The sequence below is a fragment of the Cornus florida genome, unplaced genomic scaffold (assembly GCF_030987335.1).
Source record: "Cornus florida cultivar Cherokee Brave unplaced genomic scaffold, ASM3098733v1 CherokeeBrave_3.0.0_Hap2_Chr10, whole genome shotgun sequence".
NCBI classification, from domain to species: Eukaryota; Viridiplantae; Streptophyta; class Magnoliopsida; order Cornales; family Cornaceae; genus Cornus; species Cornus florida.
In genome coordinates, this window is record NW_026775580.1 from 107,305,498 (window position 1) to 107,375,968 (window position 70,471).

Consider the following 70,471-nt stretch of genomic DNA (forward strand, 5'->3'; position numbering starts at 1 on the left):
TGTGGAAATCAGGGAAAGAATGAGGAGATCAAATTTTTATATTGATTTTATAATTGCTTTGGTGCACCTTGGAGCAATGACCAATGGAGCTTGCGGAGCACCACGTCGAGGATTGCTCTCTTGGTTTGCTTCAAAATTTTGGTTTTGTTTTAAGTTTTAACTGCGTTTTTTTGTCCATGATGTTGAGGAACAGATGCAAAAATTAACCTGGTAATATACTTTTGAATATCAAGGAGAATATCACATTGAAAACAAAATCTCCTATGTGCAGGAATTGTGCTTGCTGAATTCTATTTCTGTTTAAGGAAATGGCTAGCTCTTCCCGCACAATATATGTTGGCAACCTGCCGTTAGATGTTAAAGATTGGGAAATTGAAGATCTCTTCTACAAGGTTTGAGTAATTTGATCCAGTGAATATCTTTTCTTTTTTGGCCATTAACATAGACTAAATACGCGTGTGTGGAGTTGTTCCAGTAACATCATAGTAGTGAAAAAGAATTAAAATAGTCATAGCTCATGAAATCTATTATTATTTATTTTTTTATTTTATTTTTATTTTAATTTTTGATAAGTAGCTCAAGAAATCTATTATTATTATTATTATTTTTTCACTGCCCCACTATTTTCTGTGTGTAATAGAACTTATGCTGCGCATGTAAGAGAAGAACAAAAATTACATGATTTTTGTGCTTTTTCGGGTTAGCTGAGCTCAAAATTATGCAATTCCTTCTTTGAACTTTTTGTGGAGTTGTCTTCGGCCTCAAAAGTCATCTTTTATCATGGGCAATTTTCTCAAACTGTTCTGCATAAAGGGCTTCGTGTTCAGATTTCATGTATCATAGTGGTTAAGTGCTAACATTGTATCTGAAAGAGAAGTCTAGGGTTAAGGGTTTGATTCTTATTGTTGATTGAAAAAATATATTAATCTTCGACAATGAGCTGGTTCTCTGAAGAATCCTCTCCATTCTTTTAAGTCATATTTAACAGTTCTGTTCTTTTGCTATAGTAACACCTGTACCCACTCACAGAGGCACGATGAATCAGAAGTAACACTGAACTGATGTTGCTTGTAACACTCAACGGATGTAACATCCACACCTGCACATGCTCACTTAATCATAAGGCAAGATTATTAATTGTTTAACCATGTATAGAAATGAGATCTAATTTTTTGTTGGTTGTAGTATGGCCGAATTCTGGATATCGAGTTGAAGCTTCCACCTCGTCCTCCTGGTTATTGCTTTGTGGAGGTATTGTATCTTGTGTATAATAATATTTGAATACATATGGTGAACAATATGTTGATTACACGTGTGGTTGCTGTATCTTACCTATGATTTTCTGCAGTTTGACGATGCTTGGGCGGCAGAAGATGCAATTAGGGGTCGAGATGGCTATAATTTTGATGGTTCTCGCTTAAGGGTATCAGGCTTTGAAACTAAATCTTTATTGTGGGCATTTTTTTCTAGTGATAGTTTCTTATTTGGCTATTGATGTAGGTTGAACTTGGTCATGGTGGTCGCAGGCAATCATCTTCAATTGATCGACGGGGTGCTTATGGTGGTGGGGGAGGAGGACGATTTGGTGTTTCTCGTCGTTCGGAATATCGAGGTGCACTTTTTATTCTTTTATCTTGTTTTGAAGATTTTCATCTCGTTTGTTGTGTGTTAAGTTCTTTATCTCTTTTAAACTCTCACCATACCATTATTTGTGGAACTTCGGTTCTGGGTCCAATTTAGGCTTACTTGTTTAGCCAAAATTGATTTATTTCTTTCTTGCTATATAGTTGTTGTTCGTGGACTGCCTTCCTCAGCATCATGGCAAGATTTGAAGGTGGGGAGTATTTCCAACTTTTTTCATAGAAGCTTGCTTCTTCTTTTTTTTAATTTATTATTATTATTATCATTTTTAATTTGCTACCTGAATAATCTTACTAGTTACCACATGTGAATTATTTTCAGGATCACATGCGGAAGGCTGGAGAAGTGTGTTTTGCTCAAGTTTTTCGCGATGGTGAAGGTAGTAGGTGTTTGTAGTATTACACAGTTGCTAAATTCTGTGGGAGGTTGTAGCCTCCAACTCGTGTTCTAGTCTCAACCTAAGATTAAAACACCTTTCTCCATACCTTGCCCATTGATAACAGCATGTGCACATAGTTTTTGTTTGTTTTTTATTAATTCATTAAGATTGGAGAATATGCATTTTATTTGTAGTTTCTAGTGAATTGGAATGATTTTATTACGTCTAAAATTCTATGATCCTTTTAATTAATAAGGTTGCATTTTATCATGTCATTTTTTGGCTTGACATTCTAGACCTGGAGTTAACTCATTGATAGCGTAGCTCTTGATTTACAAGGGACTAATTGTCGTTCAAAACTTCTCTTGAGAACTCATTGCTCCCAATCTTGGACCACATCAAATTACAACCTAGAGGCACAAAACAACCTAAGGATCAAAAGAAAGAATAACTAAAAGGACAATAACCAGGCAAGACATACATGAGGACAACATATGAAGGAATCATAAAAAGGTGAATGTGAGTGCTGATTAAGAGATGTAATGGCTTTTGTGGGTGCTAATATGGAATTCTCACTGCTTCTCTATGCATTGTTAGTAATGGAGAGACTGCTAAGTGGGTGAAATTTAGTTGCTGAAGTCAAACGGGTGTGGTACAAAGGAATCATGCAAAGACATCGTATATAATAGCATAGATAAAGTGTAGCTATTTGTCTAAAATCATGAGGAACTATTGGAAGAGGTCACAATGGTAAGATTTTCATTGTAGTAGCCATCAATTTAGCAAATATTTGGACAAGCATGGAAATGAAAAACTCCAGTTTTTTGTCCATAATATTGATCCTTTCTTCACAACTTAAGTTCTCTACTTTTATTATGTTTTCCAGAATTAGTAAAATTCTTTCTGAGATGAGCTTGAACAAAATTAGTCAATTTTCTTCCTTGTCACTTATTATTACATTTATCAAATCTCCTTGTGTTTTCTTGCTTAGTAAAATTCTTTCTGAGTTCCACATACTGGTGTAACATAAATCTCCTTGTATTTACTTGCTTTGCACTTCGTTGTTGGAAAGAAATGTGGAATTGTTCACTTTCCTCCCCCCCCCCCAACAAAAGCACCATTCATCTTAAATGTCATTATTACCCACAGAACTCATTCATCATTTTATCTCCTTTTCTATTTACAAATACAAGTTTCTCCTTAATTTACCCTAGAATCCATTCCATGTTCTGTTTTTGACCCTGTATCGCTAAGCTTGCTTTGAGGTTTCTGTGTTTCTATTTACATAGCTTATGGACTGCCTTCTTTTATCTGTTTTCTCTTTATTGAACTACTAGTCTTTTTCAGGAGCCATGGGTATTGTTGACTACACTAACTATGAGGACATGAAATATGCTGTAAGTTATTAGGAGATCGTACAAATAATTTTGAAATGTTTGTAATCACGTTCTTCTATTATTTGCCTCTTTCCGACTGTTGACTTCTTCTGGCATACAGATCCAAAGACTGGATGGTACTGAATTTCGAAATCCCTGGACAAAGTCTTATATTCAGGTAATGCTTAATTGCTGCCTTTGTAACTGGGCTTTTTCCCATACTTTATTGTCAAATGGTCACTTTCAGCCATGGTTTGCCGAACGGGACGGTTCGCAACTGGTTTTGACCCAACCGAGACCAATACTCACTGATATATCAGTGGGTACTTCGATTCACAAGTGAACCAGTTGAATTTTTTTTTTTTAATAATAAAAACAGGTGTTTCTGTTAGAATTGAGTTGCCCCACCTAATGGGATTTTTTATTTAATTTAAGATTCTAAATAAAAAATTTTATTTTCAAACACAACAAATATAGTTATTAATTATACTCCTTCCGTCTAGGACTGCAAATGAACCGAGCCGAGTTGAGCCTTGGGTTGTTCAGGCTCGGTTTGTCACTTCCAAAGAGGTTCTCGGGCTCGGTAAACTTTCTACAAGCTCGGGCTTGGCTCAGGTTGGACTCGATTACACCACCATTGCTCACAAAATCAAGAAACGCCTGATCTCTTTGATAAAATCCAATCTCCATCTCCCACAAGAACGAAAAAGAAGAAATACAGAATATAATTTCAAAATGAACTCAAACTTGCAAGATTTATCTACTCCATTTCAGATATCTTACACACTTGCACTGCTTGACCACCTTACTCTGCCATTCTCTTACAACAAAATAGGGTTTTGTATATATCTTTAACTTTACCAAACCAACGGTTCAGATGGATAAAAGTTAAGGGCTGAGATGAATTTTTAATTTTTTTTAATTTTATGACGTGCTAACAATTTTCTCCTTGGGCCTTATTTTATGGTGGGTCCACATGAGGTGATTGCTTATATAATTTCAAGGCAAGGAGGGAAATTAGGAATATTATAAAAATAGTACATTGGGATTTTTAATTGGGACAATTATTTTTGGACAGCCAAAAATGGAAAGGTGGACTTTTTTATGGGACGGAGGGAGTATTAACTAAATTATTCAAGAAAAAATTTATATTAATTAAATAATTGCATATAAACATTATATAATATATATGTTATGCCTCTAAAGTCACAGGGACTAAATGATTGGTTAATGTAAACATTATATAATATATATGTTATGCCTTGGATGCTCAGAAACACGAGGGCATAAAGCAAGAGGTGATTGTTGACATTGTTGATCAATGTCAGTCTCACCAAAACCATGTTGCGATACTCGTAAACAATACCGCAAATGAGGAGCTTCTATGCAAGAAATTTGCGTTGAATGATAACTTGCGGCGTGTTCTTTGCCATCACGTTAAAATTGCAAAAAGAAATCCGAGTGTGGAAGTTGGAATGGTAGAGAATCATGAGGATCATGAGTCAAGAGATGCTTTTGTTATTGGCTTGTCTAGAACTAGTATAGGACACGTTTTTTTATTCCGAAAAGTTAAGCAACTGACATTAAAATTATAAGGTTACAAATCGGGCCTTTGGCCAAAACCAGAAAGAGTCACAAGGATTGAACTAAAGCCCCACAAGAGCAAAGAAAGACATGCAAGCCTGGCCCAATGGACCCATTAGAAATCCAACCCAATAATCAAAACAGATAACCACCATTAACAACCCAAAACCATTGTAAGCCATTAATGGTGGGAGTCTGTGCATCGTTCCGGTAGTAAGCCCTAGATGAATTTGCAGCAAGAAAATAAATCTGGCGGGCGCAGATGTGGATTGCAGCAAGATGGCAAGAGGTTCCAGTTCATTAGTAGGCTTCTGGCCTTTGAATCGTTTTTTTAGAAATGGCACATTTCCTCTCGTGTTCTAAGATTTCTGATGTTGTCTACGTTGCCAATCCATTTTCCAAGACGACGTCTGACTTCATGGGTTGCACAACACAGTTGCTTCTGCTCGAGATGTGAAGTTTTCGAGTTATTTTTGGCACAAATTATGAAAGTTGCTGAATATAAGACTGAAATTTTCTTGTTCTTTTCACCCACAAACTGATGGCCAAATCGAGGTTTTTAATCGCAGCTTGGGTGACTTGCTTTGCTGCCTTATTGGTAACCGTATTACTAGTTGGGACAATATTCTTCCTATGGCTGAATATGCATACAACATTTCTGTAAAAAGGACCACTGGGCACAACCCCTATGAAATTGTGGCAGGTTTACGTCCTAGGAAGCCAATTGATTTAGTTCCTTTACTAATTCAGGCACCCTAGTGCTGAAGCTGATGCTTTTAGTAAGCGTATCCAGGATATTCATGTTGAAGTTCAAAGGAAGACTGCAACAGCAATGAGAGTCACAAGACACAAGCTGATTTTCAGAGTGGTTTTCAGAAGTTACTTGTTACATGGAGGGGCCGCCCAATTTTTTATTGTACTTGGATTGCTGATAGCGAGTTCCAATATCTAGCTCCCGACCTTTATGAGCAATTTTATCCCTTTAACTCGTCGTAATCAAGTTTTTCCAAGCCGGAGAGAATTGATGGAAATCAATGGCAGAAATCTTTAAAGGTGTATAAAAGGCCCCAAAAGGAGGATTTTAAGATTCAAGCTAGCATAGGCTAGATAATGTGGGTCCACATGGAGTTTTGAATAATTGGAGATTTGGTCAACTTTTAATTACTTTAATTATGCTATTTGGTAAGTATTGATTACCTTAATTACGGGGTAATTCTAAAGTCAAATGTTGATTACCTCAATTATGTGGTTATTACTTTTATTATGCTATACAATCAACTTTTGGTTTACGTCAATTATTGGGTAATCTCAGGGTCATAAGTTGCTTTAAGAAGGGCGTGATGTAAGCTTGGTGAGGAGTGAATCAATGGATAAAAATAACTTTGAGATTTCTTTGTGAGTGATTCACAAATTCTGAGGGTCTAAGGCCTCCTCTAGGTGTAAGGCCTCCTCTAGGTGTGATACCTAGCCCTGTTGGAATGATTCTAATAGATTTTTATTATTCCAAATTCTCTCTCTCTACTAACACTTCGTGAACTACAATTCTGTTTATTAGAATTCAGCCAATAAACTCCTTTTGATTTCAACTATTTCAGGCTACCCTTGTCGTACATCATATTGTTCATTAATTTAGTAAAAATATAATTAGGACTGTGACTAAAAAATTATAAATAGCTTTAAATGATCTTTAAAAAATTAATAAAAATCACTAAAATTTACAAAAAAAAAAAAATCATATTTATCCGATTATTTTGTAAAAAATTGTGTAGCAGTGCATTTTAGACCGTATGTGCGGAATTGAAAAAAAATCTCACGACTGCGATAACTGATTTCGTTACGTAACACCAATATGGACCCGATTCTGTTACATTGCATCTGCGTCTGTAGCTGCGACCACGAACCTTTGCTTTCAGCACTAATTCTAGTTTAAATTCCACTTTAACAAATTTGAGTAAAGATTTATTGTCAACAATAATTACAAACTTATTTACTTAATCCTATCTGCAACTGCTTGCCGTATTTATAAGCCCTTTAGGTCCCCGGGAATGTAATCCAATTTATGGATGCGAAGATACTGGTTTGATACTGAAAGATGATAGCCTTCCTCTCCTTGGAACCTTGTATTGGCAGGTGAAGTGTTATGAAGGAAGTCCATATAAGAGCCTGAGCCATAGTAGAAGTCGGAGCAGAAGCAGAAGTCCTAGGAGGAGTTTGAGGTATACCTGTTAATTATGATTGATTTTCCCTTCCTGCCTTAGAAATCTCACCCCCACCCCCCCCCCCCCCCCCCCCCCCCCACCACCAACCAATGCATTGGTTCTTTTCATGGTGCTCATGCTTCCTTGTGCAGCAAATCTGTGAGACGATCCATATCTGTGTCAAAATCTAGATCTCCACCAAGATCCAAATCTGCATCCCCTGGTAGACTGTCCAGGTATATGATGCTAATTGTTACTTTGAAATTATTATGTGCTTTATTGGATTTATCATATGCTATTTCTTTACTTCATTTAAAAAATACAAAAAGTAAAATAAAATAATAATAATAATGAAGGTATATTGTGCTTTATTATTTTATTGTATTCTATTTCTTGAGTTCTTTTTAATTTAAAAAAAAAAAAAATCAAATGTGCAGATCAAGGTCGAGGTCCAGCTTGCCATGCTAGGTAAGTCCTCAACTTACAAATATTTACACATTTAATATAATACATGTATTGCATATTTACAGCTTTGTACAACATAATACTGTGGATTGGTGGGGATAAAAAAGAATTTATCAATTGAGGATATTTCTATGTTTGGAATGCATGACAACCTGAACCAGAGCTTGATACTAATTCTACCATTACCTTATTAATTTAGCAAAATAAATATTCCTTTTGTTACATTTTAAATGTAAACCACGTCTTCAGTTAAGCATGAGAACTTCTGATACAGCTTCCATGCTGAGCTTGAATCTTGTTATTTTATTGAATGGCTACTAAATACAAACTCTACCTGGACCCATTCTAATTTTGATAGTTCCAGATACTTCCATGCCAACTCACTAACTCTATATTAATTTTTTCCTGAACTTTCAATTAGTGGGCGTAAAATTCTTTTGGAACATCTTATCGACAGTAAATATGACTATGCTCATTGGTTGTGCTGAACTAAAAATTTGGACAAGGTTGAGGATACAGGTTTGAGTTTCTGAGCCTCCCACCTAAGCTGGACCAACTTTATCAATGGGCTTTAATATATTGTGAGCAGTTAGTATATAATAGTGCTATTATAGCATCTTATGAGTCACAATCATGTATTAGTGATTAAATAACTGTTTTCATGAATTATTATTAAAGATAAACTGATGCAATTATTATATTTATAAAGGAAGTAGTGCACTGATTTGTGTTAATGACTGCCAGTGCTCCTGACAACTTTGAGTCTGTTTAGTGTACCTGCATTTGCAACTTGATCGAATCAAATCGAGACCTGAATTAATTCAAGCCTCCATCCTGTGAATTTGGTTCACTTCTCAGGGATTTATTGCTGTATGGTAGTGGTAGGTAGAAAACAGGATTGGTTCACTTTTGATTTTATGTTCTGGATATAATTGATTGCTGGCTGCATAGTGGTAGGTTGAAACCAAGGTTGGTTCACTTCTGATTTTATGTTTTGGATAAGTTTATATACCATTGTATGGTGGGTTCTTTTTGTTATATATGGATGCTTGAATATCATGCAACCAATCAACCTTTTCTCTGTTGTTACTGTAGGCTTCTTAGTGTTGGCTTAAAGTTTGGTAACTTATGGAGCTTTACATTTTTTTGGTTCTTTCATTCTTTCTGTTTTGATACAGGTAGCGCCTGATTTCTGGAAGTCCCATTGGTAGCTAGTTTTGCAGACGATGCTGTTTCGGAAGTCATGCCTATTAGTCGAATTGCATTGCATTTTGATATGTTAAACTTAAGTCCTCAATGCTATGTGCATGGTTTGGGTATCTTGCGGACCAAGTATTGTTAAATTACAGGCGTTAGTAGGGTACATACTAACCGTGCAGATATACGTTGGCACTGAATTTATAATTCAGTTGACCTACCCAACTGTAATATAGTTTGATGACTTAATTTCTAGTGGACCTCTTTATTCATGGTTCTTTCTTAATTTTTGTTTAATTGTCTTTGGTTCAGAAAGTAATTAATATTAATATATGGGTAAGTGGACAACGGCATGGTATACACAAAATTATTTATTTATTTTAGCTGCTGCTTAGCTCTCGGGGCTTGTTTGGGCAACACCTAGAGTTTGTATGGCCTGATTTTGTTGTATCTTGACTCGAACTTTTTGAGAAAAAGAAATTTCCATGCAAGAGGGAGTCCATTGAGGATGTGTTTTGGCACCATGAGTTGAGGGTATTGGATTCGGAATTGGGAGCTCCAATTCTAATTCATTTGAATCCATAAAACAACTTTTTGTCTGGAGTTGCGTTATGAAAGGCAAGGTGATGATCTTGCCATGAACAGTGATTGATACAGTTCAATTTACGACTGAAGTGGGTTGCGTATATCTATATTTCTCCAAAATTTGAAAGCTTTCTCGGGCTTCTATATCGACCATTTGTTTGATGCAAGAGCGCAATGTATGCATAAAATTCGATTTTTGTTATGATTGTTACACCAGCATGAATGTGAGATGAAATTGATTCTCAAAGAACCTATTTCACCAATGCACAATGCATGACCACCAGTTTTTCCAAACAACCTACTCTTTGATAAGTGAGACACTGTGCAGGTTTTGAGTGTCACAAGTTTAATTTTCTAGGGAAAAAAATTGAATTCCAATCCAATGCAAACACATGCTGAAAAAAAAAAAAAAGAAGGTTGGATAAATAATAAGTTCGCAAGAAATCTCTCAGATGCTGTGTGGTCATGTGGTCGTGTACCCTATTAAGATTGGAGATTGGATTACTTGTGAAATTTACATATAAATAGTGTAAATAGTCCACTCTTATTATTTGATAATTTAATATTTATGTAGAGTACTTAGGCTACGCTTGTTTGAACCTAAAATATTTACGAACAAAAAAAATATTAAAATTTAACAAAAATAATTTATTCGAAAATTTTCGGCAAGTAATTTTATACGCCCTGCCCGATAGACTCAACCTCGACGTAACCTTTTACCAAATATCGACAAAATAAAAATAAAAAAAATATTTTATCTAAAAAAAAAATTATATTTTTTTAAAAAAATATTTTATTGAAACAAACGAACCTTAATCTCCAATTCTCGTGGAGGATGCTCTCCAACACTGGAGACTATCCAAACCAAGTCCTCGTCTACCATATGACTAGCCGTAAAGTTAGGCCCGTGAATCTCAAACACTCGACAGAGAGAAAAAAAAAAAAAAAAAAAAAAAAAAAAAAATTGTTCCCATTTTTCTTACACGGCGTCGCAGCTCCATCTCCGGCCCTTTCATTCTAGTGGGCCTGGGCCCCCATATTAAACCCAAGAAAATTTCATGTCTCTCGACCCTTTAAAAGCCTTTCACCCCAAACATCCGAGAAAACCCTAATCAAAGATTGCAGGTTGCGGCGTAGCCAGTAGCATTATCATTTTCAGATCTTCACTTCCTCAGGTATAATTTTTGCCTTCTCTAAGCCCCGTTGACCGGTAATCGTTTCTCTCTTTGCTTTAAATTCTTATCGGTTAATCAAAGTGTTTTATCTTCTTCCTTTATTTTCGATTCGTTTTGAGTTTTTCAATAACCCTAATTTTGTGTTTTTGATCTTTACAGAGAGACAAAAACTAACGATGTCTTCCAGTGAGCTTGCCTGCACTTACGCTTGTTTGATCCTCCACGACGACGGCATTCCCGTCACCGTATGCTTTCCCAACTTATTCCCTTTTTTCTCTCTCTACTTTTTAGGGTTATGTATGTCCGTATATCTTTATATATGTTGGTGTATATTGGTTGTCCTTGATTTTGTAATAACAGGCGGAGAAGATTGCTGCACTGGTGAAGGCAGCGAATCTTACCGTTGAATCTTACTGGTTCAGCTTGTTTGCTAAGCTCGCCGAGAAGAGAAACCTGGAGGAGCTCATCATGAATGTTGGGTCCGGTGGCGGTGGCGGTGCTGTTGCCGTTTCTGCCCCAGCCGCCGCCGGCGGTGCTGCTGCCGCAGCTCCTCCTCCCGAGGAAAAGAAGGTAAAGAAAAATTGTCCATTCTTTGTTCCAATAAATAAATAAATGGATTTAATTAAAAAACAGATTCTGATTAATATGTTCTTTTTGTTCTGGTGATGATTTAACAGGAAGAGCCAAAGGAGGAGAGTGATGACGATATGGGATTTAGCTTGTTCGATTAGGAGCTCCTTTCAGTATGTTTTGGTCCTTCTATGGAATACTTTGTTTACCTTGCTTGTAGTTCCTTATTGAATTTTATATATGTAGCCATCTTGGGAGAGGTCTCTAGAAGTTTGGGATTGTGAACCTTTAAACACTTCTCTGTTCTTTCTTAATTTAAGTGTCGGATTTTTATGTCTTAATTTCTTGAATTAGAGGTGGTCTATATTTGTCATGCATTGATTCATATATAAGCTTGAATGAATTGGTCTCTATCCATTTGAATAATTGTATTGATGTCTTGAATTACCTGCTAGTCCAGCATTTATTTAGATTTCGAACTTTCACTTGAAGCCTGGTTTATGATGCATTAGTTTTAAGTTCAAAACAGGAATAAATAAAACTATTGAAACAGTTTTATAGTCTCTGCTTGAATTTCTATGTGACTTTCGTTGTTGTGGTTTGTATAATTGTGTAAAATCTTGTGACTTGGGATCCTCTATATCTAGTTTATACTTATTCTTTGTAAGCTTGAAGTACTCCACCATAGATTCGTTTTTTTTTTATCATCTCCATACACTGACTAATCTGTTACCGTTGATGTTTGGTTATGCCTGTTGTTTGACTTGGTTGTCAGCAGCTTCTTTCAAAGTACACAGTCATTTGATATCTATTCTGATTTGGTTATCAAAATTGTGCTTTCGACTTTGCCTACTCATTTCTGTTAAAAGTACCGTGTTTGGGTTGTGGATCCATACCACATGTTTTGTGCAACCCCTTTACTTGCTTGTTCATGTTCATTTGCTGGAATTTGTGTTTACTTAATAGAATTCCCAGTACTTGGTACACGGCAGGTCTGACCTGACAAGTGGAGTGAGATGAATATGCTTTATGTTTTTGATGAAGAAGAAGTCTTGATTTGTCCTACTCCTTTGGTTGAATTACTAGCCATAGCTTTGTATTTCCGAAATGTACTGTCTAGAGTTGATAATGAGAAGTAAAGTAACACCGGTTAGGTTGATGTGCAAATGAGAGAGGGGTTTTATGATTGTTGATTGGAGCACAGAGCAATAGGCTTTGTCCTAACTGAGTAATTGATCGCCTAGCTAGTCCCATACGGCTTGTAGCAGAAGTGCTCACTGGATATATTACACACAAACAGTAGATATAGTTGGTCAAACAGGATATATATTATGCGATTTGACCCAAAAATTTAAGTTGTTAGATATTGTAAATCTCCAAGTCATATATACTCATTTCTCATTTGGATCCGATGTGAGACAAGGCTTCTTTTTTAGCATTCTTTCCCACCCAAACTTGGAAGACACCGAATCAATGATGGGAGTCTGGTTTTGATACCAATGGTAACACGGGTCGTGGCGTGGCGTGATAGTGGTGGTAACACTTAATCAATTTATAACCATTTCACGATACTATACTTGTAATAGCGTGCATTTATTATCCATATATATGTATGCGTCTATATGTTAAATGTGTATTAATTTTCACCCCCGATCTCCTATCTCAACAATTTCTTGACATCTAAAGGCATACCACTGACACCATACGAGAGATGATGAGTGGCTTAGTTCAAATCTGAACTCGTTAGGGAGAGGAAGGGAGCAAGCGGGTGAGTTTGAGAACTCACCTCGGATTGGTTGCCGCTTGGATAAGCTTCATTGTTTCTGTGGAGTGATTGGGGTGCCTAGGTTTGAGGAAGAATAAGATAGTTGTTAAGGTAGTGTTAGACAGAATATTGGTGGGCTTGAACGTTGGGCTTAGCCTATTGGGTCTTTTGAGTTGGGTTGAGCTTAATTAATAAGTCAAAATGATTAAATATATGTTGGGTGTAACAAAAAAGTAAAAACGAAATAGCGACTAAATCTATATATATATATATATATATTTAAAATATTCAAAAGCTCAGTTTAAGATTGTTTGCACTTTGCATGCATGTTGGTGAACAAACAAGCCGAGCATAGGTATGTTTGAACTCGGCTTATCTAATAAATGAACTTAGGTTGGGATAAAAGCGTATGAACTGAGTCCAACTAAAGCCAAGGCCTAGTAGTTCTCCAATGGCTTTGTTGGTTTGCAGCCTAGATGCAACTCAAAGCCTAGAAGTCAGAAATAAGAAATGGCTTTATCCCATATGTTACTTATTTGTGGTCCTGTTGGGACCATTTATTAATTTTTTTAGGGCATTCTTCTTTCCTTTTGTTAAAGATCACCCAGTTCAAGACATCAATGATCTTAGTTTATTCACTTTGACAAAAATATCATGTTTCAAAATATATTTGTTAAAAAATGAAAAAAGTTATATGTACTTGTGTAAGAAGAAAAAAACGCACACAAAGTTATACGAGAATTACTATACGAAAGAATGATGGAAAGAAATAAAAGAAATCAACGTTAAAGGGTAAGAAGGAAAACATTGAATGCTACCACGCTTAGGGGTGCACAAGAGAACCGGAACCGTGGAACCGGAATCGTTTTTTCCGGTTCTCATGGTTCCGGTTCTGAATTTAAGAACCGTGGACATACGGTTCCGGTTCCGGTTCCAGCCCGTGGGAACCGGTAAGAACCGGAACCGTATATATAACATACGGTTCCGGTTCCGGTTCCGGTTCCAGCCCGTGGGAACCGGTAAGAACCGGAACCGTATATATATATATATATGTACTATATATATAATTTTATACTAAAAAAATGAAGTAAAAACTAAAGAAAAGTCGTTGGACCTGAAAAAAAACATGTTCCTTTTAGTTTGTTTGCTAGTTTGTTTGCCCTAAATGTCTCTCTCTCTCAGTCCTCGTCAGTCGCCTCCTCTGAGTACTCTGAAATTCTCAATCTCTCATGATCTCATCTTAGGGTTTGACGAAGTGACGAATGCCCAAGCTAATCTGCTCTCGGTGGTTCCGTGACTTCCGCCTCTGTTTGCCGAGAGTTAACCGACGCCGACATGTTGGTCATTTTAGGACATCATTATTGACGCTCCTAATCTCCCCGACTACATCTCCAACCTTCCCGATGAGTGCTTAGCTTGCATATTCCAGTTGCTTGGCTCCGGTGATCAGAAACGATGCTCTCTCGTCTATCGCCGGTGGTTTCAAATTGAGGGACAGAGACGTCACCGTCTCTCTTTCAACGCCCAAGCCGATCCGCTCTCGGTGGTTCCGTCTCTGTTTTCGAGGTTTGATGCGGTGACTAAACTCACTATAATCTGAAATGCGATCGCAGATTTGCGAGCATCGGCGACGAAGCTCTCAAGCTCATCTCTTTCCGATGCTGAAACCTAACCCGTCGTCCCGTCTGAAGCTCCGTGCTTGACTGCTTACCGAGAGTTAAAGGTTCCATGGGAACCGAACCGGAACCGTAGAGTTTCTACGGTTCGGTTCTATATTATACGGTTCCGGTTCCGGTCCCGGTTCCATTTTTAAGGAGCCGTTGTGAACGGTTACGGCCGGAATCGTGAGAACCGGAACCGTGTGCACCCCTAACCACGCTGACGGGAATGTGCATGATGGTATTTCCTAAATATATTTATAATTTAAAATATGATTTTATGTCGGATACATATTCATTACTTCTCACTTAAGACATATATTTTATACTTTCAAAATGAACACATATTTAAACAAGTCTTAAATATTAAAATATAATTTTTTTCAAGTAAGGTATCATAATATAATTATTAAGAAAATTTTAATATTTCTTCAACAACGAGGTATTAAAATATATTTAACAACTAATTTATTCAAAATTTATTCATATAATCAGTTTAATTGTCATAATTTCTTTATAAGTTAATTTTGTAACATGATAAATAATTATTGTAACATGATAAATAATTATTAGTTAAATTTATTCATATATATATACACACACTCTATAAACTTTAATACATATTTATTTTAATGTAGTGTATATCAACATATCCTTTTTGTTCGTTTTCATGTCTTATTTTTCAATAATTTGTCTAGGAAGTAAAGGTTCTTCTATTAGCTTAGTTTGATTAGCATAAATCAATTAAAAATGAAAAGAAAAGATAAAAAACTAAATTCTTTTAAGAATTCGGTTAGATGAAAAGCAAATTTTTTTTTTATGAAGAGACGAGAGTGACATTCTCTCTTGCGTTAATTTTTTCATAGAAATTTTCACTTTCCCGCAAAAAATTGTGCCTTTACATCTTAGTTTTCTAACATGACAACAATTGTAACAATCCAACAATCTCTACATACTAATTATGGAAGTACTTTAGTTCCCAACTAATTGCATCTTCTTTTGACGCATAAATAAATGTACCCGTGCCAAGTGTAAAAGTTTTATAGCAAAGGCAGTGACAATCCAAGTCTAGGTATGTATTTAATTTCTGAAAGCATCAAAACCCCCCTTCCTAAATTTATAAAACATTATTTTAATATAAACAAATTGAATAATATAAATAATTTATATTATATTTTTAATAATTTATCATTTTATCATTTTTTTTTGCTAAAAATGAATATAAATAATTGGATATAAAGAGTATTCATCTAACACAAATTTATTTATTATTATTATTCTTTTTAGTATTTGAAATCATAAGATTAACTTTGGTAAGTAGATTTTTTTTTCCCCGATCCAAATTAATAAAATAATAATTTTTCACATGAAAAAAAATTCCTAACAACCAAATGCATAATAGAAATTTGATTTTTCTTTCTTTTATTTCACTTTCCATCATAATTTTCTATATAACCAAACAAACCTTTAGAGTGCAGTGATAGTTTCAGATATGAAAATTAAATATTTTATTTCTTGTTGTATACCGTAAGAATACGTTTAGGACACTTTCATAATACGATGGAATAATTTTTAAAAGAATGAGATTCAATGGAATTTAATATATATTATGGGTTATTTATAAAAATAATATAAATTTAAAATAACGAATATCTAGCTTTAAGTTTTAAATTAGTTATTTTATTCATAATTATATAGATAAAATGATAAATTATATATTATTATTTTTTGACGTGTCTTTTTCTTTTCTTTTCTTTTTTTGAATGTAATACAATGAAAAATAAATAAAAAAGAAGTGAACGAAAAATATTTTCTTTTAAAAAGGTAGTAATAGAGTAAAAAACGAAGAAACAGGATGTAAAAAGTGAACAAAAAAGTATTAACATTTAAAAGGGCCCAACCGGGTTCGAACCGGTGACCTCTTGATCTGCAGTCAAATGCTCTACCACTGAGCTATGGACCCTTGTCCGTATCAAGTTGTTTTGTCTTTTCATAATATAATTTATATATTTGACTAGTGTTGCACATACAACTATTTAGAAAAAAAGGATGAGACACGAATTATGAGATAAAGGCACAATTATTTTGAGTTGAGGGAGTACCCCTTAGTATATAAATTAAATTAATTAAAGTTTTATAATTAATTTATACATTATAAAATTTTATATTTATATATACATCAATGTATCTGTATTTTGTAGTCTTCATATTTGTGTCAAATGGTACTAATTTTTACAAAATTGTATTTTGAAAAAGTAAAAATTAAGTTAGATAAGTTTGATTTGTGTGTGTGTTTGTATTTTCTTTTCCAAGAGTTCTTAGAATTTTGTTCTAATTATAATTGAACCAATTACTAACTTCTCAGATTTAGAGAATAGTAGAACTAATAAAACATATGTGTCACCACGAAAGATTTGGTTAAATGATAGAATGACAATAGTTAGATGGGAAGCACATGGGCTAGAGTGCAACCTGAGTGGGTCAATTCGAACCCGACCCAAGCTTTAACGAAATTTTTTTTACGAACTTAAACAACTTATTTTTACAATTGAATTTGGGTTCAGTTTTAAAAAATCTCAATCCAAATTTCATTATAATTTGACTTGGGTTGAGGTGTTAAGAACCCAAGCTTAACCCTAACCCAAACTCAAATTCTAATTTATTTTTAGGTAATTTTTAGTTTTAAATATACTAAATAATTTTTATTTTATTTTATTTTATTTTTTTAAATCTTAGTTGATTGTTTTTTAATTCTTTGATAATTAATTTTCTAATAATTTTTTTGTCATAGTTTAAAATTTTACACTAAGGTTATTATTATTATTTATACTTTAGGAGTAATCTGTTAAAATTTGGGATGCGAAAATAAGAAATGCAAATAGGAAAAGGGAAGGACACATGCATATACATGGTTTGACACTAAGGCCTACATCCATGGACAAAGAGCCACTGAGGGCCACATTTTTATTATTCAGATATGTTTATTGCTTGAGTACAAGGAGCCAATATATAGGCATGATAAAGATAAGAATATATGGAAGGTGTATAGTCAAAGGAGGCACTATGATTGGTGGAGGATTTTGCTCCACTGGTATATAAAAATATTTATAATTAGAAAGAAATTGACCGAATCACCATGATTGGTGGAGAATTTTGCTCCACAATTATATATAAATATTTATATTTTTCAATACTCCCCCTCAAGTTAGAGCATGAATATAATGAATGCCCAACTTGCTAAAGAAAAACCTTGAAAGATGATGATGTTGGGGAAAATGACCAGATCTTACCAGGAAAATAAACTGGAACTCGCCAGGGAAAATGGCCAAAACTAAACCGGGAAAAAGCCGGAAGTACGCCGAGAAAATAATGTGAAGACATAGAGAATATGCTCCATGATAATAATTACAATACTCCCCCTCAAATTCTAAATGGGATTACAAGAGCAACTTGGCTCTGATTCAATTCAAAAATATACGTTTCATCCGATACATCATAGAAGGTTCTAGATACCGTTTCCCATATCTCCTTAGCTGTGGGAAGAAGAATAAATCGCTGCATCAATGATGGGATCATCGAGTCAATGAGCCAACTCTTGACTTGATGATTTTCAGTTATCCATGCCTCTAATTTCGGATCTCTAAGTGCGGGTTTTTTCGCTTCTTCGGTGAGATACCTAACCTTGTTACGAGCGCCGATCCATATCTCCATGAGTTGAAACCATAATGAGTAGTTAGTCTCATCCAGTATAATTCTAGTTGGAAATGCATAATTTTCTTGCTGAACTATGACCTGCAGTGCCGAAGGCGGGATTGGTACGGTAGTTGCACTTGAAGTAATCTCCATTTAAACTAACAACAGAAATAAAATTCGAATACAGAATACGAAGGAGAAGAAGGGAAAAAAAAAATTTATTAGAGTTGATCTGATACCATGTTAAAATTTGGGATGTGGAAATAAGAAATGCAAATAGGAAAATGGAAGAGAATAAACACATGCATATACATGGTTTGACACTAAAGCTTACATTAATGGACAAAAAGCCGTTAAGGGCTACATTTTTATTATTCAGATCTGTTTATTGCTTGAGTATAAGGAGTTTATGTATAGGCATGGTCAAGATAAGAATATATAGAAGGTGTGCAATAATCAAATGAGGCATCATGATTGGTGAAAGATTTTACTTTACTGTTATATAGAAATATTTATAATTGGAAAGAAATTGACCGGATCACCATGATTGGTGGAGGATTTTGCTCCACAATTATATAAAAATATTTATATATTTCAATACTAACTCAAAACTAATACAAGATTAACTGTATTTTTAGTTTGATTTTCTTTAACCTGAGCTCAACTCAAATTTAAAATTTGAACATGAGTTAGAGAATGAAAGTTAGATTTGACTTGAATTGTATAAACTCGGTTGTACTGAGTTGAACCCTGAAGTTGCACCCCTATTCAAAGGTATTATTGATCTTATGCATGTCGTTTTTGTGTGTATAATATTGAGTTTTTGTATTCCTTGGCTCCTTCAGTCTCTCTCTCTCTATCTAGTTCTCTCCCTCGTGAGAGTTTTCCCTTTCTTGCGAACCCTAGCTGTTGTCGCCATCACCATCATCCCACACATCAGAGGGTTTAATCTTATGTTTGGGTTGTTCCTCGTAACGTCCAGGTTCTTTGTTTTATCTGTTTATCAGATATGGAGTTGATTCCATGGATGTTTATATGTGTGTTGGCTTCCACACTTCCTTTTGTTCGCCGTTCTTATGTTTTTTTTGCCGGAGGGGATCTGGTAAGCAGTTTGTGGTCTAATTAAGTGCTTTGACTGTTGGACGGCATATTGGCTTATCCTTGTCGCTTTTTCCCTTTGATCCAGGTATTTTTACAGTTTTATTGGTTGCCTTTTGTGTACTAAATTTCTATATGTGATGTTTTGTTTCTTGATCTCTTTGTTAGCGAAGGGTCTCTCTGGACACCGACGTTTCCGATTCTGTTGGATCAGCGACGCTTTCTTTGTTTTCTCCGGTATGTGGGTTTTATGGTCAGGTTAGTTATGCCTCTCCTCTGGCTGCCATCGCCTATGGGCGGTGGCTGGAACAAGAGGGCAAGATTGATATCGCAATACTCAGCGATGTTTCTCGACAACGCTCATCCACCTCAAGCTTGTGACGGCAATGTTGCTGATTCCTCTGATCTGGAGTTTAACAGCCCATATTCTGGTTGTTCTTGGCCATGATGTTTTCACTATTGGAAGTCATCTGAATAATTCATTCATGGAAACCCAGGCTCTTCTATGGATTTCGTATGGCCATACTTTTAATTGTAAAGTCCCTTTGCTGGACAATTATTCATTGTTGCCGTCTTGGTCGCGGGGGCTGGAATATCGATCTCACGGTGTCCTCCGTTTATGGTGTTTTTCGGTGACGGTGATTTCCTTTGGTGTCATGCTGATGTTGCTCCTTTGGCGTATGGATCAGGCTGGGTGTACAGATGTGGGTCCGGGAGAAGTTTCTGGTTATTGTGGGTGGGCCTCCTATCCTATGGATTTGTTTTACTGGCCTTAGGTCCAATCTCTGTTCATGCTTTTGAGGGCTTTATGTCTCTATTGGGCCACTCTTGTTTGCCTGTGCCCAATGTTATGTCTGGATGTTTATACTCTTACTTTTACGTATATATAATTTCTCGTGTTTGCTAGGAAAAAAAAATCTCTCTCTCTCTCTCTATATATATATATATATATATATATATATATATATATATATATGTATATATATATAATTGTACTTGTGTGCAACAGTCCAATGCCTTCTATATATATAAAATTTGAACAGTTGTAAAAATCAATCCAATTTGATTTGAATAAATAACAACTCAACTCGATTGACTTTGGACTCTCTTCCCTTGAAAAAAAACCTTAAATACTCTCTGTTATTCATTAATACATAATGATATGATACATTTAGGAGTAATGATGATATATTTGGGCAGCAGAATTATTTTACGGAATGCATATGGTTACATCGATCAATTAAGAGCACTTGATTAAAGAATTCTATCCGACTCTTGGACTTTAAATTTATTTTTCTTAAAATAAATGTTTTCTTATTTATCTGTTAATTATGTGAAGGTGTGTGTTTGGTTTAACCCAAACTGAACTAGGGATTGGTTTAGGGTTTACTTGTCCAAATCCTTATGAGTTGCATACTTGCAAGCTAAATACCACACACAAAAAGACATTTAGGCCCCGTTTGGGAAGTGTAGTGTGATGTAGTGTACTGCTCTAACCTAGAACAGAACAAGTGTTTTGTAGTGTGATGTTCTGGAATGAGAACAAAACATGTTTGGTGTTCCAAGTTTGCTCTACCGAATCATGGAACAAAAATATGGTAGAACATGTTTGGTAATGTATCTTGTTCTAAGAAATATGAGAACAAAACATGTTTGGTGTTCCAAAGTGTAACCAAAATTAATTTGATAAATAAAATAATTAAATATGTTGGATTAAAAATGTTTTGAATTAATATTTTCTTCAATACATTTTTTCTAATATAAAGTTACAGAAAATGATTGTATTACGCCGAACATATTTTTCCTCCATTTATATTAATTTATTATAATAACCATATAAATAAATAAATAAAATCCAAATATGGAACTGAAATAAAGTTTCAAAAGATCATAGTTTCATAAATTTTAATATATTACATACATGAGTATAAATAATATTACAACATTCGCCAACAACATTTCTCAACAGCGACAATAATAAACAACAACAACATGAGCAAAAACAACAAGAATATAGTTATAGTAAGACAATAACAACATCCATAGATAATGTAGTTTTGCCGCTTTTGTTGAGCTTGCATAACAGTAACTACATCCTCCAATTCTTCCTGCACACGACCGCCCACTTGAGAGCCATGGTGCATGTCATCCAACCATATAAATGCACGATCATGTGACTAAATTAGAAAAAAGAGTTGTACATTATTAGATTGCAACTGTAACACTAAGATGTATTTAAAATATTCTTATTAATGCTTAAAATAAAATTGTATACCTCCCAAGCTGGACATCTATAGAATGATCGTCCATAATTCTTAGATGTTCCAGCCGTATAAAGATTCATGCGACCCCTCCCACATGCACAAGGTGGCCCGTCACCCTGTATCTTATACATGACTACATATGCAAACTATAAGACTGATCCAAAGAAGTTAATAAAAAAGATAAAGTTAATCAAAATAGTTATTACAGTTATCCTGATCGTAAAAGAGAAAAACAATAAAGTAGTTGTTACAGTTATGCAAATACTAACAAATGGAACAAGTATGTAGTAATTATTACAGTTATCCAAACATAGTAAACATGTAAATCATATGTCAAGAGTGATGACTTGCATTCCATATACTATCGGCAATATAATCGCGTACAATATCCATTGGTCGCGAGCGAGACTGCGACACATTAGGTTGAACATCAACTTCATCATCTCCAAAACTTTCATCCATCATTGCCTCCACAGTTGCATCATTAAATATTGGATCCACATGCACCTCCTTTCTTATAAAGTTATGAAGTGTGCAGCAAGTTAAAACAATAGCAACTTGAGCTTCAAACTTATAAGGGGGCATGTGCTTCAAGATGGGGAATCTCATCTTAAGCATCCCAAAACAACGCTCAATTATATTTCGTAATGACGAGTGCCTGTGATTATAAATTTCCTCTCTACCTTATGGTTGCCGATGAGCTCTACGGTACTTTTGGAAGTGGTATCGTTGGCCCCTGTAGGGAGCCAAAAAACCCGGTTGATTGGCATACCCAGAGTCAACCAAATAATATTTCCCTGCCATTTTACAAACTATAAGGCACGTTTGGGAACCATGATATTTAAAATAAGTATTGCAAAATTATTAGATAAATGACATTTACCTTCTGGAGGCATTGGGAAATGCAAATCCTCATTATTAATTGTCTCGTTCAGTATCTTAGAATCATTAGCAGACCCCTCCCATCCAGCTACGACGTATGTGAACATCATATCAAAATCACAAACAGCCATTACATTTTGTGTGGTATCCCCCTTCCTACCACGAAATGGTATTTGCTGGTCCACAGGCACGTTCGCATGGACATGAGTTCCATCAATTGCCCCAATGCAACCCTTAAAAAAAGGGTGGTATTTTTTTGATTTCCTTATATGGTTAGGAACTTTGGTAGAATCTGGGGCGACAATTATCTGTTTCCCTAAATCACAGATTTTTTGTAAAACCGCATGAAAGTATTTTGAAATTGTATACGTAGAGTGTTGAAATCTTTCTGCGACCACACGATTCCTTTCATTATGAGCTAAAGTAAGCAACAATATGCCAACTTGTTCATAAACACTTACACCTGTTGAGTCTTTCAACCCTAATGACTTAAGCTCCCCACACAACTTCAAAAAAACAGGAGTGGACATCCTGAAATTTTCAAAACATCTATTTTCATGTCCATGCAATATCTCCATTATATATGCTTCCCCGGTTAAAAGTGAATCCCTACAAGATCGTTTCTCGTAATGTTTATTATAATAGTCCAACATGCATGCCATTATGATGACACACTTATTCTCCTCATCACCATCATCATACAAGTCAATTATTGTCCTAATATCCATCTATATAGTACAACATTTAACAAACATTATAAATTACATCAATGTTTCATTTTGTTAAACAAAATAAAAATTATTAGGGCAAGGTAACAACTAAAATCAGAACAAGCGAAATATTCATATTGTCATTACACTGAAACTAAATAACATATCAACGAGTGTACTTAATATTACAATCACCCAAAGTCATAGCAAAAGATAATAACAAATAAAAGCGACGCACAGAAAGTCATAATATGTAGTAATACAGTCATCCAAATTCATAATAAAACCAACACGCCAAGTCATACTCTATTGATCCAACCAACCCTCTTCTCATCCGGAAGGTCATTAAGAAAGAAATCCCTCCAAAGTTCATCATTACGTAACATCTGGGTGACCTTAGCATATTGTTTCATATCAACGCTCTCCAACTTATTTAGAATGTAACAACATAATTTAAAATCACCCTTTGTCTTATTTGGAGAATTTACTTCAACCTGCCCGCTTCCTACCCTATTTTCATATTAGATGATGAAGAAGCGACTATGGCCCTTTCAATTCGCTCTATTTTCTCTCTACTAACCTCACTCATTTTCTCCATGACACGATCCATTGTGGAGGCAAAACTCTCTCTCCTTACTTTCTTACCACGAGGGTCAGGAGAAGGACTGAACTCATGACCGCCTAACTCAGCAAAATCATCATTAAGGTCAAATGACGATTGTGTGCCTTCATGGTGTGCAGGGGTTTGGTTGAGAATGGGTGGACTGTAGGAAGTATGGACATGTGCACCTGTAGTGTGTGTGCCTCCAAATACAGTTGTGAGCTTATCAAAATGATTGCATAGCTTCTTTCGATACTTACCATATTGGGAATTCACCTACAAATTATTAAATTACTATTAATATGAATTGAAGTATAATTCTTTGTAAAATCAACATAATTTATTTAAAAAACTAACCTTGATCAATCTAGTCCATCTTTCATTTTTAACTACAACCATGCCCGTCTCAGCATTATATCCCACGCTTGTTTCTCCTAACAAACTCATAAAGGCTTTGTAGTCTACCCTCAGGTGGTTGAATTTGCTCTTAAGTTGTTTCAGTTCATAGTTCTTGCCTGTACACCTACTCATGCTTTTCCGTATATTCTTCCAACCATTTGGTGTAAAAGTTGTGTTATTCCGATTACCGCCATAGACTTCTTCCTCCATACAGATGATGAAAGCTTCAAGATGGGAATCATCCCATACTAGTTTTCCATCATCGGTATTCTCTGTAAGGTCCTCTATTTTTGAGTCCACCACATTGTCAGCATTGATATCCATCTAATTTTAATAAAAATGTGTTAAAAGGGTCATTAACAACTGTAATCTTAGGCAATAACATCGTCTTAACTACACAATTATCATCACGCCATTAAATGATCAAAAAATTTGAGTTGTCATACTAACTTAGTCCGATAATTAGACACAACTTAAGAGACTCACTTTTCTTTCATATTTATCTCAACATTAAAGCAAACATATATGCCTTTTTGTCTAGGCCGAGACTCGAACCTCAAGTTATACAACTACTCCAAAAGCAAAAAAAAAATAATTGATCTTTCATTGTTAAAGTGTATAAGATAGAATCCAAAAACATTATACAAGGGGTTGGATCTACGAATCATGTTTTTCATAATCCTTATTTCAGTTCATTCCTTATTTTTAATTAAGAATGTCTTTTTCCCCAGGTCGTCTATAGTTTTCTCTTTATGACCTCGTGAAAAAGTTTTACAATCATTAATCATATGTGTTATGTCCACTAATTAAGAATGGTAATATTTTTTTATTTTTGCAAGGTTGGTCCATGATAACATCTCATCTTTCATTGTCGGTCAGTAAATTCTTCTTACTAAAATAATGACACAATTGAACACACTCATTAGTCATTTCACACTTGTTTTGTTAGTATCTATATAGATATATAGATATACAGAGAGAGAGAGGAATATCACTGGAAGACAACAATTTTTTTTGTGAAGTATTCAAGTAAATTCAAAACAGGTATGAATCTGTGTCTATAGAATCATTAATTATATAATATGCATTCCAGACAAAAATATGTTATCAGTCAAAGCAACCCATGAGTTGTCATATAGAGATGGTCCAACCGGTTTGAACGCATGATATTTCTCAGTCCTATGTTTACATATTCAGTCAAAGAAAAATCTCATGGATTGAAAAATAAATAAATAAATAGAGAAATTACAGAAAACAGATAAGATTTTTAGGATCTGTTCCTTCAACAAAAAAAGGAGAGGTGCATGCTAAGATTCAAAAAAAAAAAATGTGGATGAAGTGCCAGCCAGACTCAAAGCTCTCTACGGTTTCTATAGGGGAGAGATGCATGCTAAGATTTAACAAAAAGGAAGGGAAAAGAAAGTGGATGTGAACTGTGAAGTGCAGGTTTGTGCTAAGTTTTGGTTTGGTGAGGTAAAAATTGACATGCAAGTGTTCCAGCATGTTAGGTGTGGTAGTGTTTTCCTCTAAGCCCACAGTACACCATAAATATGCAAACAATTGCGAATTCCTCAACAAATCAGGCCTATGTTTAGAATCTGTTCCTTTAACAAAAAAGGGAGAGATGCATGCTAAGATTCAAAAAAAAAAAAAAAAAATTGTGGATGAAGTGCCAGCCAGACTCAAAGCTCTATACGGTTTCTATAGGGGAGAGATGCATGCTAAGATTTAACAAAAAGGAAGGGAAAAGAAAGTGGATGTGAACTGTGAAGTGCAGGCTTGTGCTAAGTTTTGGTTTGGTGAGGTAAAAATTGACACGCAAGTGTTCCAGCATGTTAGGTGTGGTAGTGTTTTCCTCTAAGCCCACAGTACACCATAAATATGCAAACAATTGCGAATTCCTCAACAACTCAGGCCTATGTTTACATATTCAGTCAAAGACAAATCTCATGGATTGAAAAAAAATTAAATAAATAAATAAATAGATAAATTACAGAAAACAACTCAAAGATTTTTAGAATCTGTTCCTTCAACAGTCCAGTGGCAATTTTTTGAACATTCCACCACAAAATCGTCAACAAATCAGGCAACAAGCATACAAAAAATAATCGCTGAAAAATACTTGTTTTTATATAATTAACAACATCCATATATATATATATCAACTCTTCCTGCACACAGGATCATTGACCACAAAGATGCATCAATTTAACAAAAAAATGCACACAGTGGCTATGCCTATATATAATTAATTATATATCTATATATATATATATATATATATATATGTATATATACAATGCACACAGGATCTAACAGTGTCACCGGGTTGCAATCAAAACCCTTGCCTGCAGTCCACTGTGAATTTTTTGAACATTCCACCACAAAATCCCCATTACTGAACATTTTAATTGACACACAAATTACAAAATCAAAGCGAGTTAGAAGCTTGATACCAGAGGGTTGGCAGTTTGATGGTCCGGCGAAGCCACAGTACAGTATAAATAGAGATACAAGAGAGCATTCCTCGACAAATCAGGCAACAAGGTCCTAACCATATAATTTTTTTTTTCAGGCAAACAATAAATTAACTCACCTGGTGTCGACGATGAAGGTAAATAGACCGAGAATCGCTTGTGAATCCGAGAGTGCAGAGAGCAGCGGCGAAGCTTGGTTCGCCGGAAAACACAGAGGTCACAAAGGGGAAGTTTATCTTCAGATCTGCATACACAGTGGAACACCGACAAGCCCGATCTTGATTATACATGTGAGTAAATTTAGACAGAACTTGCAGACTCGTTTCAATGAAGAAGATGCATGTTTGGAACTCACCGGTGAGAAGAAGTCGTTGTCGAGAAGCTTCGTATTTACATCAATGGTGTCGATTTCAACCCAAGATCTCGGAAAGCTTCAGTACCTCCCAAGGGTACACTGTGAATCGCCTCAGTCGTAGAGAGAACCCTAGAACAAGATGGACCGAACAAGTATATTGTGTTCTCCGTGTTCCAACCGGTTGGGCTATTGTTCTAAATAATACAGTGAAAAGTGGGCCTTGCACAATTTGGGAACACTTTGGAACATGATTTTTTTGTTCCGGAAGTTGGCCCAAGAACTGAATTTGTTCTACAACTGTTGGACACAATACAGCCCACACCAAATAACCAAGTTTGCTCAACAATGCCCATTTGTACTGTAAGAAAGGACATAGAACAAGATGAAACAATGCCCACACCAAAGTGTTTCAAAGAAGCCACTTCACCTCTCTCAGCAGTGAATAAAAACAGAAAGTGCATGTGACTGAAACTACAAGGTGTGGATTTGAGGGTACACTTGTAGTTGAGGTTGGGTGGCCTCCTTTTCATCAATCCAACAACAATCAAAGCTGCCAACGCTCTAGGCGGTCATTTCCACTCACTGTTCTCTCTCTCCTCTCCTTTTCTCTCTCGTTTTCTCCGCCCCTTCCTTTTCCCCCATCTTTTTTATTCCTCTCCCCCCTCCCATCTCTCTCTCTCGTCACTCCTCCGAGACCAGGAGACCAGAACTCGCACGCCTACATATACATACAGTAATAATACTATCGGACATCACCACCACAATGTCTTCTGCTTTCTCTGCAACCCGAATTATCCAACCCCTTCCTGTCACCACCACCACCACCACCAGATCTCCCGAGAAATCCATTTTTGATCCTACCAAAGCCGCCTCGACCACAACCACCTCCTCTTTCCTCGGATCAACCCGCAAACTCCGCCTCAATTCTCACATTTTAGCAAACCCAATTCGAACACGCTGCCGATCCGCCTCCGTTGTTGCTGTCTCCGATGTCGTCAAGGTAAAGAAGACCCAACCCAGTTCATCCACCTCCAATCTGGTAAAAATTTCGCTCATCACTACCCTAATTCTCAAATCTCAATTGTTTTCTTCCAAACCCACTAAAGAATTGATTTTGTGTTTGCTATATATATTTTTGTGTACCAGTTGATTACGAAAGAAGAAGGATTGGTTCTTTATGAGGATATGGTATTGGGTAGATCATTCGAAGACATGTGTGCCCAGATGTATTACAGGGGCAAAATGTTTGGATTCGTCCATCTATACAACGGTCAAGAGGCCGTCTCTACGGGTTTCATCAAGCTCTTGAAACAGGAAGACTCTGTTGTCAGCACATACCGCGATCACGTTCACGCACTGAGCAAAGGCGTCCCTGCTCGCGCCGTCATGAGCGAGCTCTTCGGCAAGGCCACTGGGTGTTGCCGAGGCCAGGGTGGCTCTATGCACATGTTCTCCAAAGAACACAACCTTCTTGGTGGCTTTGCCTTCATCGGAGAGGGAATTCCGGTCGCCACCGGAGCCGCATTCACCAGTAAGTACAAGAGGGAGGTCCTGAAGGATGCGGATTGCGATCACGTGACCCTTGCGTTTTTCGGGGATGGGACTTGCAACAACGGGCAGTTCTTTGAGTGCTTGAACATGGCTGCATTGTGGAAATTGCCAATTGTGTTTGTTGTTGAAAACAATTTGTGGGCAATTGGGATGTCCCATTTGAGGTCTACTTCGGATCCCGAAATTTATAAGAAGGGACCAGCGTTTGGGATGCCGGGGGTGCATGTTGATGGGATGGATGTGTTGAAGGTGAGGGAGGTGGCAATGGAGGCAATTGGGAGAGCTAGGAGAGGGGAAGGGCCAAGCTTGATCGAATGTGAGACTTACAGATTTAGGGGACACTCTTTGGCTGATCCTGATGAGCTTCGTGACCCTGGTGAGCATCTAAATTCAGTTGTCTCCTTATTTCATAGCTGTACCTCACACTTACTTGGTTCTACTTCAATTTGATGAGGTTTATAGATTATGATTATTTATATTGTGATTATGATTGTGCTTCATTATTATTATTATTATTTCATTTTCTATTTATGCTTATGTACTGTATCTTGTATTGTGATTGAACTCCGACCTCTGCATTTTTTATGATCAAATAAAAATTGTTACCCTGCTGATTTCATATATTCGTGCTTGTAAAATTTCATCATTATCCTAGAGTTGAATTGTTCTTTGCTGTGTGTTCTTGATTCCCTTGAAATATCTACTTTGGAGATTTAGCTAAATAATTTTTATGGTACTGAATGTTGGGCAACTAGGGAACAACATTTGCATAAAGTGAGTGTGGCATAAATGCGAATGTTGAGATGGATGTATGGTAGGACTAGAAAGGATAGAATTGAAATGATCACATTCAGGAGATGGCTGGAGTAGCACTAATGGGAGATAAAATGTGAAAAAATAGGTTAAGATGGTTTGGACACATGCAAAGAAGACCTTTTAAGTGTGCCGGTTAGGAAAAGTGATATAATCCACGTTGAGGGTAATAATAGGGGAAGAGGAACACCTAAGTTAATGTGGGTAGAGTTAGTAAAGAAAAATATAATAGCATGTGGATTGACTGAGTTTATGGGCTTAAATAGAGCGAAATTGAAACATACGATTCATGTAGCAAACCCCAAGTAATTGGGAAAAGGCTTGGTTGTTGTTGTTTTTAAGGAAGTGTAATTCAATTTAAAGAAATGCAAGGGGTATAGACTTATAGTAACTTTACGACAACTGAGAATTGGAGTTTTCCCATTCAAAGCAAGAACATGGAGTTTCTGGGTTCATTAACTCATTTGCTGATATACTTTAATTAGCAGTCGATGATGATATGATCCTACCTACCTTGCTAGGTTAGACCTTAGCCCCCTGCTTCATCATTTTTATGGGAACATGGATATGTTTTTGTTTTGGCATGAAAGTTCTTGTCTTACAGGAAAACAGAGTGTTCTGTTTAATGTATCCATTCTTGGTAATGAAATAATATCACCAATTGCTGCATTATACTACTTTTGTCAAGTGTGGACAATACCAAATTACACCAGCGCTTGATACCAGACTTTCCTGTAGCTGGCAAGTGGTTTGAGTTCGATGAGAGGCATCTTTGCATTTTCTCGCTGTTCTGGTTATTTATAGTTCCTGGTTTGTTGCGTTTTGGTGTTTAAAGATGACAAGATGTTATTGTAGTTAAGTAGCTTTCTACATCCGTTTGCATCTAGTTATTGAAAGTTTGTTGTCAGAGAAACAATGAAATGGATGGGGTGACCCAGGAGTTACTTCTATTTTATTTCAATTTGTTTATTTTTTGCAATTTATAATGGCCCTTTCTAGAGGCCATATATTTCTCCACCTTAATTTTTTTTTTTTCATTTAATTTCGGCAGCTGAGAAGGCTCACTATGCTACTAGAGATCCCATAACAGCCCTAAAGAAGTACATGTTTGAGAACAATCTGGTCAGTGAAGCAGAGTTGAAGGCTATAGATAAGAAGATAGATGACTTGGTTGAGGAGGCTGTTGAGTTTGCAGATGCAAGCCCTGCTCCACCTCGTAGCCAGCTACTGGAGAATGTATTTGCAGATCCGAAAGGCTTTGGAATCGGACCTGATGGGAGGTACAGATGTGAGGATCCCAAGTTCACTCAAGGCACTGCTCATGTCTAAATTCTGGAGGCTGGTCATCTGCGGATCTTCTGAAGCTGGCTTTAGTAGTTGCACGGTTATGTGTCATTTCTGATAGCAATCACTAGTTTACTTTTTATGGATGCATCTAGTTTTGGTTATAAAAGAAGGTTTGTTGCTCAAGGTTTTTTCTTATTTCAACATTGGTCTTGCTTGGGGGGGGGGGGGGGAGGAGGGGGAACTGTCTTGCTTGTCTTTTAGTTTTTGTTCTGTTTCATCCTGTTTCATCGGAGCTCTAATTGGCAACCCCAAAGGGATGTAACCTTGTTTTCCAGTTTTGCAATTATGCATACTGATGGCTTGTAATTGTGCAATTATCAGAATTTCTATTTGCAAAATAAGCCATCTATACTGGGATTCTCTTGTTTGATTGTTGCAATGTTAGAATGAGAGCAAAGCACACCTAACACATGATTTTTTTTGGTCTATCTAAGGTTAAGGCTGCTACAACTACAGTTTATAAAAGTCTTTTTAATATATATGTATATGTATATATAATATTTGGAACCGTGATACCTGTATAGAAACTCTCTTGCACCTGAAAAGCTTATTTTAAACCATGTAGCTGTTGCCTTCAAAAGGTGATTTAGACCAAACTGGATTCTTTGGTGCTCAATATGTAACCCTTGTTCTTTGTAGTTCAACCTCTTAACTGACTTTTGTTTTTGCAGTCTATGGACACTAATCTGGAAAACCATAAAAGCCTGTGTCATGCTTACACATTCAAAGCATAATCTGAAAACTTTAATCCACACAATGTTGGATTAAACTTGTCATTTATGGGCACCATTTTATAAAGTTGGGGTTGGACGTGAGTTAGAAAAGTATAATCAAATTTGATTTTTGACCTGATTGAGAATAGTATATAACTGAACCGAAACAGTCCAATCTAAATTTGCTAATCCAAAACCTAATAGGATGATGGCTATCATTTATTTCATAAGATTGTTCATTGTTGAACATTATGACTATGACGGAGTAAGGCGGTATGGTGTACAATTAACTCTCCAAACTCTGCAATGGGAGCAACTTTGGACGCAGGGTTTGCCCTTATTATGGCGAGTGCTGAAATAATGGTTTCATGAGATTCAGTATTTTACTACATAAACAAAATTCTATAAAAGAGAACGATAATTTTTGTTTAATTATTTTGAGAATAGTTTCTGATATTATATAGATGTTAATCTAGACGTCAAATCAAACTTAAGCGATTGAACTAGTGATGGAGTGAACTGTGGATTCAAGGTCGTGTCGGATTAAACTAGACCTCTAGGTGGAGTTTAAGCTAACTAACCCCTTGGCCTTAGCACGTCCAAATTGCAATGTTTTGTTGTTATCAATGTTGTCCGAGTCTTTTGCTACTCATCCAGCATTACTTGTGGGGCTAGTAATCTCGCAGTTACTGACACCTTTTAATCATTGTTATTGTCAAGACTATGATCGGCATGGGTATTAGTTTCTATAGCTAGCTTTAGTTTTTGATTGGTGTTAGTAGTTCTTGTATGAATGATGTTGTTTGTTCCTTGTCTGTAGACGTCATATGGCGCAAAAAAAAAAAAAAAAAAAGAACTGTCCCTTTGTTTAGACGTTTTCTGGAAAATGTCCTCGTTTTTTGTTTTGTTTTGTTTTTTTTATTTTTTTATTTTTTTTATGTTTGGCAACACAAAAGTTAAGTAAAATATTTTTTTTATGTCAAACGGTTTCCATCATTTTTACAAAGACAATTTACGGCCCTATGTAACCACAAATCAATTCAAATATTTTGAAATAAAGCGTTGCATTTTCAAAATAATATATGTATTGATGTACAACACAAAAGGAAAAATGTTATTTAGACCATTTGTCTGTGGAGGAGTGTAATAGAAATAATTTTTATTCATTTTTTTTTTATCTCATCCACATAATCAAATAAATAGAAACTCTTTAAGGCTACATTATCATACAAAAAGAGATGAGGGTAAGCAGTGATGGTATGGCGATCTTGTGGTGGTATGGCGATTTTGTGGGTTGGTAAAAGAGGTGTTGGCAAGCTATCACATTGGGCGAGTTAGCATAATTTCACATTGCCTCGGTGTGAAAAAAGAAAGTGTAACATATCATAATATTTGGTGGGGTGAGTCGTTACAAATAGTATCGTAGCCTGACTCAGTCGAAAGTGCAGCCAACAAGGATATTAGGCCCAAGGAGGGATGATTGTGGTAACCTTGTGGATGGGTGAACCATGGATGGGGTACAAGAGACACTGACAAGCGGCAAAGTACTATACATGTAAGTGTGTCACTGTAGTATGAGACATTTTTTGATAAAGTCTAAAAGCAAAATCATGCGGGTTCAAATTCAAAACTAACAATACCATATCATATGGTAGAGTAAATCATCGTATCTTTTGGATAGTTAAGGATTTTCAATTAAAAACACCTAAAAATTACAAAAAATATATACAAATAGTATCGTAGCCTGACTCAGTCGAAAGTGCAGCCAATGAGGACATTAGGTCCAAGGAGGGGTGATTGTGGTAACCTTGTGGATGGGTGAACCATGGATGGGGTACAAGAGACACTGACAAGCAGCAAAGTACTATACATGTAAGTGTGTCACTGTAGTATGAGACATTTTTTGATAAAGTCTAAAAGCAAAATCGTGCGGGTTCAAATTCAAAACTAACAATATCATATCATATGGTAGAGTAAATCATCGTATCTTTTGGATAGTTAAGGATTTTCAATTAAAAACACTTAAAAATTACAATATATATACATATATATATATATATATATATATATATATGTGTGGTAGAGTGAGTCGTTACAAATAGTATCGTAGCCTGACTCAGTCGAAAATGCAGCCAACGAGGACATTAGGCCCAAGGAGGGGTGATTGTGGCAACCTTGTGGATGGGTGAACCATGGATGGGGTACAAGAGACGCGGCAAAGTATTATACATGTAAGTGTGTCACTGTAGTATGAGACATTTTTTGATAAAATCTAAAAACAAAATCGTGCGGGTTCAAATTCAAAACTAACAATATCATATCATATGGTAGAGTAAATCATCGTATCTTTTGGATAGTTAAGGATTTTTAATTAAAAACACCTAAAAATTACTATATATATATATATATATATTTTACATCCAAACAAACAAAAAAAAATAGCATTACTCTTCAAACATTATAGCTAGTCCTATTATTGAACCACCGTTCATGAGCCCACACGTTGGGCTTAGGCCCGGGCTCGGCCTCATAATGTGGGGTCTGCATATACATAATCTAGAAGCTGCGGTCTGCGGCTAGCTTTGGTCTGAGCTAGGTTTGCGAGTCTCGGAATTCCCTGCGATGGCCACTACTTGCTTAACACCATGTCCCTGTTCATCATCTTCTCTGGCCTCCAAAACCATCTCAAGAACCAGAGTAATCCAACCCTTCTTGTCTTCTTCTATTCGCTTTCGCTACCCAAAGCTTTCGTGCTCCCTTGTCCCCCTGTTTATCCCCATTTCTCACTTCTCTCAACCATTTGCTTCTTCTTCTTATCTCTTCTGCCACACCACCCACAAGACTAGCCTCATCACTGTCTCAGCCCTAGTAGAAGAGGAACCACTCGCTGAGACTCTACCGGAAGACGAAGAAGCGAACGCCGACGATTTGGCACCCAAGAACCTAATTAGACCATGTGAGCTCTATGTTTGTAATCTTCCTAGAAGTTGCGACATTTCAGAGCTTCTTCATATCTTCAAACCTTATGGAACTGTTCAGTCAGTAGAGGTGTTTGTCCTTCTTATCCTCTTTTTTACCCTGTAATTTATTTATTTTTTAAAAAATAATTTTATGGGTTTTGTAGAATTTTATTGAATTGTTCTTTTCTTTTGTTTAAGGTTTCCAGGAATGCGGAAACGGGCATAAGTAGAGGATGTGGTTATGTCACAATGAGCTCAATGGATGAAGCAAAAACTGCAATATCTGCTTTGGATGGCTCTGTAAGTGTCAAGTTTAGGTGCCTTTTTTACTTTTCCTGCTTATATGTATGTGTATTCCTTTTTGGTACTTAGGCTGAAATTGTATGCTATTGTTAAGGATGTAGGTGGACGTGAAATGAGGGTTAGGTTTTCGGTTGATGTGAATAGTACTACGAGGAAGCTTGAGGCATTGAATTCAACACCCAAGAAGAATTTGATATTTGAAAGTCCTTATAAAATTTATGTTGGCAATCTTGCCTGGTCTGTCAAACCTGAGGATTTGAGAAATCATTTTAGCCAATTTGGAACAGTTGTTAGTGCAAGGGTGTTGTATGACCGTAAAGGGGGAAAGAGCCGCGTTTACGGCTTTCTTTCCTTTTCCTCGGATGCTGAATCTGAGGCTGCAATGTCTTTGAATGGAACAGTTGAGTCCACTCCTTACATTTTTGTTTGATTTTACTTTCAACTGTATTTTTTCTTGTTACTTAATTGAAATTTCTCTTGGACAGGACTTTCATGGCAGGACACTACTAGTCAGAGAAATTTTTAACAGGACTGAGTCTTGACTCAAGTTTCACATGCTTTTGATGTTCATCATAAACAATGCTCTTATAAATATTAGAAGAGTCTGAGCATAGGATGAGGAAAAGGTATCTCACTCACTCGCACATCATATTTTACCGTTCTTATATATTTTCAATTTTTTTTTATACATTCTAAAATATGATAGCTTCACATAGAAAAATATTAGATCAGATATATTTCTGCGGATAGTTTTCATTACAGTTCAAGTTTTTCCCCTCAGACGCTTTGAGTAGATATAAACACTATGTTGCAATATCCTAAAAATGACAATTCAGCTTCTAAATTTCCTTGACGTGTGGACTCATATAATCATCCATTATATGCGCCATTTACTTTGATCTGAAAAGATTATATGAAGATGTATAGCAAAGAGTGCATATGGTGATGAGTTGTTGAGCTGTCAAGGGAGGGGCTGAACGAGAGTGCAAGGGGAATGATATAAACAAAAATCTTGGGGTCTGCTTGGTTTGTAACTATGGAAACAGTTTTTTGTTCTCTAAGAATTGAAAATAGAAAACTGTACAAAAACTATGGCCATGTCATATAGGCCCGAGTCAGACATCCAATTGCTTCGATTTGAATTATCCGGAGGATGCCTTATATATATAAAAAAAGATGGTCAATCAAACCTATTCTTAATCCTACTTGGTTCAGTTTTTTGAAAACTGTTTTCTAAAAACTCAGTTATAAAAAGGCATGTTTTTAGAGAATTGTCTTTTATAGTTATCTAAAAACAGTTTTCTGTTCTCTGAATTCTTGAGAACTGTTTTCAGAGTTACAAGCTAAGCAGGCCCTTGGATATTATATAAAAGTGTCTAGTAGCTACATGTGCACATTACTTTACTTCCCCACTGTCTCCAACCCCCAAGTAAGTCAAATGCTCGTTGCTTTTGGTGGGAAAATAAGCAATTTCAGATTCTCATTCTCTCGAGGGCAGGAAGATATATACGTCCTTATTGAATGGGCAGTGGCTCAGATCTTGAACCTGCACCCAAGGCGATCCTTTGTGGAAGAACATCACTGTTGTTTTCAGCTCTTGGCTACATCAAGCATAGTGGAGAAGGAGGAGAGGGTTAGTGTATTATAAGTTAGTCTTGACTAATTGACATCAGTATCATGTTTCCTTTTCCCTTCCCACCCTAATTTTATAGTCAGAACTTATTGCCAGGTAATGATTTTGTGGTGCATGGTTTTTCTGAAATATCAAGGCCTAATAACAAAAAGAACTCATGAACATCAATGAAGTTAGAAAATGCAATTGTGGGTCAGTGGCTGTAAAGAATTTTCATGTGTTCATTTGGCAATCTTAATGTTTAATAGCACCCCAAGAGGAAACATGAGAGCTTTCAGTTGGGAAATTCTTGTTTCAGGATTGCCTTCAAGTTGAGTATTAGCCTTAGGGAAGGTTCTGAAGTTGACTGTAAGACCTAAGCTAAACTTCTTCTCGAGCTTAGACTTGAATTTAATAAAATTATATTTGAGAATAACCTTTTTCCAATAATAATTGGTAATCAAAGAGTAGACTTTAATGCATCAAAACTGATAGCTTATCAGGAATATAAATAAATAAATAAAAATAAAATATGCGGCTTCTCTCACATCCAAGCTCTTCTCCGAAACCTCTCTAATGTTGTACGTTTGTGGATGCAATGATGTGTTTCTAATGCCCTCAATTAAGGCATTCTAGTGTTACTTGAGCTGCTTATTCTTTGAAGGAGCAAAAATGGCAGATTTTACATTAGCAGTGCGGTTAATTTTGTTCCTCATATGGTTATGGTCCACTGCATGAAATTTCTGTCTAAATGCGTCTGTCTTAAAAGGAAAGGTTTAGAGAAATTTTGAAATGGTAATCATAGACTCTTTTATGCAATTGAGGAATGAAGACGTGGAAAAAAATATTATGTTCGTATTAAACAACTACTATATATGTGAATCCTTAACCTTTCTTTGTTGTGGCCGTCAAAAGTTATTGTTTAAGGGTCTGGGCAAGGGACACATACATGGTTTAAATGCAAGGCTTTTAAAGAATATTGAATTCCCACCTACACAAGTTAATTACCCACAAACATGGATGTATGGTTGATACTTAAGAGTTATACCAAGAACTGGTAAACTTAACGATTACCAATTTAAGCAGCTTTGTGTCAATCCATAATATAGAAATTCATAGCAGATGAAAAACACTTTTTTTACTGCATTAAATACGGAGAGAGTTTACAATTAGTGATTTTGTTTGCAAGGCCTAATATCCCAGCCTTTTACTTCTTCGAATATAGCTGATGGGCAGAAATCTCAAATTGTAATTAGGGTTGAGATTGAAATGCTGATTTTGAACTTCTTCTAAAATAATGTGTTTTTTTTTTTTTTCTTCTCTCCGATGAATTTTTTTATGGTACCGGACCCAAAATGTACATGTAAAATACCGACATTATTTTCCTAATATTGGTTGTACTTCTACCTTGATAGTGGTTGTGTTCATGAATCTGAAAATTGAACTAATTCACAATGATTGTTTTTTTCTAGAAAAAGGAATATGCTGAGTCCCTATCTTTTGTCTTTCAACTTTCAAGTACACAAGAAGATTAGAACAGTTATCTATGGAGTGGCTATCTGTTGCCTATCTTTTGGAGTTGGGTTTAGCTGTATTAAAGAGGAGAAACTACTCCGGATGCTCATCACTCTGTCTGACTGCCCATTGTGATTCTACCATTCACTGAAACCAGAGGTGCTGAAATCACAGTACTTGTCGCATAGCTGTGATGGTCACTTGGAATAATTTCTCACTGAGTTGTTTTATTTGCCATATGGATTGCGGATTGTATTTTTTTTTTTACAAGTACAGACGATATATTTGCTTTCAGCAGCTTCTAAATTGAGTAGTTTTTATAAAGCTTTGCGGTCATGCTCAGAAAGATTTAATTTTCCTCACGGTTACTCTCTTCTGTCATCTTTTGCTGTTGCAGATCCCTGTTTTCTTCTGAACTGAAGCGATGTTAAAAAATTCCAATGAGAATCAATGGTTCAGTCACCTTCCCCACTCAATTTTTATTATTTGCTAGAAAGAAAAGAATGCCTTTCTTGTTAATGGATGAAACCCCAAATGCTCATCTGTGTAACTGGATCCTTAATGAAGGTTTTGTTTTTTTCAAATGAAATTTCCTGTGCGCATGTATCTTTCTTTTTGCATGCGGGAATAAAAAAGGCCGCCTTATATATTACATGTTATTATACATGCACTGCTGGCATTGCTAGTGTAATGTGTCATGATTGTTGATTTTTTTTCTCTCTGTGTGGTATGATGATTCTTGACTTCATCCACGGATTAAAATGATTATGAGAACTTCCACCATATAACCATGACAAATGTAAAGGCACGTGAGCGTTATCTTGCAAAATATCCGAGTCAAAATCCCACTCTATACCAGAAATTGCAAAGCTCTCACGCTATACTTCGGCAAACCCCATTCCCTAAAAAGTAGAACTGCTCTCTCTTACCTACAAGAATTGTCTGTACTGTACTTGGAGGAGGCAGAGTAACCTTCCCAAATTAACTCGAATACCTAGCAATTGTAATTACACACTGCTGGCCACTTCATTTCTAGTTGCTTTCAGCAAAACATCTGGTGCCACCCAGAGCTTGAACCTTTATGTGAATTCTTATACAAACAAGAGAAATAACATTGCAACTGTATTTCATCGAATATCTCATGCTTTTAAATTAAGGTCATGCTTGACCAGGAAAAAAGAAAAAAACATATAAACACCATCTCAGGCATATGGGAAAGGAAGGCAACACCTGATGATGAAACCACCCATCTGCAGCTCTTTCGACTCCCGTGGGCATGTTGTTTGCAGCTCTAAGAGATTCCATGAGCATGATGAACATATTTTTTGGTAAATAATGAGTATGTAGAAGAGGAAGAGATTTTTGCTATTGCATATGATAGCTTCAATTTGCGGTGGCACCTCAAAGGAGATTAAGCAGTGAAACCACCTGAGACTAATGGCTCTCATTAGAACAGGACAGGTTAAGGAAAGCGCAATTCTATGAGCTAGATAAGCGCATCTTTAAGCAGTACTTGAGATATCAGCAAAGATCCAATATTCCACCCAGATTGGTGCTGCTTGGTTACCGGCAACTAGTTGATCTCCCCAGATCCAAAAACTTTTCTGGTTCAGTTAACCGGAAAAAGATTAGAAAATTTTTAGTGCCTACAATAAATATAGAGACCAAAATATTCACACATCTTCTGCATTTAGTCTCTTGCATCAGCCCCTTAGAACATTACCAATGGAAACATGAAAAGTATATTTTTATATTGATTTGTGCATTGTCATAATAATCGGTCTTTCCGAAGTTGTGAAATGAATTTAGTTAGAGCTGAAACAACTTAGCTGCAAATCGACCACTGCAATCCAGCATTCTGAAGGACTGCTGCAGTAAGTCGTAAAAATAAATATAAAGCTATTGGCCATATGTGGCTAAACTAACTGTGCCCTTCACATCCAGTGAACCAAAATTGCCTCCTACAGCCATATAAGTTGCAGTATCCCTGAGTTATATCGAATAACACTACCTGACTCCAGGCTGCATCATCTAGTACAATTTAGTAGCCTAATAAAACACTACACTATGCATTCTCTTAACCCGAACCTGTACAACATATATCCACCAAAAGGTGGCGAAACTCAAAGAACATCACAGTTTAAGAAATTTATGAACCAGAGAACAATGAACTTTCAAAATATTGCTTGCCATTCCAAGCCAACAACGTCAATAAATATCTAGATAAATAAGCATAAAAAATCATAGAAAACAATTCTATACATCACCGAACATCATAATTTATAAAACAATACAGACAATGACTCATTTTAGTTAAACCACTGAACCATAACAAGGGCAGCAAGTGATTATACTAAAAATATGAAAGAACTGCGGGTGATATGAACTCGTACCTGGAACCTCACAGCTTCTCATTACAAGGGGAGTAGCAGTGGATCATTAAACCTAACAACAAAGAACATTCAAGCCTTTCTCGATCTAGCTCGTGTCTTCCTGATCAAGTATTCCTCCAAACCAACCCCTGCTTCCATTAATCTCGTGTCAGGCCTTATCTCCACCTTCAAAATCTCTTGTAAAATATCCCTCATTTTAGTAATATCATCCACCTCACAAATCCTTGGTATAATTTCTTCCCAAGTACCCATATGTGGAGTCTCCCCATGCCTCAGCATTTCCTCCAACATTCCACAAGCATCCTCAATCCTACCAATGTTACAGAAGCCCGTAATTAAAGAATGAAACACAGAAAAATGGGGAGAAAACCCATTGGAAATCATTTCCTCCATATATTTCTTTGCTTCATCATACATACCCTTATCACATAACCCACCCACCAAGGTCCTATAAGACACCAAATTGGGCAAGCACCCATTGGGGGGCATATCCTCAAGAACCTTACAAGCATCAAGAGCGCGCCCTTCCCTACAGAATCCTAAGATAACCGTATTGTAATGAACAATATCAGGATTGCACCCCTTAACCTTCATCCTACACAGAAGCTTGTAAGCCTCCTTAAGCTTCCTCTTCCTACACAAACTATTCAACAATGTGGTGTAACACAGAGTATCCGGAACGAACCCTTTATTCAACATATCCTCCAACAAGTCAAAAGCCGTATTCACCTGACTCTTTCTACACAAGCCCTGCATTATAATCCGATAAGACTCAACATCGGGAACAACATCTCTCTTAAACATTTGGTTGAACAGTGAGTAGGCAATGCTGAGATCACCATTCAAACAGAAAGCACGCATCAGAATGTTGTAGGATTTGGTGTTGGGTGAGACTCCAAACCGTGGAGTGGACTTGAATAGATCAAAAGCGGGTCGGATGTAAATCCGGTGTGCGACGAGGACTTCAAGAATACGGTTCAATTGCCTGGGAAGAGGCATAATGTCGAATTCAAGCATCCTATAGAATGTTTTGAGAGCTTTTTCAGGCAAATTGGCGTCACCGTAGATTCGTATGATGTCGGAGAAGAGAGAAGGAGTGACGGGGTAGCGATCGGACTTGAGGCGAGAGAGGAGGTCCTCCATGAACGAGAAGTGGCGAGATCGGCCGAGCTTGAGGATGAGAGTGTGGAAGCAAGAGTAGGAATGACGAAAATTGGGTTGTCGAGAAGCTAAATCGAAGATTTCTTTTGCAAGGAGTGGGTCTGATTGGGAAGATATCAACTTTTGGATTCGAGCTGGGGACCCAATTGGGGAATTAGATTGAAAATCTTGTTTATGTTGATATTGTTGGTGTTGGGTTGTTGAGAAATGAAGAGCAAATGTAGAAGTTTTTAGGGGGAGAGGGGAGCTACTGATGACCATTATTACAGTTCTGGAGGAACGAAGATAGGATTGGTTCATTTTCGATTTGACACGATGAAGTTGGGAGTAGACGAAAGAACACCTGAACCTAACAATGCCGGACACTCGAACCTCGGCGTCTTGACTTGCGTTGTCATTGAGTCGTTGATCGTTAACTTTAGAGTGAGCTTATGGGCGTTCAATAATACTTGGGCCAGGACTGGTCCATGAGGCCTTGAATCCCATTGCAGATCTTTAGCCCTTCCATAAAGATCTCTAAAATGCACCCTTTTGTTAGAGCATCCCACTAGCCTTTTTTTGAATTTTGGCTCTCTAAAAATATCATTTCAGCTTATAAAAAAATCACGTTAGCATCTTTCGCTCTCCAAAAACAGACACTCCATTAGATTCTCCAAATTTTCGCTCTCAAAAAAATAATAATAATAATATTTTTTTTTTACTTTTTCCTAATGACTAAATTTCTAACCGCTACATTCCTAACAGTTATATTTGTAACGGCTATATTTCGTATACTAAATTTTTTATTATGTAATGGTTTTAAAATATTAAAAATAATAAAATTGTTTCTCAACGGTAATATTTTTCAATCAAACAATATCCTTGCAAATTATTTTAAAAGTTATGATTGATATTATAACTTTAAACAATACATTATCCATTATGGATTAAAAAAAATTAAACAAAACAATTAAAAATAACATAAACAATACAATATCTTGAATTGGAATAAGAAAATAAATAGACTAAGGATTACAAAATCCTATGGGAACTTTGAGGCAAACCGTGAAAGCATAGATTCCAATATCTCATGTTGTTGTGCAATAATTCAAGTTTTCCCGCTTCTGTTGGTGCCAAATTTGGATCAGTTAACCTAATCTCCTTCTCTTTAGCTCTTTTTTTCTCCTCAATCTCCATCTATCTGGCCAACTGTTTCTCTTGAATCTCCAACTGCCTCATCTTCACTTTCTTCATTTTTCTTACATCTCATGCCACTTGAGCATCCTTCATTTTTTCCTGACGACTCTCATAACAGCATTTGAGATCATTAAAATTGGTAACGAATGGATTTTGCAATTCAAATGCTGAATTATTTTTTGCTCGGCGTTGCTTCACCATTTTTCTTCCTGTTGGTCGTTATAGTTGTTGATATTCTTCCACACCAGGTGAATCATTTTTCCCTATGTGTGGTGATTCTTCAATTGAAGCTCCATCTATCGTGGCTGCATGACTTAACGGAGTAGATGGTAATGAGTGCCCAACAGACTCATTAACGTCATAGTCAAATCCACTACTCTTCTTCGGTTATTTTTTCTTTTTTTTCTTTTTCTACTTGTTCAACACAATGTGAATGTCATTTAGGCCATGTTTGGTGTGAGTGAATAGAATCAAATGAAGTTGGAATGGAATACTTTTGTTTCCATTCTCTTGTTTGGTGTGTCACATTAAAAGTGGAATGGCCATTCCAAGGCATTCCCAATGAATGGCCATTCCATCAAAAAGGTGGAATGCTCATTCCTCTTCTTAAGACGTGGAATGATCATTCCATTCCCACTAATAATAAAATAAAATAAAAAAATCAAAGACAAAAAATACCCTTTTGCTTCGTTTCAAGCAGATCTACCACCAATGTCTCTCTCTCTCTCTACGATACCAAAAATCCTTCTGGATTCTTGTTTCAGACAAATCTACCAACAAGGTTGCTCTCTCTCTACGACACCTCCGCTCTCTCTTTGTGACCGTACATTCTTTCTTTTCCTCTCTTTTCAACGCTAACCTAGATCTCTTTATCTTCATACATATAACGAATAATATATAAATATATATAATATGTATATATATAGACAATTTTCTCTCTCTAAATCTTTTATGTGTTGTGTTTATTTGGTTTGTGCTCTATCTCTATCCATACAGCTCGACCCGTGTGTGTATATGTGTGTATGTGTGTGTGTGTGTGTGTGTGTGTGTGTGGACAAACTGCTGAACAGGTACCACACACACGTATACACATGCATATTAGGGCTATTAGTCATCGTTTCTGTAACAAGTATCGCAGTAGAACAATTTTATTTTCAGATTATTGTTGGTTGATTTATCTTTTTTATCATGTTTTTCAACTTATAGAATAATTTTTTTCCTTATTTGAGAGAGATTTTGGATTTGACTTATTCTTTTACCTATTTAATAAGTTCGGCAGCTGTTTTGATAGTTTTGAATTTGTGTATCCTATTTTCTAGTTCCAGTGTTGTGTTGGTGGGCCTTCTCCTTTTCATTTTTAGAATGATGTTCATCCTTCTTTCTTGTGTTATTGCTGATTGATTTATCTTTCTTGGCATGTTTTCAACTCATAGAATAATTTTTCCCTTATTTGAGAGAGATTTTGGATTTGACTTATTTTTTTACATATTTAATAAGTTCGGCAACTGTTTTGGTAATTTTGAATTTGTGTATCCCATGGGTTTTTCTAGTTCCAGTGTTATGTTAATAGGCCTTCTCCTTTTCATTTTTGGAATGATGTTCATCCTTTTTTCTTATGTTATTTTCAGATTGTTACTGATTGATTTATCTTTCTTGGCATGCTTTTCAACTTATATAAGAAGTTCGGCAGCTGTTTTGGTAGTTTTGAATTTGCAATTGAATCATTTATCTTTTGTAATTGTTGTTGAATATTTCAACATGTAATTCATTTATCTTTTTGGCATGTTTTTCAATTTATTGAATTATCTTTTTTCCCCTTCTATAGTTATATTTTATTGTTCTTAAGATTGTTTGATAAGTTTGATAGGATAGGAGAATTATGTTAGGCGTTTTAAATTAGGGATGGAAAGTAAACCGGGTAAAAATAAAAGAAAGTGGACTGACGAAGAAGATATGAAACTTATTGGAGCTCTTCTTGATTTATATAACACTGAGAAGTACAATATTGATCGTGGTTTTAAACTCGGTCATTTTCAAGTTGTGGAAAAAATACTTGCAAACAATTTACCAAGTTCAGGCTTAAAGGCAGACCCATATATTAAATCAAGAATGAAAATTTTGAAAACTCATTTTGACGTTGTCCACGATATGTTAAATGTTAGTGGATTTGGTTATGACGAAATGAAACAGTGCGTGGTAGCTGAAAAAGCAGTATGGGATGCCTACTTACAGGTATTTGTTTATACATTACTTTATTTAGATAAATCCTTTTATATTATGATGTGCTCAATAATTATTTTTCTTTGTTAATATGCAGTCATAAGAATGTTGTAAAATTCAAAGATAAGTTGTTTCCACACTACAAGGAGTTGCGCAAAATATTTGAAAAGGATTGTACTAACGGTAAAGAAGCTGCAACACCAAATGATGTTTTAAAAGCACTAGAAGATGAAGAACTTGATAAGAAGAAATAGGTTGATAATGATGAAGTTGAAGACCCTTTAGATGAAATACTAATACCAATAATAGTTGGCAATACTAGTGAAACAAGTTCTAAAAAGAATAGAAAGAGAAGATGCCAAAATGTGAAGAAATGATATTAGAAGTGGTAAAAAATTCATCAAGTTTCATTGGCTCTAAGATGGATTCATTGAGTGAATGCATTAGTAGAGCAATTGAAGATGCATCATTGAAATATATGAAACTCAAACTAAATAAAAAATTGAAGAAATTATCCGGTTTTAACATGGTTAAGAGACATAGAGCAACTGCTAAACTTGCTCTTGATCATGACTTGCTAGATATTTTTTTTACAATTGAAGATGTGGAGAAGGAAGCTTGGGTTATGGAAGTAGTTCTTTAAATGCTACTTAAACTTTTGGATATGATTTTTTGATCATGACTTGCTATGGTTTTTGGATATTTATATAACTCTTATTAAGTTTAGACTTTTGAATATGATTTGGATGAACTATGTAGTTCTTTTTGGATATTTATATAACTCTTATAATATGGTTTGTGAATGATCAATCTGTTTTTGCAATTAACATCATAGATTTTATGCTTTCAGCTTGTTATACTTTATTGGGTCCTTTTAATGCTTCTATTATTTTAGGCCAAGTATGGTGTCTTGGTTTGACTATTTCTATTTTCTTGGCAAGCATGTGATGCAAATGTGTAAATTAAAGTATTCGCAATTCTTTTAAATTTATATTAGATCATTTTTAACAAATTACATCTTTGATACTATGGCAAGTAGGTGATACATTTGCTTGGCATTTTATAAGATAATTTTTTGAAAAAATATATATATAGATTACACATTATAAGATAATTGTATTTTTTTTTATTTTATAAAAATACATTAATTGGCATAAGCTAGTTTTATTATTTACTAAGAATATGTCACTTTGTTTTAATATAACTGATATATTACAAGTAAGGGTATTTTGGATAAACCAATTTATAAATCATTCTATTCCAGTTTTTTATTTGATCTAACCAAACATAGGAATGAGAATGATAATTTCATTCTCTGTTTGCATCCAAACAATGGAATGAGAATGCTCATTCCATTCCTAAATGATTCCCATTCCATTCCTACTTACATTCCATTTTTGCGTACCAAACATGGCCTTATTGTTATTCTTCAAGATATGCCAATAATTTTCTAGAGTAACGATGGTTACACTGAAGCCATGCATCGAATTGTTGAGCAAAATGATGTGACAGTTCAGCTGGCAAAAAATGTGATTTTTTACTAATTTGCTTATTCACGTTTACTGTTCACTATACGTAATTTTTAAAACCTCTCTGCCATCCCCAATTTATTGGAAAAAGTTTCTCTTCCGATTTGATGCGATCTGCAACAACTCTAAATGTTTTGATTATCTACAACAAGCATTTGACGATTTGTAACTTTTGACGATTTGTAGAGTACCTTTGCTAAATCATATATATATATATATCAATCTCCATGTATATGTATATATTGCTGCAAATTTTAGATGGAATTATTTGATCAGTACTAGTCGTCTGAATGAATCTCTATTTAATGGATTGACTTTTTGACATTACAGCAACATATACATATACAGGGAGATTGATATATATATATGATTTACTAAAGGTACTTAATAGCTCTAAATCGTCAAAAAGTCAAAACATTTGGAGTTGTTGCAGATCGTGTTGAATCGGAGGAAAAAAAATGCTACAAATTAGGGACGGCAAAGAGGTTTCTAAAATTAGGGATAGTGAACAGTAAACGTGAAAAAACAGATTAGTAAAAAATCACGTTTTCTGCCAGCTGAACTGCTACATCATTCTACCCAACAATTCGGTGCATGGCTTCGGTGTAACTATCATTACTCAATTTTTTAACTTAAATTCACCACCTGTTTATCTACGAAAAAGTTCTTTAGCTGCTATCATCTACACGAAAAAAAATCAACAAAAAATTAAAAGTCGAATGTTTAAAATATTTGTGGGAAATGGCAAAAACTCATTGTTTGATGAGTTGAATTGGGTGTTTTAGTAATATGAACGTCGATAATCCATGGAATCGGAATGAGTTTGAAAATAATAGCTAAGATTGAGAAAATAGAAAATAAAATAACTTGAATGGTAGATAATAGATATGGATTAGATGTGATGAATGGTGGTAGGAGTTGATGTATTTATAGAAGATAAATGATTTATTATTATTATTACTATTAAAAGTAAAAAAAAAAAAAAATTTGATTTTTGAAATTATAGCCGTGAAGGCACTGTTTGTGTCACAATGCCTTAACGGCCAAATGCACTGTTTGTGGCATAAATTTAAAATTTAAAGCAAAAAATGTTTTAAAAAAATCAAATTTTAAGGGAAAAAAATAAAAAGTAAAGGTTTTTAATTTATTTTTGGCCCAAATAAAAAAAAAAAATTGGACAAACCGTGCCGAAATAATATATTTTTTATTTAATGAATTTTATTTATTTATTTAAAAAAGAGAGCTCAAAATAGCCCATTTTTTGGTTTTTGTCAAAAAGAAAATTTGTAGCCAAACATTGCCTTATGGCACTGTTAATTGACCGTTGCTGGCTGATTTCAAAACAAAAGAAAAATGCTCCCCCAAAAAAGACACTGTTTTGGCAGCGAATAAGACAAAAATAAATAAATAAATAAATAGAGCAATCAGGCTTGGGCTCGCGAAATACCATGAGCCCTTGTGGGCCCGTTCATTTTTCGCTAGGCTGGTGGAGACTGGGCCATTTGGTTCGCGGCAGGGGCCTTCCCCGAGCCCGGTGTGGATGCTCTTGGGGGTGTAAATTAGGCGGGTTAGTACCGACCCAGTTCGATTTTCATGTGTTTGGACAATCATTTTTTCAACTAAATTTTGTCTTTAACCAAAAAATCTTAAACTAAACTTAATTTGGAGGTGTCAAAAATTTAAACCCAAATCGACCACTTATTCTCATTAAATTTTTTTTTTTTTGAATAAATTAGACATTTATAATTGTGATAAACCTTTTTATCTTTGTTTTTTTCTTTACTCAAAAATTATTAATTTATTGTATAATAATCATTTGGAAAAATAACATCTAAGAATATGTTTATAATTTTTTTTTATATATTTGCATTTAGTTTTCAGAATTCATACTTACTAGAAGTAACAAAATTTGAGACCAAACCCGAGATTCATTCAATTTTCTAATCCGAGCTCTACCTTATAGTTCAACAGCTTGAACAAAGGCCAGGCTTGAGTTAAATGTCTAATTAGATTAAACTTGGGTTGAAGGTTTTAAAAATTAACTAAAATTTAATTGGATTGCAGATTTTCAAAATCATTTCCACACTAATATTAAAAATAATAATAATAAAAAAAAAAATTGTTCAAGTCAGGTAAGGTAAGCTCCAAAAAGATTGGAATTAATCCCTCCAATTTTTCAAGTGCTTTAACAATTTAATTGGATTGTCCATCACCTCAAAAAAAGGTAAATTTTTTATTAAAAAAAAATTGTAACAAGATATCCACAATCACTTAGGGGTGTATATGGTCCAGTTTGGTCCGGTTTTGAGAATTTTTGGAACCAAACCGCTCCCAACGATTCCATAAAATTTGAAACTAAACTAGACCATTGAGTTATGGAATCAAACTAGCCCAAACTGTGAAAAAATAGTTTAGTTCGGTTCTACGGTTCTAGTTGAATTTTTTTTTCTCTTTGAATTGTATATAAAACAAAAATAACGATAAAAACATTCACATTCTTGAATCCAAGACGAAAATAGAGAAAGAGGGAAAATTTGGTGAAATAGACCCAAAATCTAAACCCTATAAATAAAAATAAGGTTAAATCATGCTGAAACTGAAAAGTATGACAAATCCGTAATTGAAAACTAAGAAACTTGATTTGTTGTCGTTGTTGGTTGTGCTTGAGGCGCAAATATGTTGTGAGATTTAGCGAACTGAAAGTGAGAGAGAAGGGAAAGAGTGTGATAAAGGATATCACCGACGGCATCAATAAAAGATTAATGGCAATGACCGAACTTCGAAGATTGCGTGAGAGAGATTGATCAACAATTGGATACCGCGACGGTGGCAACTAAGAAGTGAATGAGGCGGCATGAACAAAAATAAAAAAAATAAAAAAATAGTGGAGGAATGTTAGAATGTGCCCAAAGTCAAAACATTAAGAGAAATAAAATAAAATAAAATAATATCAGATGATGATGAATGTTGGCTCGTGTTTGATCATTGTGCCGAAATCCCTTGCAATGTTAAGAGTAGTACATAGGTATAACTATATATATATATATATATATATAATATAACACACACATATATATATACATATTATAACGGTTTAGTCTGGGCCGGTCTAATCCTGTAGGACCTTAATCTGGAATCGAACAAAAATTTACAGTTCTATTATTTTAGAACCGTGATCGGACCACTGATTCGGTCCGGTTTTGTTTGATTTTTGGGTTGACATTTTTTTGCACACCCCTACAATGACCCTTAAATTGTATAGCTAAAATGGTCCAATTAGAAAAAAAATATGAGTTTCAAGTGGCATAAGTTAAATTTATTTTTAAACTTTGTGTCTTTTGGAACCAACAAATAAGTTTTTCCGAAAAATAATAATAATAATAATAAAATTGGAGGGGCAATTCAAAATTCCTAATGAAATTTGGGGACTAAAAGTTAGATTTTTTTTGCAAATAGTAACTATTTTTAGTACCATAAATAAGAATTTTGAAAATATTTGAGGGGCCTCCGCTATTTGGTTGTGTATTGCGCCTCGGATACAAAGATGGTTCTGTCCTGCTTGTATGTCGTGTTTTGAGCAAGAAAATATATTTTAAGAGGTCAAGATCCACTATGGTCTGTCTGATACAGATAGCAATGGATCACAGCTATCTGAGCTAACTCATCAATGTTTTGACTCATGTTCCCATAATTTGCAGTTGTCCAATCACAGTCTACCTAATAATGGTCCTATTGAAAATTAAGTATATTTATTTAAAACGAATAATAACCTTCCAAAATTAAAAACTAAACAAGCAATTCTATAATTAAAAAATCTCTGTCATTAAACTTACAGGAATCTCCGATCAACTGTGGTAAAGACTAGCTGGATCACTTAGAGTATCTCTAATGATATGTTAAAATAATTTTTTGTATAAAATATACATAGTCATTTATAATGTATAAATTTTTTTCATCTCTAACAGTCTGTTAAGATATATTGTTACGTTATTAATGTGTAAAAAGTTGTGTAAAATTAACATATTTTTTTTTCATCTATCTTTCTCATTCTATTAAAGAATCGACCATATATTAAGTAAGTTTGTAAAAGTTATGTAGGTCCTGATATGACACATGATTAATTGTTATTGAGAAATATATTTTTACACAAAAAAGATAAAACAATTGTTGGAGTTAAAATTAAATAATTCAAATTTTTTGTGTAAATTCATCATGATACATCAAATTTACGTAAAAAAAAAAATATACACAATGGTTGAAGATGCTCTTAGTTGACACCCTACACTGTTGACTCAGCTGGCCCATCCTACAAATATTAAATATAAATTAGAATTCTAGATAAGAAAAGAAAAAATTAAGCTTACTTAATTTATCGCTCAAAAATAATTATTAAAAATTTTAAAAATAAAAATTTATTTTCAAATAATTATTTAACTGACCCGTGTCCATGTGTCTCTCTCGGTCCCTAGCCGAATTCGGCCACAAATAAATTTTACTTTTCAAATAGGGTTTTTGAATGGGAAAGGTTAAATTAGGGCTTTATTCTTTGTGGTTGATGTGTGGAGTAGATTGGTGCCTCGTTATCTCCAAACATTTAGCACGTTTTCTCGGTAAAGGACACCCTTCTTCTTCTTTAAACCAACACCACCGGATTTGGGTTATCTTCATGTCCATCTCATTGAGAGCCTGCTGGCTACAATTATGACACATGTTTGGCTCCTCTAAGGCACAAATCTACATGGAAAGATAAAAAAATACAAATAGTAACTCACATGCTCATCATCTTCTACACCATCCAAAATTTGAATGCCACTTGGGGTGTCCTATGCAGCCACGTCATTGCCATAAGCAAAATCAAGGTTGCCAACATCATTCACCAACCTTTTTTAGATTCAAAAACTGTAATTAGACCGTGGGAGCAAATTCAAGAATGAAAAATGTGAAAGTGGCAAAATTAAATAATAAGTAGTAAGAATTTGAGTAAGAACACATTCTTAAAAAATGTGAGAGTAGTAAAATTAAGTAATAAATAGTAAGAATTTGAGTAAGAATACATTCAAAGCGTGAAAATAACACCTATTAAAAATGATTGTGTGACTTAACTTTAACTATGTACTTCATAATTTTATTTTATTTATTTATTTTTATCATATTATATTGGAAGGTTAAATTGAATTGCTCATTCAAAAAAAAAAAAAAATGAATTGTTGTTTCGGTGAACATTTTTAATATTATGTCTTAAAAGGGTGTCAAACTTCTATATTCCGTTTTTTTCAATTTCAATTTTAATTCAAAATTTATAATTCCATGGTACGAAACATGATAAAGTTAATTAAATTTAGTTTTGTTTTTTAAATTTGTTGACGTTGAATAACTCTGCACTAAACTCATTATGATAATTATTAAATTTTTGATTATCATTGAAGGCACTAAGAAAGAGACTTACGTTGCCACGTCAAAATCTGACTATGCTTTTCTTTGTTTGGGTCTTCGTGAGTGGATGGTAAAATTAGATTTTCATGATAAGACTCAATGAGAATCATGAATAAAGTTTGTTATGACTTGTAAGCTGCAACTAATTGAGCTTAGGATTGGGTAAACAAGTCAATACCCACCTTTACCAAACAGAACTTGAATATGCTTATTTCTAACTTGACTTTGGTTAAAACCTAGTTCAAGTTTGCATCTATACCCCCAACCTCTCACGTATCAAGTTGGTGAAAATTAATCTTTCATAATCTAAAAATTCTTTATCATGTTGGTAAAAATTTATAATATGAAAAAGTACAATGATACCAATATTCTTTAAAAAATATATATTTTTTTCAATAAAAAGTCAAAATTGAACGTGCAGGCCTCACCATGGCAAAGTGGGGGAGCCCACAGTCACAGCCCCTTTTCTTTGTTTGGTTTTCTATATTCAGTTCGCATATCACATTATTCAAAAACAAGAGTAAAGTATATTAATATTTTTTAAAATTTGGTAAAATTACACCAATATTTATTATTTTAACCTTTCTTAAACTCTCATTCACCAGCTACTGAAAAATGACATTGAATATGAAAATTTTGTAATACCTTAATTTCATACAAAGAAATGGTAAGATTTTTATGCAAGTGAAGGAGTTTTTTTTATTTTGGTCACGGATCTAAAGAAAGAAAACACTAAAGTGTCATTTAAATACACATGTCAAATCTCAAATAAGGTTAAAATAATAAATATTGAACTATGTGTAATTTATTCAACCCTTGACATAATTTACTAAAACAAACTAGTTATACATCTAATGCTACTTTTGGTATAAGTGATACTGAAAATAATTGAAGGTAAAAATTATAAATAGATTTCATGAGAAGTGGCTTTTATTCCTATTATTTCGTTGGAGAATGAGAAATAAAAAAATTGGTGTCCAATTTTACAAATATATCCTTTTATAGTTTGAAAGGCATTTTTGAAAGAGCAAAATTGCAAAAGATAGAAAGGAAATATCTCTCTTGTGGGAGTGAAGGGACATGGTGGGTTTGTTGAAAGGGATCTTCCATGTTACATATGTTCCCCTCACAAATAGCCAATTAGGCCATAAAGCAACATGCAAATGAACCACGTTTTTGTGCTCCATACATGTAACAAGATTTTTTTATTAAAAATAATAAGAATATTGGTTTTAATATAACCACGTTTTTTTGTGCTCCATACATATATTACATTATTATTGCTAACAAGAGCTTACTTTCGAAATTAGTATGCCATCTGAATCTAAAATTCCGTAAATCGTAATATAATGCATATGGTTTTAAAATATGATTGTGAAACAACTTAACTTTACCAATTTCCTGCAATTCCCTCTAGGAGTGACATAATGTTATATAATAATGTTATATATCAAATCATTGGTATATGAATGGGCCAAATTAGAAGCAATAGTAGAATTAAATTTTTTTTTTTTTTTGAAAATACAAGGAAAAAAAGAAAAGAGAATAAAGGACAAAACCATCGCTTAATACCATTCTTATAAGACATCAGGTGAATGATTAGTGATCATAAAAGTGGGCCATAGCGATCGTGGTGCCATAACAAACGGTCAAGAAAATTTTGAGCTAAAATAAACAAAAGTATACCATTCAAAAATAATAAAAAAAAAAAATCCAAAACCAGAGAGATTTAAAGATCCCAAAAGTCAAGCTAACCAAGCATCGACAGGTTGAAAACCACAAACCTAGGACTGTCATCGACCGTCCACGTGTCAGTTAACTGATGATAAGATCTAAAGTATGGTTGGTACAAAGCCTACGTGGCAGCACTCAGAAAATATCTTCTCTAGGAATTAAAATATCAACACCAAGTGTCGACAACCACTACCACACCATGTGAGTATCGGAACCCTCTAAAAATCAAAAACGGGTGAAGGAGAATGCGCCAGCTCAGCATCACCAACTAGTAGCCAATGGCGGCCCACCTTTTGATTAGCTTAGAGAGAGAAAGAAACAGATAGATAGATATAGATATAGAGAGAGAACGTAATGGGTCATGAAGAAGATATTTTGCGTTTTCCGCGGCAGGGAACGAAAGCTGATTTCATCGAAGGCGGTTTACGGCTGCTTCTACCGTTAGATCTCTCAATCTCCACCGTTTATTCTTCAATTTGGTTTTAGATATTTCTACAAGAGAATTTTAAGTAGAGAAAGTTAGAAGCTAATTTTGACAAAACAGAGTTGGTTCTGCTGCTTCTTCAACTAGTGAATGATCAGAAATTAGGGTTTTCGTTTTTAGGGATTGTTTGTTTTGTGGACGATCCAGTGTGTATGGAAAATGGGTGAAATTGTAGCGAGTAGTGAAGAGTTCATGGAGTTGGAAGAGGTGGAGAAGGACAGTTCGCCCGAAGTGATGAGGTGGGAGAGGTTTCTTCCTCGGATGGTTCTTAGGGTTTTGTTGGTTGAAGCCGACGATTCCACTCGTCAGATTATCACCGCTCTGCTCCGAAAATGCAACTACAAAGGTCACTTATTCTTTCTTTTAATTGCTAGTATTGTTTTGCTTGTTCATGTTGTTCAAATTAATAGAGTTTACTTTCTTTTATAGTGCTGCTTAGCAAACAAATTGTTATTTGGGTTTGTTTACTTTCACTAAATTCTGTACTATTTTGGTTCTTTTTTTATTTTTTTGGTATTTATTTATTTATTTTTAAAATTTGGGTTTTTGGTTTGCTATCCTTTGAAAAGTTGCTAGGAACAGAATAAGAATGGATAATACAGGTTGCCTTTTTCTGAATAGGAGTATTTTCTCTTATAAGTCACACTTGAGCAAAAATAGCTGGAAATTGAGCGTTGAGGAAATGGACATGTGAACATTTTAGTTCTTTATTTATTCTATAATTGAGTGTTTTGATAGAACATCAATTGATTACTCTTTTCTTGATTTTCCACAATAATATGTTATTGTGTGCCATTCACAGTCATAAACTCGGCTGGGTTTATTTTGACTTGATGAACTCTGTTCTAGGACTTAGCAATGCAGTTTATTTTTGTGAACAACTCATTATATCAGCAATTGGGCTACTTTAAATTACGTGAGACTGGTTTAATTGCGAGTTAACTTTTGTTGGTCAATGGGATTTGGGAGTTTGATCTAATGGACTTTCGGTGTGCCAATTCATCTTTTTAACTCTTATTCATATGAATTCGAATCGGCAATTGAATTTGAGTCCACCATGTTCTCCAGATTATCCAATTTATATTAAATCATGGTGTTAGGTTTTCTTTCACTGGACAAACTTTATTTCCAATTTTTATTACTTTATTACATATGACTGGAAGTTTTGCCGTCTTGTTATGCCTGATGAATGACGCTTCTGGGACTGAAGACAATTATTGCTTTTTCTTGAGCAGTTGCTGCTGTTTCGGATGGCCTAAAGGCTTGGGAAATACTAAAGGGGAGAGCCCAAAGCATAGACCTCATATTGACTGAAGTGGATTTGCCATCAATATCTGGATATGCGCTTCTTACCTTGATTATGGAGCATGAAACATGCAAAAACATACCTGTTATTAGTATGTCACCTGAGCAAAAAATATTTGGGTCAATTTTTTAATTATTTTGATATTAGATTTTATACTAGGGTAAAGAATTAAAACATCTGTTCTCATTATCTTGCAGTGATGTCTTCCCAGGATTCAATTAGTGTGGTTTGGAAGTGCATGATGAAAGGTGCTGCCGATTTTCTCATAAAGCCTGTTAGGAGGAATGAGCTGAAGAACCTATGGCAGCATGTTTGGAGAAGACAAACTGTATGCACTATTTTCTCAGTTTTCTTCTTTGTATTTATAATTACTTATTAAATGTTAATGGAACCTAACTTTAAAAACTTGTATCAGCAAACTGTTGGGCATGTTCATGACAACACAGCTGCTGCACAACACAGAGTCGAAGCCACTTCTGAAAACAATGCAGCAAGCAATCACTCAAGTGATTATTTGCCCCCTGCACAAAACAATAAGGAATGCAGCGAGAAAGCGTGTGATGCTCAAGTAAGTAGTATTTCATCTTGAAGTCAATTTAATAAGGATGTTAGGAACATTTGTTCTGCATAAATTAGCTTTGAGATATTTGATGGCATTCCAGATTTTAAAGATTGTTTCTTGATATGCAAATCTCAATCTTGGACTTGTTAACGCTATTGGAGTAGTGTCACTCCGATGAATGAAATATAACAAAGCCAACCATTAATACTCTTACCATATCCATTATGAGTTGAGTAGAAACTCGGTTCATTTGGATCATTAGTTTCACAATGCACATAAAAAGAAATAAGTTCCAAGTATATGTACTTTCCAGGATCTACATTGTGATTCATATATGAGGCCACTTATAGCTTGAGGAAAATTTCCTTTTCAAGATTAGGTTGGCTTCATGAAGTTTTACATAGAGACTGCATGTTTTGCCACCTCTTGTGCAGAGCTCTTGTACAACGCCTTACTTGGAAGCTGAGAGTGCGTATATACAAAATATGCAGGGTCTGTCACAGCGGAAATGCGAGAGTGCATCTAACTTGATCAATACAGAGAAGCATGAAGAATGTGTGAAATTGGTCAATAAATCAATTATGCCTCACATTGTAACTGGTAACATGCTATACTCTCATGTTTTCCTTCCATCATGCTTGAATTTGACGACTTCTTCAATTAATCTTCATCCATTCGGATATCTAACAAGCTACTTGTTGCAGAGGACTCAAGTAGATATGGTCCAGAAGGTGCTTCCTGCGAGGAAGCTTATAACTCAACTTCTATCAGATTGGGAGATCATGTTGATGCTAAAACAATGACCACATATGCAAGCATGGAGCCAGAAAGTCGCAGAGAAAATGCTGATGTCACTGGTGCGTTTCATTGCGACATTGATGAACTAGTTGAACCGACAAGTGAAGCCATTGACTTAATTGGCAAATTTGAAAGTCGTCCAACAGACACTTATGGACACTTTGGTGCCAAAGGTGAAACAACTAAGTTTGCTTTTGCTCCACAATTGGAACTTTCTTTAAGAAGATTCCATCCTAGTTGTTCAAAGAATGAAGGTACCGATGAAAGGAGTACACTAAACCACTCCAATGCCTCTGCCTTTTCATGGTGAGTTTCTGTTTCCCCTTCGTTCATTCACTTTATATGAAAGCAACTATTGGACTTGATATATAGTTAAGGCACCATCTGGTTATATGCCTTTTTAAAGTACTTTTGCAAGACAAAAAAGTCAAAACTATTTTTTCTTATTGTCTTTTGTTGCAGTAAAAGGTATATTTAGTTTTCTTATTGTCTTTTGTTGCAGTAAAAGGTATATTTAGTGGATGTCTATCCAATAAAAGTATTTCCAATAAAAAATACATGGGATGACTTATAGGTGTTTGTGGTGGTGGTGATGCTACTGTGTTTGGGGCGGAGTTTATGTAATTGTGGCTCTGGTTTTGTCATATTTCTTTTATAGGCTTTTGTTGAAAGCATGAAAGGTAATTCTTAGTGGTTGTCATTGTTGTGTTAACCCCAAATCTAGTTGAATGGGTTTGGGCATATTAATTATCTTCTTCCATTCTTTTATAATGCAAGCAATATTTCCTATTATATTTAATTTCTTTAGGCCTATTACTGACCTCTTTGTCTCTTTCTACAACTATAAGCCAAGTCGTAAGCAACTCACTTCTATTCTTGTTTTTTTTGATAACTGGGGTGTCCGGAGCTTTACCCCGACTAATCCAAGGGACCCGTGCAAAGCGTCACCTCCACATGGATTGGGTAAAGCTTGGACTACGTCCGCGGGCGAGGCCCCTAAGGAATTGTTTGCACTTAGGAGGAATTGATCCTGAGACCTCATGCTTCACGAGGCTCCAGGGCCCAAGTATTTTCCAACTAGGCCAACCCCTTGGGATTATATATTGATTGGGGCTCTATAGATCATAGTACTACTACTAGTATACTAGAGGGGCCAGAATGGAAATCAAAACTCCTAGCAATACTTCACTGTCATCCTAGTCAATGATGTAGGCGTCATCCAGACACTGTACAGATCTACGGATCTCCTCAGCAGCCAAGTGGAAAGATTTAGTTGTAATCAGTACTTAGAATAAATCTTTGAGATTATCTGATTTGATCACACTCACTGGTTTAAAAGATTGAGTTTATGTTGTATTCAGTTGTGATTTTTTGATGGTGCGTTTGTTTTTTTGCTTAAATCCAACTTCAGATTGATGACTCCTGCACCTTCCAATAAAAGAAAATAAAATATTGGAAATAGTTGTTTATAGTTTCTTCTTTTCATAAGGGGAAATAATGTTAATATAACAGAAGTTGAAAATTAATATATCATGCCCTCATTGCATTACTCAGAATTTTTAGTGGAAAATAATTATGTGTGGTTATGTCACTGAATGTCACAAGTGTTAAGTTACAGTGAATTCCTAATTAATTAGAAGTTCCTTTTTGCAGGTATAATAATAGTAAGACATCGCAACCACTTTTTGCACCAGTTGCTAGTACTTGTACTGAACCAAAGGAATGCACAAGTACTTTTCAAAATCAGTTGTCTAATCAACTCCCTGAAAACATCGATTGTAGTTCTCAATGGCATGGTAAAGTATTAAGTACCAGTCAGAATAATATGAGCACTCTGGTTGTTGGTCAATCTGGACAGGCTGATGCAGCACGTCCAAGTACTCAACTTGGTTACTTTTCAGTTCCAGGTGTAAGGTTTGATAGTTTATGTAGTGGCTACAGTCAAATATTGCCACCTATATTTTATACACAATCAGGTCTTCCGCATGTCTGGGGTTCCAAATCAGCAGGCCAGCAGGATCAGCCCCCTTTCTCAATGAGTGCCTTACTTCGTTCTGATTCTGAAGTTCACAACTCGGAACGAGGCTACTGCATGTTTGATGAGACAACCAATCATTCCAGTGACCAAACATTGCGAGAGGAGGAGAACAATAAGGAAACTATGGAGGTAATGAGACATGGTTCTCTCGTTGGTGGTAGTTTATGTAATGGTGTTGCAAGTAAGCTCAACAGAGGTGTGTGTGGAAGCATTTGTAATTCAAGTGATCAGGATGCCACTTCAGCTACTGCAGTTGCAAAAACTACTGTCTCTGAGAGCGTGAATGACAATCCTCTTCTCATTCGTGATGGATCAAGAGAGATGGATTCTCATTGCCCCACCCAAAGAGAAGCGGCTCTAATGAAGTTCAGATTGAAAAGAAAAGAACGATGCTATGAGAAAAAGGTATGTTAGCAAATATTAATCATTATCAGTCAGCCTTATCATGCATATCAACCTTATAGCATTCATGCTGCCTGGCTAAAAGTAAAAAATTAGTAATCCCCAGAAGAAAGTAGAGGAACTAAATATAGTGACCCCTGGAGAAAATTAGAGGGACGAATGAGAGTGATGTTAGTTGAAGTGCCATAATTGCTCCTGTAGTATAGTTCCTTTAATCTGGTAGCTTGAACTCCCAATTACAATCGTGAATTGTGGTGAAAACACTATACATATATATATTTCCCATATATATGTATAGTGACCCATACTGAAAGATCATTTCAGTAATTGATAGTGGAATTTTCTTGCACAGGTTCGATACCAAAGCAGGAAAAGACTTGCGGAGCAGCGCCCCCGAGTAAAAGGACAGTTTGTTCGCCAAGTGCAGAGTGACTCTGCACCTGCTGATACTGATGGTTGCCTATGAGATTCATTAATGCTCATCTGGTCTATCAGAGTTTTAAAAGTTTTCCTTTGACTTGGTAGGAACTGTAGATTATTTGATGCAGTTTTTATGAATGTTTTGTATAGTTGAAGCTTAATAGATACTGGGAAAAGATAATGCCACTGAAGCCTTTTGACAAAGGAATAGGGTTCGACCGGAATTTTTAGCATTTAGTTAGATGGGTAGTGTTGTAAGTATTTAGTCGCCTGCATATGGCTTCTCTCTGGGAGGAAACTGACTTCCTAGGTTATTGAATTTATTTTGTACGCCCATGTGTATACATGTAACATGTTTACCATGTATCTAGGCAGGTTTTCTTGCACAATTTGCCTTTGTTGGTTGGTGTTTGCTGTTTGTAGATGGTTCAAGGAGCACATCCAGGTCATACGTTACAAAATATAATCTGTTCAACTGTTCACAAACTACACAATGAAAATTTATTAATCTCTGTCGATTTTTATGTTTCTGCTAATGCTCACTGTGGAAGGAAGCACAATTTTTTCATCCTAATTCAGTCATCTACCCCCCCTCTCATATCTCTTACTTATCCTCCTCGACCTCCTGTATAATATACGTGCCTTGGGAAGTGTAGTGTGTGCCACTGCCATCGATCATATTACTCTTGAACTAAATCTCAATTACAAAACTCAGAATTTATTACAAGTTACAAAAGCAATTTAATTCATGTATATATTTGATAAAAAGCAATGTCACGATAAACAAAATCAAATTTTTGACGGATACAACAATAACTCTTGCACGATAATTAATAAAATAGATTCTCTTTTTTAAAAGTTCTTAATCTGACAATGATAATACAAACCGGTTCCGTCTTTTTATCATTTTTTTATTTCATAATAAACACACATGCTTACAACCGGCGGCCGGTGTTTAAAGGTTCACTGATAAAAAAAGAGAAAGGGATTATTATTTGATTTCTAGGTACTACTTTTGTCTTCAGTCATATAGGAAGCACTTTTATGCACATGTGTATTGAATACATATACCATTTTTTGTGCAGTGTAAAAAGTGACACCGGATGACATGGTTGACGAAAAAAATGCCAATGATATTTGTGTGCTTAACAAGTGATACCTCAATGTTCAAGACAAAATGGTATTTAAAAATAATAAAAATAGTTTGAATGAATGAATTGTACTTTTTTTATATTACGTAAATATTTTGATCAATTTTATTTTTTTAAAATATCACGACTTTATCTCAATCAAATAATAAATATAAGTCTATAATACTATAAAACTATGTATTTGTAATAATTTCAAAAAATAAAGTTGCATGCGGGCAAGAAGGTGCACTTAAAATTGAGTCCAAAGGACTATAAAGTAAATGCAAATTTATTTGAAGTTAAATGCAATGGACTTGTGGGTGACGACGAAGGGACCCCTTTAAGTCAACATTTGGGTCCAATGGTGACGAGGGCATAGCTAACCACAACCAAGCACCTAAAAAGAGCGAAAAAGAGCCACGTCAATCCCCATGCAAAAGAGACTTGAGGTCTAAAGTCTTATCCACTGTTGAGTCGGTGTGAAGTGGCGTCACCCTTTTATCGTGACTATCCATCTTTTATCTCCTTCTCTTTCCTTTTCCCCACTCTCTCCCATTCAACTTTGTAACTCAATTTTCAACTCCAAAATGTAAGTAATAAATTTAATTTTGCTCAGGAATTTCAATATTGGTTGGGAGACCGAGAAATTTATTACTTACATTTTGGAGTTGAAAATGTAAAAAATTTATTACTGGAATTTCAATATTGGTTGCGAAGTTTCTTGTACTTAACCCATTTTTAAAATGGCCCACTTCATAATTTTGTTTTCAAATTTGTGTTCAAAATTGTGAAGTGGGCCATTTTAAAAATGGGGAAGTGTAAGCAACATTACTGAAGTATACATTTCATAACACTTTTATTCTGTTTAAAAAAGTGTGTAAAAAAATACTCATATTCTTTTCAATTTGTGCGAAAACACCCATCAATTAATATAATGCCTATTTTACCCTTTTACTCTTCCAAAAAGGTTCCTACGCTCATATTCTCTTTTCTCTTTTAACCCTTTTTCTTTCGGATTATGTGCTCTTCCATGAACTTGGCGATTCGAGCTCATAAAGAGGTTGCCAGTCAGAAATATGTTATTTATAGGTTCGTTATGCTTGCACTTGAAATTGTTGCCGGCCTTGTTCGTCTTCATAGACTTGTTCTTCGATACTGGAAACCATATCATGATCGACCTTATTTGTCTTCGGAAACCCACAACCACAACAAAAGTTTTGCATTCCGGTGCCATCATGACCACAACCTGTGGCATAAATTTGTTGATGAATTTTCTGGGTTCTTGATTACAGTAGGGCAAATTGGTGAATTAGGTTGTCATCTTCTCTTCCTCCGACGAACTGGGCATGGTGTATAGATTGTGGGGGCCCTTTTTAGTCATTTCACAAAATATTAATTTTTTATATATATTATTAAATGTGTAGCTAAGGGTACTTTAGTCATAAATGTGTGAGTAAGATTTATTTGCACAAATGTCATAGTTTAGGGCTTTTTTTTTTTTTTGCATGTGGGGTGCAATATGCATTGTAAGCATACTACAGGGGTGTTTTATACACTCGACCTTTTAAAAATTGAGTGGGGGCATTTTTGAAATCTTAACTAATCTTTAGGTAATAATATAAATTAGAAAAAATCCAATGGAGAAATCAGCAAGTTAAAAATGTGAAGGGAGGCATTTTAAAAAATTGAAGGGGAGCATTTCTGAAATTTTAATTAAAATTATAGGTAATAATGTAAATTAAAAAAAAAATTCCAATGGGTGCATCCGCCCCCATTGTTCCTGAACTAGGTCCGTGCCAGCAGGTGTGATTACAGGATTTTAACCAATCACAAAATAACAGGAAGTACATAATGTATCCAAAAAATATATATAAAAAGAGTATTTGTCAAATGTATTTTAGATAACATTATATTGCTATATTTTTTTTTTCCTTTTAGGGTTATGGACCTTTTAATTTAAGACATAAGAAAATACTATTAGACTATAGCTTTTGATGATACTACAATACTAATTAAACACTAATTTAATTTCAAAAATCTACATTAAAAAAGAAAAAGAAAAATTGAGTGTATTGTGATTTGTGATTGAACTACTATATATTCATATTCGTTTACCGTACAAATCTAAAGTTTAATGTTTCGCTACTTTGTTTTAACAAACCGTAATATTAAAACTGCTGACCATTCTATTATCTTTTTCTCACGATCATAAAAAATTAGTGTCATATTAAAAAATATTATATTAAATTGATTCTATTAAATAATTAAGCATACTTTCTTACAACTATATACAAGTAATATACATCAAAACAATGAAATCCTATAACCCATCGTGTGTAAAAATATTTTTGCAATTCGTTCGCAAATTACGAATCATCACTCTTTTAGACAAGTGATTTTAAAGATACAATTCAAAAATAATACAGTATATGAACATATTTTTATCCCCATTTTTTACTAATATTTGTGTTATAACCTTACACATCTATTTTACTTTTTCTTTTTTGGTCAAAATTTTAAAATTTATTTTAAAAAAAAAATCGTTTTATTTCAAGCTTTTTGTAGCTAGTGGCTTTGTTTTGGATCTTTTATGTAGCTTGATGAAAGAAAAGTAAGGCAGAGAAGCTGAAAATGCAATAAAAAACAAAAGAAAATTGAAAAAAGAAAAAGAAAAAGATAAAGAGAAAAAGCATCCCATGCATTAATTCTAATAAGTTGAAATTAAGAGGCTTAGGTTCCATCTGTCCCTCACATATATTCGTCTTCTTAAGCCCCTTTCTTTTATATATTCCCTATCCACCATCACCACCCACCTCTCTCTCTCTCTACATATATATGCATATATATAACCTGCTTCCATGGCAGAAGAGACCAGACCAACTGAACAAACCCAACCACACCCCAAAATGACTGAAGGCCACAATAAAGCTCCTCGCTATTCGTATAACGACCCACGACGTGCCCTGTGCACATGCATAACCATCTTCTTCCTCCTAGCGGGCATCACAGTGCTCACAGTATGGTTAGTTTATCGTCCCCACAAGCCGCAGTTCACAGTGGTCGGCGCAGCCATCTACGGCCTCAACGCCACCTCTCCGCCCTTCATCTCCATCACCATGCAGTTCACCATCGTCACCAGAAACCCAAACAAGCGAGTGTCCATCTACTATGACCATCTATCGGTTTTCGTGTCGTACCGGAACCAGGCGATCACGGCGCCGGTGAGCCTGCCGCCGCTGTTCCAGGAGAAGCACAGCACGGTAGCGATGTCGCCGGTGCTGGGTGGGGGAGGGGAGGTGCCTGTGTCGGCGGAGGTGGTGAATGGGTTGGTGATGGACGAGGGGTATGGGGTGGTGGGATTAAGAGTGGTGGTGTTGGGGAAGGTGAGATGGAAAGCCGGGGCAATAAAGACAGGGAGGTATGGGATGTATGTCAAGTGTGATGTTTTGGTGGGTTTGAAGAAAGGGTTTGTGGGTCAAGTGCCTTTGCTCGGATCACCACAATGTAAAGTTGATATTTGACAAGTTAATTAATTAATTTGTAAGCTTTTTCTTGTTCTAATTTGCTAGTTTTAATTTTGAAAGCCTTTTTAATTCCCCCCTCTTAATCTGTTATATCAAAGAAATTAAGTTCAAACTCAGAGCAGCTTAATTTTTCTGGGCTACTTGAGTGCGTACATAATAAATATATATAAAACATACAATAGAGGATTATTTATTATTATTATTATTATTTATTTTACTGTTTGAGATTACGATCTTAAGTCAAGCTGAATGAAAACATAAAATTTATATTATTAATAGCAAATAATTGAAAAAAAGTTATAGTAGCACGTACTATTTTCCTTCTTTACTCCTTTATTTTGCAAATCTATCTTCTTCTTCCTCCTAATTATTTGTGTGTGTGTGGAGTCTGTTAAGAATTGGCATGGCTTTTTATGAAGCTAACTGATGAGCAGTATTAAATTTTGTCATACTAATTTAAAGTTGATTGAGAAAAAGCCAAAGAAAAAAAAGAATCCATGTCATCTTGATTGTCTTTACTTTTGAAATAGTTGTAACGAGACGTGCGAGCCGTTACAAACTAGATGGCACGATTTAATTTTGAAGTTATGGAATTGAAGTAATTAATTTGACTATGTATTGCGTACAATTAAGCCTAACCTTTCAGTATTGGCATCCCTAAATAGTAATATCTTACAGTAGTAATTTTTTTTTTTAGATTTGGACAAATTACACACAGATTCCTTCAATATATATAACTTTGACCTTAATAAGTTTAGCACGTGTTCAAAAACATCCATAGAGTTCTTTCTGACAAATTTGTTAATTAAATTTTATAAAACGAAATTTTTTCCTTCTCTTGTATGAAAAGACAATAAGAAATTATTATACCGATCTTTTTTGAAATTTAGACAGATTACATAATGAGGATGCCGAAGATAAAGTGGGCCGGATTTGACCTACGAAGGAAGCATCGGATCGAACAATTGGACTCAGCCTATACTGTAACATTGTAAACTGGGCCTAACATCCGAGATCCACCGAACAAAGTCAGGCCCAAAAGGAAGGAGACCCGAAGCTAAGACCCCTACATAAGAAGTTAGTTACAACACTCTAACAGCACTTGTAATTACATATAAATAGACCATTGCGAGAGGAAAAGGGAGAGTTTTTTCTTTTGAAGTGTAAGATTCTAGAGAGAGAAAGAAGAAGTTTCTTGCATCTTCAATTGGCGTCGTCTGTGGGAAGGGAGAAGATTGATTTTTGATTGATTAAAAGTAATTTGATCGGGAATGATTTGTGGAGAAGAATCTTGATCTCTGAGAACTAGATCAAGATCGGCGACATCGTTGTTTGTTTAGCCGAATTCTGATTCCTCTTGATTTTGCAGAGATTTGCGTTCGATCTACACAGCTTTGATTTGTGCCTGTTCAATCGATCAATGCAGCGTTGATTTGATTGTGATTGCAATTGATCTGTCAGAGCTTAACTTGACCGGTTCACGGTGGATGAGATAGGGATTAGATCAAGAGAGGTCATAACTCAGCTGATTTGAATCTAGATCTGGTGTGAACGTATTAGCGAAACTCAGATCTGATCAAAGTGTTGCAGTTGATGACTTTGCTTCGATCCGGAATGATGATCGGAGGCGAGAGTTCAAATCCAGTGGAGAATGGTCAGCAGATGAAGCTCGATGAATTGATGAGCATGATCGAGGCTCTGAGAAAGGAAAACGCAGAGTTGAGAACTGAAAGGCAGCATCGAGAAGGTCCAGGTGTACCACGACCGCCTCTAGTGAGAGAAAGAGGTGCACAACTTGATGAAGCATATCGCAACGAGCGAGAAGGAGATAACCACGAGGATTTTCACAGCGAGGAGGTCAGGTTGGAGGATCTACCGCCAAATCCTCGTCGAGCCGAAGATCGGGAAGGATCTATACACCTAGGTCTGTATTGTGAGCAGACTAAGCGAGAAGAAGCTATGGCTTTCAATCGAAATCAGGAAAGGCACAATCGAGGATAGGCTACGGAGTTTGATCACCACAAGCCTGTCTCATCGTGGCAGAAGGGCTTCACTGACGAAAGGTCGTTGGATCCACCTTATCAGCCTTCGATGGCCACATACTATTATAGGAGTTCGGAAAGCAGACCTGCAGACCAAAGAATCGTTGCAAGGTTCCAAAGAGAGAATGAGGCCCTCAGTTCGGCAGCAAGGACGGTTGATTCACCGTTTACTGATGAGATCCTGAACGCCCTAAACCCGAGGAAGTTTTCCATGCCTGTTTTTATTTTATTTGATGGAACAACCGATCTGATTGATCATGTATATCATATCCAGTTGAAAATGGCCCTGAATACCGAGAACGACTCATTAATGTGCAAGTGCTTTCCTACCAGTTTAGCTGGACCAGCGCTCAATTGGTTTAAGAACCTGCCGAGGGGCTCAGTGGATAGTTTATGAAGTTTATGCGATCGGTTCATAAGCCAGTATTATGGGAATAAGCGTCCGGCGAAGGACATTTCGAGCCTGTTCACGATGGAGCAACATGAAGACGAGCGCCTCCAAGCTTTTCTTACCAGGTTTAACCTTACTAAGAGCATGGTGATTGAATGCCATCCTATAACGGCGGTTCAAGCGTTCAAGTTGGCCATGACTCGTGGCACTCCGTTCCACACAAGCTTGGTAGTGAATACGCCGAAGACCATAGATGAACTCAATGAAAGAGCTGATGGTTTTGTGCGTCTAGAAGAGGAGGAAGCAGCCAACGCTCGGAAAACATCCATTATATCAACAGAAGAGAAAACCAAAGCAAAGATCAAGCAAAAGCAGGCTCAGCCACAGCGTTAAACCCCCTGGAAGGCAGAGAAGAGGCCTAAAGAGGAAGAGTTGGTCACTCAGCTGAAAGTCACTCTGGTAAGGTTATACCAGGAAAACAAAGATAAGTTCTGTCCATCTTTGCCAATTCGGCAACCTCTCGAACAGAGGGATCAGACTAAGCATTGTGCTTTCCATAGCGATTTTGGTCACCAGACTAACGAATGTAGGAACCTAAAGAGGCAGGTGGAGATGCTGATCGCCAGAGGCAAATTTGTAAGTTATATTCAAGGGCCTGCAGCAGAACATAATTGACCGATGGAGTAAGTGAAAATGAATCAGAAACTGAGCTCCCATAACACACAACTAGTTCGGATAATAAATGTGATTCACGGTCGGCCTGAATCAAGTGAGGAGTCAGACAAATTACTCCGAACGCGTCTTCGCCAAGCGCAAATGAAAAGAAGGGTAGGTAGTGTGAAAGTTCTACACCAGCAGAGCACATCAACACAGATAAAGTTTGATAGGACAGACCTGTTACGTGTTCAAATTCCTCATGAGGATCCATTAGTCGTCAGCCTGACAGTGGCGAAATACCTGGTACGAAGAATTCTGATTGATCCTGGAAGCAGCGCAAATGTTATGCTGAGGGACACGTTCAATCGGCTCGAGATCAAGCTAGAGAAGCTCAAACCCACTGGAAATCCCTTGCTAGGGTTCGATGGAAACCAGGTAGAACCCATCGGAATGGTAGAAGTAACTGTACAAGCCGCGGAGAGAGTCTTGACAGAAAGCTTGTTGTTGTTGAAATCCATCCATCTTACAACCTTCTGATGGGCAGAGGGTGGATTCACAGAGTCCAAGGTGTTCCCTCAACTTTGCATCAAGTAATGAGATGCCTGGGACCAGACGGCACCAAGGCAATACATTCATGGCAACCAAGTAGCAGCCAATGAATACTATTCCGTGAAGCTGAAATCCGCTAAAAAGGGCAAAACTCCCATCCGTTCTGCGAGCCCGAAATAGCAATTACAGGAACCTCCACCCACCAAGAGTGGGGAGGAGAAGCCTTTGAGCTTAACCGAAGAACCTCTTGTGGGTGTGCAGATCGACCATTATAAACCAGAACGAACGATAAAAGTGGGAATGAAACTCACCGCGGGGGAAAAACAGGGGTTAATTGATTTCTTGTCCCAGAACTCAGATGTGTTCGCATAGAGTCACTCAGACATGCCCGGAATCAGTCATACAGTTTCCTGCCATTCTCTCAACGTTAATCTGAACGTAAAACCTGTAAGGCAGAAGTAGATAAGGTTTACTCCAGAACGCAATCAGATCATAGTTGAGGAGGTTGATAGGTTGCTTGATGCAGGGTTCATTAGAGAGGTGCAGTACCCAGATTGGCTTTCAAATGTTGTTGTTGTGCAGAAGAAGAATGGGAAATGGCGAGTATGCATTGATTTTACCAATCTAAACAAAGCCCGTCCGAAGGATAGCTTCTCGTTGCCCAAGATTGATCAAATGGTATATACTACTACTGGGTACGAACGTTTAACTTTCCTGGATGCTTATTCAAGTTATAATCAAATCCCCATGGACCCGGCTGATGAGGAGAAAACTTCTTTCGTTACCGAGCGAGGGACTTACTGTTACAAAGTTATGCTATTCGGATTGAAGAATGCTGGGGCAACTTATCAGAAATTGATCAGCAAGATTTTCAAGGCTCAAATGGGAAAAACTGTAGAGGCTTACATTGACGATATGGTGGTGAAAAGTAAGAGGAAAGTTGACCATCTGAAACATCTGCAGGACGTGTTCAATGTGTTAAGAAGATATGGAATGAGGCTTAATCCGACCAAATGCTCATTCGGCGTGAGTTCTGGTCAATTCCTGGGACATGTGGTTAATCATAGGGGAATAGAGGCTAGCCCAACTCAAGCAGAAGCTCTGACCAAGAATGCCAAACCAAAGACAGTCAAAGAAGTACAAGCTCTGACAGGACGGATAGCTGTATTGAGCCGGTTCATTTCTAAGTTGTCAAATCGCTGCAAGCCATTCTTTGACACAATACGAAGCCATGGGAGACAGGCCTGGGGGGATGAACAGCGATAAGCACTAACTGGTTTGAAAAAATATATGCAGAACCTCCGGCCCTGTCTGGCCCCGAACTAGGAAAAAAGTTATTTTTGTACCTCGGAGTATCCAGTATTACGACGAGTGCCATTTTGATCCGTTGCAAGGAAGGATCACAGTACCCAGTGTTCTATGTTAGTAAATAATGACCGAGACCGAACGCAAATATTCAAGGCCCGAACGAGTGATACTCTCGCTCGTAAATGCAAAAAAGAAGCTCAGACATTATTTCAAGTCTCATCATGTTGTCGTTTTGACCACTTTTCTAATCAGAGTAATCATGCACAAGCCAGGCCTCTCGGGGAGAATGACGAAGTGGGCCATAGAGTTAAGCTCATTTGACATAACGTACGAACTGCGAACAGCTATCAAAGGGCAGACAGTGGCTGATTTTTTATTAGAATGTGACTCAGAAGATGTAGAATAAGACCTACGAAGTTGCCCGTGGAAACTCTTCGTAGATGGATCCTCGAATCAGATGGGGGCAGGCATTGGGATCAAACTACAGACGCCAGAAGGCACATCCCTAAGTCAAGCGCTCAGACTAGAGTTCCATACTACTAATAATGAAGTAGAGTATGAGGCGCTGCTGATGGGGCTCAAATTAGCCAAAGAACTGAAGGTCGGGCACTTAACTGCTTTTAGTGGCTCGCAGCTGATCATTTGACAGGTGAACGGAGAATATGGAACTAAAGATAAAATAATGGAAGCCTATCGCTCTGCCGTTATGCGCAAAGTAAAAGACTTTGAAAAAATCGAGTTCATCTAGTTGCCAAGGGAACATAACGAAGATGCCGATCGATTAGCGTGCAGTGCGTCGAGTTCTGGAGAAACACTGGCAAGGATGGTTCTAATAAGCGTATTGACCCAGTCATCCATCTTTGAAGAACCTTCGGGCTCAGATCCTTGGCAAGTGAATGTCATTCCATATGAGCCAAGTTGGATCGATCCGATCATAACTTATATACGAGATAGTGTGTTGCCCGAGCAGCAAGATGAAGCAAGGAAAATTAAATCGAATGCTACAAAATACGCTATAGTGCATGACCAGTTGTACAGAAACTGGACCGTACTTGAAGTGTGTCACTCCTACGGAGGCTCGGCAGATATTGCGAACCATCCATAAAAGAGAATATGGGAATCATTCAGGGGGGAGGTCTTTAGTGCATAAAGCAATGACGCAAGGGTATTTTTGGCCAAACATGTCACGAGATGCAGAAGACTTCTTTAGAAGATGCGATAAATGCCAAAGATTCGGACCATTAATCCACCAACTACCTGAAGATTTGCACGTAATGGCCACACCCTGGCCTTTCACGCAATAGGGGATGGATGTCGTTGGCCCTCTG

The 70,471-nt window shown here is 35.9% G+C and overlaps 7 protein-coding genes, 1 long non-coding RNA gene and 1 other non-coding gene across 12 annotated transcripts in view; 7 read left to right on the top strand and 2 right to left on the bottom strand.

The window, feature by feature from the left end:
* Positions 1-9,112, top strand: part of LOC132276840 (serine/arginine-rich splicing factor SR34A-like) — a 10,779-nt gene extending 1,667 nt beyond the window's left edge. Inside the window, exons 2-14 of one of the 2 annotated variants that reach the window (XM_059778463.1) lie at positions 1-123; positions 272-392; positions 1,186-1,251; positions 1,349-1,423; positions 1,501-1,612; positions 1,788-1,834; positions 1,963-2,020; positions 3,368-3,417; positions 3,518-3,574; positions 7,111-7,196; positions 7,331-7,414; positions 7,616-7,646; positions 8,822-9,112. The exon at positions 1-123 is cut by the window's left edge and continues 135 nt beyond it. In XM_059778463.1, coding sequence (XP_059634446.1) covers positions 309-392; positions 1,186-1,251; positions 1,349-1,423; positions 1,501-1,612; positions 1,788-1,834; positions 1,963-2,020; positions 3,368-3,417; positions 3,518-3,574; positions 7,111-7,196; positions 7,331-7,414; positions 7,616-7,646 — 750 coding nt within the window. In that variant the 5' untranslated portion in view covers positions 1-123; positions 272-308 and the 3' untranslated portion in view covers positions 8,822-9,112. The remainder of the gene's footprint in view (positions 124-271; positions 393-1,185; positions 1,252-1,348; positions 1,424-1,500; positions 1,613-1,787; positions 1,835-1,962; positions 2,021-3,367; positions 3,418-3,517; positions 3,575-7,110; positions 7,197-7,330; positions 7,415-7,615; positions 7,647-8,821) is intronic. The other variant, XM_059778462.1, reaches the window with a different exon arrangement.
* A 1,330-nt stretch (positions 9,113-10,442) lies between these two features.
* On the top strand, positions 10,443-11,511 carry LOC132276841 (large ribosomal subunit protein P1-like). Of its 2 annotated transcripts, none has more exons than XM_059778464.1 (4): positions 10,443-10,600; positions 10,760-10,845; positions 10,961-11,170; positions 11,278-11,511. In XM_059778464.1, exons 2-4 carry the CDS (start codon positions 10,777-10,779, stop codon positions 11,329-11,331), a joined length of 333 nt encoding a protein of 110 aa, XP_059634447.1. In that variant the 5' UTR covers positions 10,443-10,600; positions 10,760-10,776; the 3' UTR covers positions 11,332-11,511. The 2 variants fall into 2 exon arrangements, with proteins under 2 accessions (XP_059634447.1, XP_059634448.1); XM_059778465.1 differs by having other exon boundaries at positions 10,489-10,635.
* Positions 11,512-16,484: 4,973 nt separating this feature from the next.
* Positions 16,485-16,556, bottom strand: TRNAC-GCA (transfer RNA cysteine (anticodon GCA)). Its single transcript has one exon. It is a non-coding gene; the product is annotated as a tRNA-Cys (tRNA).
* A 10,949-nt stretch (positions 16,557-27,505) lies between these two features.
* On the top strand, positions 27,506-31,150 carry LOC132276842 (pyruvate dehydrogenase E1 component subunit alpha-3, chloroplastic). Its single transcript, XM_059778466.1, has 3 exons — positions 27,506-28,111; positions 28,219-28,999; positions 30,488-31,150. Exons 1-3 carry the CDS (start codon positions 27,836-27,838, stop codon positions 30,763-30,765), a joined length of 1,335 nt encoding a protein of 444 aa, XP_059634449.1. The 5' UTR covers positions 27,506-27,835; the 3' UTR covers positions 30,766-31,150.
* Positions 31,151-34,062: 2,912 nt separating this feature from the next.
* LOC132276845 (28 kDa ribonucleoprotein, chloroplastic) lies at positions 34,063-35,385 on the top strand. Its single transcript, XM_059778468.1, has 4 exons — positions 34,063-34,544; positions 34,655-34,756; positions 34,854-35,159; positions 35,245-35,385. Exons 1-4 carry the CDS (start codon positions 34,119-34,121, stop codon positions 35,299-35,301), a joined length of 891 nt encoding a protein of 296 aa, XP_059634451.1. The 5' UTR covers positions 34,063-34,118; the 3' UTR covers positions 35,302-35,385.
* Positions 35,386-38,887: 3,502 nt separating this feature from the next.
* On the bottom strand, positions 38,888-41,887 carry LOC132276843 (pentatricopeptide repeat-containing protein At4g01400, mitochondrial). Its single transcript, XM_059778467.1, has 2 exons — positions 40,280-41,887; positions 38,888-39,490 (listed from the first exon to the last, which is right to left on the bottom strand). Exon 1 carries the CDS (start codon positions 41,738-41,740, stop codon positions 40,349-40,351), a length of 1,392 nt encoding a protein of 463 aa, XP_059634450.1. The 5' UTR covers positions 41,741-41,887; the 3' UTR covers positions 38,888-39,490; positions 40,280-40,348.
* An 11,998-nt stretch (positions 41,888-53,885) lies between these two features.
* LOC132276846 (two-component response regulator-like APRR3) lies at positions 53,886-60,078 on the top strand. 2 transcript variants are annotated; one of them, XM_059778469.1, is made up of 8 exons: positions 53,886-54,362; positions 55,252-55,413; positions 55,520-55,650; positions 55,738-55,890; positions 56,319-56,484; positions 56,589-56,988; positions 58,336-59,125; positions 59,475-60,078. In XM_059778469.1, the coding sequence occupies exons 1-8, from the start codon at positions 54,176-54,178 to the stop codon at positions 59,586-59,588; spliced, it is 2,103 nt and encodes a 700-aa protein (XP_059634452.1). In that variant the 5' UTR covers positions 53,886-54,175; the 3' UTR covers positions 59,589-60,078. The 2 variants fall into 2 exon arrangements, with proteins under 2 accessions (XP_059634452.1, XP_059634453.1); XM_059778470.1 differs by having other exon boundaries at positions 56,376-56,484.
* On the top strand, positions 56,995-58,208 carry LOC132276847 (uncharacterized). The gene is made up of 2 exons (XR_009470942.1): positions 56,995-57,150; positions 57,191-58,208. It is a non-coding gene; the product is annotated as an uncharacterized LOC132276847 (long non-coding RNA).
* Positions 60,079-63,286: 3,208 nt separating the features above from the next.
* Positions 63,287-64,279, top strand: LOC132276848 (NDR1/HIN1-like protein 12). The gene has a single exon (XM_059778472.1). It carries the CDS (start codon positions 63,531-63,533, stop codon positions 64,191-64,193), a length of 663 nt encoding a protein of 220 aa, XP_059634455.1. The 5' UTR covers positions 63,287-63,530; the 3' UTR covers positions 64,194-64,279.
* Positions 64,280-70,471: the final 6,192 nt, after the last annotated feature.

What these genes read in the sequence shown, in the direction of transcription:
- LOC132276841 (XM_059778464.1), top strand. Translation starts at nt 10,777, where the DNA reads ATGTCTTCCAGTGAGCTTGCCTGCACTTACGCTTGTTTGATCCTCCAC. An exon ending in ACGACGGCATTCCCGTCACC is followed by an intron (nt 10,846 to 10,960) that starts GTATGCTTTCCC and finishes TTGTAATAACAG; the next exon opens with GCGGAGAAGATTGCTGCACT. An exon ending in CTCCTCCCGAGGAAAAGAAG is followed by an intron (nt 11,171 to 11,277) that starts GTAAAGAAAAAT and finishes ATGATTTAACAG; the next exon opens with GAAGAGCCAAAGGAGGAGAG.
- LOC132276842 (XM_059778466.1), top strand. Translation starts at nt 27,836, where the DNA reads ATGTCTTCTGCTTTCTCTGCAACCCGAATTATCCAACCCCTTCCTGTC. An exon ending in GTTCATCCACCTCCAATCTG is followed by an intron (nt 28,112 to 28,218) that starts GTAAAAATTTCG and finishes TTTGTGTACCAG; the next exon opens with TTGATTACGAAAGAAGAAGG. An exon ending in TGATGAGCTTCGTGACCCTG is followed by an intron (nt 29,000 to 30,487) that starts GTGAGCATCTAA and finishes TAATTTCGGCAG; the next exon opens with CTGAGAAGGCTCACTATGCT.
- LOC132276845 (XM_059778468.1), top strand. Translation starts at nt 34,119, where the DNA reads ATGGCCACTACTTGCTTAACACCATGTCCCTGTTCATCATCTTCTCTG. An exon ending in TATCTGCTTTGGATGGCTCT is followed by an intron (nt 34,757 to 34,853) that starts GTAAGTGTCAAG and finishes GCTATTGTTAAG; the next exon opens with GATGTAGGTGGACGTGAAAT. An exon ending in CAATGTCTTTGAATGGAACA is followed by an intron (nt 35,160 to 35,244) that starts GTTGAGTCCACT and finishes TCTCTTGGACAG; the next exon opens with GACTTTCATGGCAGGACACT.
- LOC132276843 (XM_059778467.1), bottom strand. Translation starts at nt 41,740, where the DNA reads ATGAACCAATCCTATCTTCGTTCCTCCAGAACTGTAATAATGGTCATC.
- LOC132276846 (XM_059778469.1), top strand. Translation starts at nt 54,176, where the DNA reads ATGGGTGAAATTGTAGCGAGTAGTGAAGAGTTCATGGAGTTGGAAGAG. An exon ending in ATGTTTGGAGAAGACAAACT is followed by an intron (nt 55,651 to 55,737) that starts GTATGCACTATT and finishes AACTTGTATCAG; the next exon opens with CAAACTGTTGGGCATGTTCA. An exon ending in TATGCCTCACATTGTAACTG is followed by an intron (nt 56,485 to 56,588) that starts GTAACATGCTAT and finishes TACTTGTTGCAG; the next exon opens with AGGACTCAAGTAGATATGGT.
- LOC132276848 (XM_059778472.1), top strand. Translation starts at nt 63,531, where the DNA reads ATGGCAGAAGAGACCAGACCAACTGAACAAACCCAACCACACCCCAAA.